Raw genomic sequence first — 72,089 nt, 5'->3', positions numbered from 1 at the left:
CGATCTTAGGTGCGCCGAAAATTTTCCTGGACGACGGAAGATCACTTTAACATGACGATTTTTCTATACTCTGCCTATTTTTGCGGAACCATTCCCAGTGTGCGACACGTAGGCTGTCGTCTTGAACGAGTCATTCTCTCCCTCGTTCTGTCGTTTATGCGTCTGCAGCGCTTATCGAAGAGACACAGCTCCATGTTAGTTGCTATTTATCAATTTCTAAGTGCGCTTTGGCTTCTCAATGAAAGCTCCTCAGTCTATCACTGTTTCGCTTCGTCTGCTACGTCTTGCGAACAACCTGATCACGAACTATCGATTTCGACACACCTTGCCAAAGACTAAGCCTCCACTAGTTGAAGTGTGACGTCTGTGCCTCTCCCCTCCACGTGTGGAGTAGCCATTGAACACCACATTCTGTCGGCATTCTGGGAGAAATTGTGAAAGCGTGGACACAGCTGTTTTTCTCCGGTCACGCTTATTGGGGTGTATGGGATGAGAAAGTGCCACGTGAGAACGAGGCTGGTCCGCAGGAGGCGTATTTCAGTAAATGGTTACCTTCCTTTTTTTTCGTAAATTCTGTTTGCTGGTGAACATACACTGTTCAGTATGACCGCCTACCTAATAGCCGGTATGTCCAGCTTTGCCACGGGTAACAGCGGCGATGCATCGTGGCACGGAAGCAATGAAGCGTCACACACCTGCTCTTTTTCTGAAAGGACAGCCCTTACTGTCTGTTTTTGCACAGACTAAGTTTTGCGTAACTGTTCCCGTATTCCCTCTAAGTGTGTTTTATTGACCCAACTTACGTGTTTGTCCTGTATACGTTTGGAACTTTGACGCGTTTGTGTACTGCCTATCTCATTGCCGAAGCAGGTCGGGCCACCTTGCAGTCCGTCATCGGTGCGGCTGGTTTCCCAGACTTGAAAGTAGCCGATTGTCAGATTCATAGATCCATCGAGCAGTCTGTTTTATGCGATCCCTTATCATGGTGATCCATGTTTCCTAATCCAAGGCCCTTGTCGGGAGGTCTTGCGGTAAGTGCAATGCGAGTCGCAGAACTCTCCCTTGCACCCCTTGGAGCCTACGTATTTGTGTATCGGCTGCGTTCCCCCATATTGCAAACGCGTATCATAGCACTGGTCAGATCAGTGACAGTTATAGCATAATTCCACAGTGTGGAGGAAGCGTTGATTCTGGGTTTATTGGGGGATATAGTGCTTTCAACATGCATGCGCCGTCCCCCAGACCTCACGGATATGCGGCTTCCAGGTGAGGTATCTATCGGGAGTTACCCCTAGATATTTATCCGTGCGAGACCAGAGGACGGGGCCTCCCATGACTCGCAGCGGCTGAAGAAGGCCCATGGGCACTCTACGTGACGTTATTACGACAGCCTGGATTTTAGTGGCATTGAACTTAAGGCGCCATTTCGTAGCTCAGGCTCACAAGACGTCGCATGCCTCCTGCAAGCGGCGGCGAACGATGTCAATCCTTAGGGAACGCGCGTCGAGTGCGGTGTCGACCGCATATACTGCAAAGGATACCCTGTCGATGAGTGGTACATCAGATGTACACAGGGAGTACAGTAGGGGCCGAGAACCGATACCTGCGGCACTCCCGCACGTATAGGCCTATCCGGCACGAACATGAAACGTCCGCTCACGCGGATATGGCGCGGTGAGTCTGACGTGTGGCGTCGGAACCCCCAGTACAAGCTCCATGAGCCGTTTCCTATACAAATTCTTTTGAATACCTTAGACAGAACAGGGAGCATATTTATCGGCCGGTAGTTTAGTGGAAGCCTCGCGTCTTTGCCTTGTTTGAGAATGGCAACCACCTCCGCGTGTTTCCACGCAGAGAGGTAGTTGCCAGTGCGCAGTGCATCAGGCGACAGTTGTTTCAGCATAAGGGCTTCCACCTGGTCACAGCCGCAGGTCTTCCTGATATTTATGGAGCGAAGTTGGACCCCTCAGTGACGGGGTCACTAGCGTCATCTGCGTCGTGTTCAAGGAAAATGGGCAGCCGTTGTTGCACAGTTTGTGTATGCTCTTCATCTATATTATCCTCTATCGGCGTGGAGTTTTTCGTGAAGCTGTCAGCCAAGACATTAGGTTTACGTCAGGCTCGCAGACAACCCCTCCGCCGACTTGCAGAGGAGGAAGACGGCGCCCTTTCTTTACGAAGTGCTTGGTTATTCGCCAGGCAGGGCATCTTCAACGCGAAGCATGGCTATTTTGCCTGCCCAGATTGGATTTCTGTGGTTTTCCACGGCCACCTTTATCCCGCGGTGAAGTCAGTTTAGGTGGTGTTTAGTGGCAGGATGGCGTGTAATTTGCCATTTGTGGAAAAACCTATTCTTATACGAAATGGCCTGCAATATCTCAGGGGGGAGCTGACGTGATCTGTCACCAGGCCTTTGTGAACCCCTGGGTGAGGCAGCGTCTACAGCCCGGAGAGTGTCCCTGTAAACTGCTGCAGTGTCTCGTATGTGCCGACGATATCAGGGCCTGGAACAGTGGCAAGAGAGTCTTGTAGTTCCTCTCTAAACTGCTCCCAATTAACCCTCCCTAGCTGCCGACGTCGTTTCGGTGGCCCCACGCCGTCCATGCCTATCTCGAAAATGACCAGCAGATGTTCCGACGAGAGTAGGTCGCTGGATGGACGTGGCACCACATCTAATCACACAAGTAACCTGAATCCCCTAAATTTCTGGGATGGAGGCAATGAACTCTGACGACACGTTCTATCACGTACCAGATGTGTTCGATCGAGTTCAGAAATGGGGAGCTGGGGGGCTAGCACACCAACTGGAACTCGTCACTGTGTTCCTCGAACCACTCCATCACAGTCCTAGCCTTGTGACATGGTGCATTGTCCTACTGAAAAATGCCCCTACCGTCGGGAAACACTCCTAAAAATGGGCCTCCGCAGCCGACGATCCATGCCTTGTGATAATGTTAACACATCGGCAACTACGACTGAAATGGGCACATTACCATTGGCATAGGAAGTTGGCGCTGTGCCAGAACATGTTAGTGGTCTGCAATCAGTGTACGAAACTCCCTGGGAGTAATGCAACCTTGCACGATGGTCACTGGACCCATGGATGCCCACGTGAATGTTCGCGAAAGCATTATGGAGCCGCCGCCAGCTTGTCTCCGTTCCGCATGAATGGTGTCAATGAGCTGTTCCCCTGGAAAACGAGCGATTCGCGCCTTCCCATCGGCATGGTGAAGATGGTATCGGGATTCGTCAGACCATGCAACGCTCTGGCACAGCGCCAACTTCCAGTGCCAATGGTAATGTGCCCATTTCAGTCGTAGTTGCCGATGTGTTAACATTATCACATGGCATGGATCGTCGGCTGCGGAGGCCCATTTTTAGGAGTGTTGGGTGCATAGTGTGTTCAGACACACTTGTACTCTACCCATCATTGAAGTTTGATGTCCCTTCCGCCAAAGTTCGTCACCTGTCTTGCTTTACCTGTCTGCCCAGCCTACGACATCTGTAATGTGGAGTGGCCGCTCAACTCCAAGATGTCTGGGCGTCGTTTCACCTTCGTTTCGCCACGTGTTAAAGACACTCACTCGAACAGCACTCCTCGAACACCCAACAAGTCGTCCAGTTTTCGAAATGCTCTTCCCGAGACTACTGCCTATCACCATCTGCGCTCGGTCAAACTCAGAGAGACCTAGCGGCTCCCCCATTCTACACAAGCACAGCACGCTCACTAATACCGCACACACCGTGCGTCTGAGTAGCAGTCATTCCTCGCCAGGTGAAGCTGCTATCGCCTGGATTTGTTTGTATCGATAATAGGTCGGTGTTCATAATATCCTGACTGATCAGTGTTATTTTATAGGGTATTCAGCGTTGTTTTATGATTCATAGAAAACTTTCCCGCCAGAATTGTTGCTTATGAGATGCTGCATCAGATTAAATAGCTAGCACTGCTTTTGATAACTGTAAATCTTCGTCACAAACCTCTTCGTTCATGGTTATGTGTCTCATTTATGTTGTGATTTACAAGTATTTTGTTTTGTTGTTTGCACCCCTTTCACAAGATCTATTAGGTTGGTGCGTAGGTTCGTAGCATTTTTGTTTTGTACGTTGGTAATCCGGTTGCGATGATTTTATTTACCGACTGTCATCATGTAGGATAACGCAAGAGAGTAGTAAAAAAAAAAAAACCAGGACCTCGTGCAACCTTATCAGTGTGTCACGAAAACAAAAACAAATATCATAATAAAGATTGAGAAGGCTATTTGTTATAATAGGAGTGAGCTCGACCAGAATAGGCTAAATTCCAATATTAGTATAAGTCACCACAGTCCCCTGCTTTCGCGAATGCGCGAAGTGCAGCATACTCGCAAATTTCGAGCTCCACACTCGACACAGTCTATAGGCCATCGACATCACAGACACACTCGCAACGTTTTTGGCTGCTGATTCACGAGCAGCTCGTGTAAAACTGGCTTGAGATTTGCACGAGGGAAGTTGTTTTATCAATCATGTTGTCAAATTATCACTGAGTAAATGCCTCCCAACTAGCGAACATGACACTGCTCTGCAGTCGCTAAATAAATATGGGAATTGAATATACGTCCTAATCTCCTCCTCCCCTCTCTTCATCTATTTCCATGTCCTCCCCCTCCCACCGCCCTATCAGCGAACGGCTAGGATTATGAAGTATCGGACGATCCAGATTCCGTACCAATTTCTAATCATAAACCGACAAGCCATAAATACAACTTTCCTGTTATCTTTTAAAAACGACTGCGAGCAAGAAAACAAAACAACACATTGTCGTGGATACAATTTTTCTTTAAAATTGTATATATAGAGAAAGAATTCCTGATGTTCACAGTACACTCGAGAAATGGTCGTATGGGCAAATCCCCACTTCATCGCTCCCTCGGAAATGCTGTGTCCCATAGCCTGTGCGCCGACTATAATACCACGTTCAATCTCTTTTAAATATTGATAATCTACCATTGCAGCAGCAGTAACCGATCTGACAACTGCACCAGACACATGATCAAAAGTATCCGGACACCCCAAAAAACTTACGTTTTTCATATTAGGTGCATTGTGCTGCCACCTACTGCCATGTACTCCATATCAGCGACCTCTGTAGTCATTAGACGTTGTGAGAGAGCAGAATAGGGCGCTCCGCGGAACTCACGGACTTCGAACGTGGTCAGGTCATTGGGTGTCACTTGTGTCATACGTCTATACGCGAGATTTCCACACTCCTAAACATCCCTAGGTCCACTGTTTCCGATGTAATAGTCAAGTGGAAACGTGAAGGGACACGCACAGCACAAAAGCGTACAGGCCGACCTCGTCTGTTGACTGACAAGAGACCGCCGACAGTTGAAGCGGGTCGTAATGTTTAGCAGGCAGACTTCTATCCAGACCATCACACAGGAATTCCAAACTGCATCAGTATCCACTTTCCACTGCAACTACTATGACAGTTAGGCTCGAGGCGAGAAAACTTGAATTTCATGGCCAAGCAGCAGCTCATAAGCCACACATCACGCCGGTAAATGCCAAACTTCGCTTCGCTTGGTGTAAGGAGCGTAAACACTGGACGACTGAACAGTGGAAAAAGGTTGTGTGGAGTGACGAGTCACGGTAAGCAATGTGGCGATCCGATGACAGGGTGTGGGTATGGCGAATGCCCGGTGAACGTTATCTGCCAGCGTGTGTAGTGCCAACAGTAAAATTCTGAGGCGGTGGTGTTGTGGTGCGGCCGTGTTTTTCATGAGGGGCTGGCACCCCTTGTTGTTTTGCGTGGTACTATCACAGCACAGGCATGTATTGATGTTTTAAGCACCCAAGAAACCTTTCAGCACCTGACTGAGCGTATGCCTGCGAGAGTGGAAGATGTCATCAAGGCTAAGGGTGAGCCAGACGTCCGGATACTTTTGATCACATAGTGTATCTCCCGAAACGCCGCGTATCTAATCGAGATTCTTCCAGGAGTCGTATCTCGGGTTCTATCGGTGATACAAAAGCAGGGTCACGTGTTTTGGATAGTCTTTGCGTTAGGGACCATTTGTATATACAAAAGAAGGATCGCCTCATTGTTATGTCACTATCCTACAGTACAGTGTCAAAGTATGAACATTACACACTTCCTCTTGCTTACGCAAATGAAGCAAATCGATTTGTTCTCTTTGCATTTGATGCAATCTACGATGGGCCTTAACGGCCTTATGGAGGCACCGCTAGTTCATGGGTGGATCCTTAGAAGGCTACCAAAATGAGTTTTTTACAACTTTTTTCTAACAAAAACAGAGCCACGGCTTCCACGACGGCTATGTACAGCAAATGACGGACATTTTCATGATATATTCCTATGATCCCGATCTCTAACAACCTTGAAACTATTCTTTACATGTACCCGTTTTCAAAAACCCTTAGTTCACGGGCGGTTCCTTATAAAAAAAAACCAAACGCGTTTTTTATCACTTTTTCTACCGAAACCGGACAGCAGATTCCAAGATGGATTTGCACAGCAAAAAAATGAAATGTTTACTACATTTTCCTAGGATCCAGATTACGAACAACCTTGAAAATTTTACTGATATTTTTATCCGTTTCCGAGATACGGAGGTTCAAATTACCTTACATATACATATAAGATACATTCGTAAATTCCAGTATGTGGCGAAATGTTAATAATAAATAACCCAGCACACTGCTGAAATTTTAGCGTTATATTCTTTGTCCCTAGCCATATATCTAGAAGTGCCATCTTCTAGTTTTCAAAATTTTTCTTCCGTTATCCAGAAATACCCAAAAATATTAGTTTTTGGGTACCAAAACCGAACCCCAGCTTTCAAGACGGGTATGCACAGCGATGTATGCCTAAGATCCCGATCTCGAGAACACTCGAAAATTTTCTTGATATCTTTATCCGCTTCCGAGATGTACAGGTTCAAAGTTATCTTGCTTGAACAATTAAAATACGCACGTAAAAAGTCAGTGTGAGCCAAAAACTTAATTTCAAATGTTCAGATGTGTGTGAATTCCTAAGAGACCAAACTGCTGAGGTCATCGGTCCCTGAACTTACACACTACGTAAACCAACTTATGCTAAGAGCAACACTCACACCCATGCCCGAGGGAGGACTCGAACCTCCGGCGGGAGGAGCCGCGCCAACCCGTGCATGAAGCTTCAGACTGCGCGGCCACTCCGCGCGGCGAACTTAGTTTATGATTTGACGTAACACGGAGAAATATGCTGTAAAGCATCTTCGTTAAAGTATCTCCGTTAACATCAGAATGGTTCTGGGAACCCTGTGTTGTCATACTGAAGAGCATGAAATTTTTTTTGTACACATAAAAACCGCTCTGAGGTGTAAAATTAGAGTTGCATAATTTCGCCTCCGCGTAAGTAAACTATCAAAGTTCAACAGACCCATAAAGTTCTTTTTATATGAGTGACATGCACTGCTGTTGAAGGGAAAAGAAGAGAATCAAAAATGCAAATGTGCTCCTGTTTGGAAGACGCAAACTGAAAAGTGAGGTAGCGGCTGCCTCATTCTACCTTCCTCAGCAGCTTTTCCTAAAAATTTTGGCGTGCGTACATATTTCCCCTTTTCTATGCTGAGAGCGAAGGAGACAGTGCCAGTGACAGAAGATCAAGTAAAAGGAGGAAGTGGATGTGGATGAGAGCAAGTGATAATAACAACCAGGAAAAGAGAGATAGTTATAGTGAGAAGAGACAGCAGCAGTGGGACGGAATGAGAAAGTAAGAGGGAGACAGTGGCAGTGAGAAAAGGAGGAGGAGGAGGAGGAGATTAGTGTTTAACGTCCCGTCGACAACGAGGTCATTAGAGACGGAGCACAAGATCGGATTACGAAGGATGGGGAAGGAAATCGGCTGCGCCCTTTCAAAGGAACCATCCCGGCGTTTGCCTGAAACGATTTAGGGCAATCACGGAAAACCTAAATCAGGATGGCCGGAGACGGGTTTGAACCGTCGTCCTCCCGAATGCGAGTCCAGTGTGCTAAACAACTGCGCCACCTCGCTCGGTACAGTGACAGGAGACAGGAGTAGTAGGACAAAAGGAAGGTGACTGTGGCTGGGGACAGGAGACAGTGACAGTCAGAGAGACAAAAAGAGATAACGACTATGGTTCAAATGGTTCAAAATGGTGCAAATGGCTCTGAGCACTATGGGACTCAACTGCTGTGGTCATAAGTCCCCTAGAACTTAGAACTACTTAAACCTAACTAACCTAAGGACAGCACACAACACCCAGCCATCACGAGGCAGAGAAAATCCCTGACCCCGCCGGGAGTCGAACCCGGGAACCCGGGCGTGGGAAGCGAGAACGCTACCGCACAACCACGAGATGCGGGCTCAAATGGTTCAAATGGCTCTGAGCACTATGGGACTTAACTTCTGAGGTCATTAGTCCCCTAGAACTTAGAACTACTTAAACCTAACTAACCTAAGGACATCACACACATCCATGCCCGAGGCAGGATTCGAACCTGCGACCGTAGCGGTCGCGCGGTTCCAGACTGTAGCGCCTAGAACCGCTCGGCCACCCCGGCCGGCATATAACGACTATGAGTTGGGTTGAATAAGTGAGTGGGAACTGGCGAGTGGGAGTGGATGGATATGAGCGATGGACTAGTGGGTGTGAACGAGTTACAGTTCGGGGGGCATGTTGGAACGTGAGTTGATCTACAAGTTAAAAAGAGCGCGATGTTCGCAGGCCAAAATACACTCCTGGAAATGGAAAAAAGAACACATTGACACCGGTGTGTCAGACCCACCATACTTGCTCCGGACACTGCGAGAGGGCTGTACAAGCAATGATCACACGCACGGCACAGCGGACACACCAGGAACCGCGGTGTTGGCCGTCGAATGGCGCTAGCAGCACAGCATTTGTGCACCACCGCCGTCAGTGTCAGCCAGTTTGCCGTGGCATACGGAGCTCCATCGCAGTCTTTAACACTGGTAGCATGCCGCGACAGCGTGGACGTGAACCGTATGTGCAGTTGACGGACTTTGAGCGAGGGCGTATAGTGGGCATGCGGGAGGCCGGGTGGACGTACCGCCGAATTGCTCAACACGTGGGGCGTGAGGTCTCCACAGTACATCGATGTTGTCGCCAGTGGTCGGCGGAAGGTGCACGTGCCCGTCGACCTGGGACCGGACCGCAGCGACGCACGGATGCACGCCAAGACCGTAGGATCCTACGCAGTGCCGTAGGGGACCGCACCGCCACTTCCCAGCAAATTAGGGACACTGTTGCTCCTGGGGTATCGGCGAGGACCATTCGCAACCGTCTCCATGAAGCTGGGCTACGGTCCCGCACACCGTTAGGCCGTCTTCCGCTCACGCCCCAACATCGTGCAGCCCGCCTCCAGTGGTGTCGCGACAGGCGTGAATGGAGGGACGAATGGAGACGTGTCGTCTTCAGCGATGAGAGTCGCTTCTGCCTTGGTGCCAATGATGGTCGTATGCGTGTTTGGCGCCGTGCAGGTGAGCGCCACAATCAGGACTGCATACGACCGAGGCACACAGGGCCAACACCCGGCATCATGGTGTGGGGAGCGATCTCCTACACTGGCCGTACACCACTGGTGATCGTCGAGGGGACACTGAATAGTGCACGGTACATCCAAACCGTCATCGAACCCATCGTTCTACCATTCCTAGACCGGCAAGGGAACTTGCTGTTCCAACAGGACAATGCACGTCCGCATGTATCCCGTGCCACCCAACGTGCTCTAGAAGGTGTAAGTCAACTACCCTGGCCAGCAAGATCTCCGGATCTGTCCCCCATTGAGCTGGATGAAGCGTCGTCTCACGCGGTCTGCACGTCCAGCACGAACGCTGGTCCAACTGAGGCGCCAGGTGGAAATGGCATGGCAAGCCGTTCCACAGGACTACATCCAGCATCTCTACGATCGTCTCCATGGGAGAATAGCTGCGAAAGGTGGATATACACTGTACTAGTGCCGACATTGTGCATGCTCTGTTGCCTGTGTTTATGTGCCTGTGGTTCTGTCAGTGTGATCATGTGATGTATCTGACCCCAGGAATGTGTCAATAAAGTTTCCCCTTCCTGGGACAATGAATTCACGGTGTTCTTATTTCAATTTCCAGGAGTGTATTTGCGAAAATTTTTAAAAGTTCTAAGGAAGGCAGAATGAGGCAACATTGTGTGTCGTCCCGCACCCTTGATCTGAGAAAGGTGCAGCCGGACTAGGCTATTAGCGTCCCATCTGTACGTTGCCATTTACCCCACAATACAAATAGCTGCTGTTGGAGTGGTGATGTGACCTGGAAGCATGGGCTGCTGACGAATGTCGCACTGTGTTAAGCGACGAATCGCCGTGCTGCACTACCATGAATGACCATCGTCGGCAAGTATGGAGCCAACCTGAGGAGAGGAGAGGTCCACTTCTTCCAATTATTTGGTGAGGTATAGCGGTGGTACTCCTGGCGTGACGTTGTGACAGGTCATCAGTTATGACTCGAAGACACTGCTGGTAATGACTGAAGGGAAACTGACGACACAATGGTACGTTGCGGACATCCTGCGTCCTCATATGTTACCTATCATGTGTCAATAACGAAGTGTCTTTTTCCAATAGAACTATGTTACTCTACACATGATATGTGTCTCTATGAATGTGTGTGTGATGTTGAGGTACTCGCTTTGTGGCGCCTTGCCCTCTCATCGCTAACAGGGTGCCTACGGATTGCAGTGTTCTCGGAATGCTATACAACAAGTTTAAACAATCAACATTAATAGTTTTATTTCCAGAAAAGCGAATTGATAATACTTAACTTTTACTACATCAAATGTCGCTAGCGATAGGCGACATGAAAACAACACAGTTCTTGCTATACACCAAGTCCAAGGAAACACTTGATACGGATCTGACAGCGGAGCACTAATCACGTTGCACACTCGGACCGTTCTTGTGCGGCCGAGGCTTTTTTTTTCCTTTATTGGATTTCGATTCCCCCCCAAGGGGTCGGGCTGGCAGCAGCTTAGTACACTGCTCTTCCGCCTACAGAATTTTTAAAACGCAAGAAGATAAGAAATAATAAAAGCAGGCGATGAAACGGTGACGTAAATTGTAAAACAGCGGAAAATTATGTAAAGTTAAAACATAAAACAAAAGGTCGGCGATGATAATCAAATACATTGGAAGCAGACAGGGAAAATAGTAGAAAGACAATTAGAAAACATGGTGACAGTCTCATTTCTGTTCGTAAGAGATACAAAATCACACACTGTGACAGTATGATGTCCGTTCGCAACACTTCCGAAAAGACGCACAACACGTAACATTCACTGGAAACACTGCACTAAGAAGGTGGCACGAAGATGACACACCACAGGCAAGGGTAGATGGGGGGGTGGGGTGGGGTGGGGTAACGACCTGGACAGATGAGGGGAAAAAATGGGGGAGGAGAAGAAAAACGAATGGGGGGGGGGGGGGGGAACCGACGGAGAGAGAGGACTCAGAAGGGTAGGGGGGGAGCAGAGCAGACGTGAGAGGGAATAGGGAAAGGCAGAGGAAGGAAACACAAAAGGACACTGGAGAGAAGGGAGGCAGAGAGAGAGAGTATGGGGTGAAAACAACAGTATGGAAGGAGGGGGGGGGGGGGAGAGGGAGCCCGGGGAAAGGACAGAGGAAAGGAGGGGGAGGTGAGGATCAGAGTTGATAGGAAGGATAAATAGAGGGAGAGAGGGCATCATCCGGGAGGGGGAGTTGACGGAAGCCACCTTGGGGAAGAAGATGAAGGGTGTAGAGATGGAGGGTAGGGGGGACACAACAGTGAAGGCGTTACAGAGGGTGGGGATTGGAGAGGAGAGGAGCAACCAGGCGATGACGGGGATCAAGGCAGCGGGAGGCGTAGAGGGGTAGGAGCAGATGGGGGAAAGGAATCAGGTCGTAGAGGACAGAAGGGGAGGCAGAGTGCATGGCGCTCAAGGATCTGGAAGGACTTCTGGAACTTCGGGGGTGAAAGGGAGGATGGGGCAAACCGAGGCTAGCGTGTGCTGCGTTTATATGCAGCTGTAGCAGGTGCCGCGCCTGGTGCGGCGCACTCCGATTCCGCGCACCACTGGCCGCCGATTCTTCGCTGCATTCTGTGGTCTTTCGTTCCGCCTCTCCGTTCTGGCGTTTGTGGTTACGCCAGAACACCCTTGGCCTGGAAGATCCGCAGATCTGTCCCCGATAGAAGGTGTGGGACCAGCTCGGACATCAAGTCCGCCCCAGTGCCAGGATACCAAGGACCAGTTGCGGGTTAACTTGCCTCTCAAGTGGATGTAACAGCTCTCCGACACATGTCCCAAATGAATCACTGCATGTATGCAGGCGGCTTCATACTTATGAAAGGACTCACTGCCATTTCTTTGTAAATTTGGCTCCATTTTGTACTCACTGCAATAACGTCATAACCAGTAAAGTTTTTATTTCGATCCCCTTCCTTCGGCGTGCCCCTTTTCTTTGTCAGGCTGTGTATATCAGAAGATAACAACATGAACACTTGCTGTAATTTCAGAAAATATATTTTTAGGGGTGCAATCTGGATTCAGGAGCCGGCCTGTGTGGCCGAGCGGTTCTAGGCACTTCAGTATGGAACCGCGGGACCGCTACGGTCGCAGGTTCGAATCCTGACTCGGGCATGGATGTGTGTGATGTCCTTATGTTAGCTAGGTTTAAGTAGTTCTAAGTTCTAGGGAACTGGTGATCGGGCCGCGGTGGTCTCGCGGTTCTAGGCGCGCAGTCCGGAACCGTGCGACTGCTACGGTCGCAGGTTCGAATCCTGCCTCGGGCATGGATGTGTGTGATGTCCTTAGGTTAGTTAGGTTTAAGTAGTTCTAAGTTCTAGGGGACTGATGACCACAGCAGTTGAGTCCCATAGTGCTCAGAGCCATTTGAACCATTTGGAACTGGTGATCTCAGATGTTAAGTCAAATAATTGAAAAGCATCTAGAATTCCATAGAGAAATACATCCCCTGTTATTGAAATCCGTGCGAATAGCCGCGCGAGTTAACACGCCGCTTCTGGGATTCTGGGAGTTGCGCTGGGCCAGATCGAATCCGACCAGGGGGTTAACGACGAGTGGTGTTGTGACGTACAGCATGGATATGGTTTTTTAGGCCGTTTCCCCGCATCAGACTAGGTGGACTGGAGCCTAAGCCTTGCTTCAGTTACGATTCACAAACATTTCGATAACTTTCTCACACTTTCACATGGGATAACACTAGACGCAACCAGATGACGTACACGAATTCCTTCGAGAGGCGAAAGGCATGGTGAACGGTACAGCAACCGGTCACCCTCTTTGCCAAATCCAGATTAAAATGCCGACCACGCGAAGACAGGCTATAAGGCCAGGAAAAGGATGATATGCTGATTTACTACACGAAAGCCTTCAACAATGTAGATACAAGAATGCTGTGGGAAAGGCATACTGTACTACTTACTAACAGCAATCCAAAAAATGTACCAAGGCTACAAAATTTCCGTAGGCGGAAAAACAACGTTAAAATAACAACAGATCTAGGTTTACGAGCAAAATGCAATTTGTCTCCGATAATTTTAACGTCTACGAAGGGCATTCCATAAGTAAAGCAACACATTTTTTTCCGAAAGCAGGTTGGTTTTATTTAGGACTCCAAATATCATATCATTCCCCAGTCTTTTGGTTACATACCCTATTTTCAACATAATTTCCGTTCAATGCGACGGCCTTACGCCACCTTATTGGGAGGGCCTGTATTCCAACGTGGTATCTACCACTCTACTGCTGGAAGTCGGAGCCAACGTCTTACTCCATCGATATCTCCCCTATCATCCACATACTGCCCCGTGTGGAGTGCATCTTTCATGGAGCCAAACAGATGGAAGATGGAAGCTGCTAGATCCGAGCTGTAGAATGGATGAGGAAGAACAGTCCAATGAAGTTTTGTGAGCTTCTCTGTCGCGTGCAGACTTATGTGAGACCTTCCGTTGTCATGGAGAAGGAGAAGTTCGATTGCATTCGTTGATCACCTCGAACGGGGTGTTCGCACCTTCCGTCATTGCAGGAATCACAGCTGCCGGCCGGCAAGCGAGAGATAGGACAGGTTTTGCGCGACCTTGTTGCGATAATGTCAGACGCCTCTCCCAACGACTCACTGTGCTTTTGTTCACTGCCAGGTCTCGGCAGACATTCTGCAAGCGCTCATGAATATCTGCAAATGCTCTGGTTTTCTTCCAAAAGAAACTCAATGACAGCTCTCTGCTTGGAACGCTCATTCATTATAGACATCATATTGAAGGCAACATATAGCGCCGCATCGCTAATATTCTACAATGTCCCACAGGAAATTCCGCTTTTTTCCGACCGAAACTGGCCGAGGAAAAAAGGGATTGCATTACTCACTTAAGACCTCTAGTACTGTGTGATAAGTGAAGACAACAACTACAGGAAATGGCGTTTTAGATTCATAAATCTAGCCATTGAAATTACATAATGACAACTTTCTCTGTTGATGACACACTGTTTGTAGCTGATAGTGAGCGTATCCTTCAAAAATTCTTTACGAATTAGACTTAAGTGCCAAGAACTACAATTTAACAATCTCGGCAGGAAAAAATAAGTCATTGTTTTTAAAAGCAAGACCCGGTCCTAAGGAAAATTGTAATAAACGACCGGAAAATAAAGTGAATGAAATACAATCTACATGTTGACTTCTTTGTTTTTTGCCCTCTTGTTTCTGCAGTCTCATATACACTGAAAAGTGCTGGAAGTTTCAGTTACATAAATAGTACCATATGCAGAATGCTGAATAAAAAAGCGAGGAAAAAAATCGTAATGAAACTCTGCAAAACTATGGCGATACCAACTATATTTCACGTCAGCGAAACATTGACAGTGAAAACTGGAAATGAGTGAATACAAGATGCGAAAAATCAGGTTTTTAAGAGAACCAACTGACTATACAGGGTGTTACAAAAAGGTACGGCCAAACTTTCAGGAAACATTCCTCACACACAAAGAAAGAAAATATGTTATGTGGACATGTGCCTGAAAACGCTTACTTTCCATGTTAGAGCTCATTTTATTACTTCTCTTCAAATCACATTAATCATGGAATGGAAACACACAGCAACGGAACATACCAGCGTGACTTCAAACACTTTGTTACAGGAACTGTTCAAAAAGTCCTCCGTTAGCGAGGATACATGCATCCACCCTCCGTCGCATGGAATCCCTGATGCGCTGATGCAGCCCTGGAGAATGGCGTATTGTATCACAGCCGTACACAATACGAGCACGAAGAGTCTCTACATTTGGTACCGGGGTTGCGTAGACAAGAGCTTTCAAATACCCCCATAAATGAAAGTCAAGAGGGTTGAGGTCACGAGAGCGTGGAGGCCATGGGTTTTGGTCCGCCTCTACCAATCCATCGGTCACCGAATCTGTTGCTGAGAAGCGTACGGACACTTTGACTGAAATGCGCAGGAGCTCCATCATGCATGAACCACATGTTGTGTCGTACTTGTAAAGGCACATGTTCTGGCAGCACAGGTAGAGTATCCCGTATGAAATCATGATAACGTGCTCCATTGAGCGTAGGTGGACGAAACTAAAATGAGCTCTAACCTGGAAATTAAGCGTTTCCGGACACATCTCCATACAACATCTTTTCTTTATTTGTGTGTGAGGAATGTTTCCTAGAAGTTTGTCCGTACCTTTTTGTAACATCCTGTATAGACTGTCTGACATGATAAGAAATAGAACCATCAGATAAAATGATTAAAGCATAAATGAACAGATCAAGGATACAGAAATCTCAGAGATTTCGTCACAAGAATGAATGAAATAAAATATGTTTGATAGTAAGTCGCAAAGAGTATTTACAGTCTGCTATTACAGAAGTACACAGAAGCAGATTGTTGAAAGTGATCTGTCTCGTGACCTTTTTACAGTGGAACTGTGCTCTTTCAATTATGTAATTGGTAAAAACAATTTCTGAAAAAGTAAACGGACTGCCCTATAGCGCTTACGAACTGGAAAGCCCAGACGTCTTAAGACGATGAAAACCTCGTCAAGACTAGCAAGAAATTAAGAAAAAAGTTACAAAAGAAAGTGACTGCGAAAAAGTAACGCCGTCGTGACCCTTTGCCAAGACTCTTTGCCCAAAGTTCAGGCGACAACTTTTTGCTGAAGGACGGCAACTGTTCCGAAAGAGCGCTCTATTCTGCACGCACTTGCCCGCTAGCAGCAGTGCCATCTCACGAAGAGAAAGAGAACTTTGAAGCGGTGTTCTTGCCGAAGAAGCAGTGCCATCTGTGGATACGGAAAGGAACTTCACGGCAGCATATTTGTCCGACAGATGTCAGACAACATTAGAGAAACGTTACCTTGGCCGTAACTTGACTTCACGTAAAACGTTGGAGAATGACAGCGTTGCTTCTCTTTAAAATGCGAGCATATAGTGGAGAAGGAAAAAAAAAGTCACGTGTCATCGGATGAAAAAATGTGTCAGGGATGTCCATATGAAAACTCCATGATTTTCAAATGCAATTAAAAAAAAGAACTACGAGAAAATAGATATTAGCGATTTGAGGCATCAATGTAAAGCAATTCAAAAAGTTTGGTGTAGAACTCTTTTCTAAACGCTTTCTTTTGTTTAGTTTCAGGTACCTAATAATTGTTGCAAATGACTACAATCCAAGATAGAACCATAATGTGGTGGTTTTCCGAACCCCAGATGCGAATGTTGTGCCTATTAATCTTCCAACAAGTGCGGAATGTTCCTGCGTTAGAGGACACGTTTCCTTAGATGGCTGATGTTTTGCCCGATCCAGTCTAATATCGCAATAGCAAACAAGCAGCAAGTCGTTTCGATTAAGGGGAGTCGTACCGCCCTAAATTGGCTATATAAATGCCCCGTTTTCTCAGGAACTGTTGAGTACATAAATGTGGTATTTTTATCACATGTTCTCCCATTTTTTGTGACTGTATTGCTCTACAATCACTTTAAAATAACAACTGGAAAAAAGTTATGATTTTTTTCCTTAAACAAATAAATTTTTGGTTTCAATTTTCACAATTTTAATTTCTTGAATTTTAACTATTACAGCAAATACTACTAAAGTAGAGCTACAACATTATTGTACTATCTATGTTATGTGGTAAATAATTCATTGATGTAGATTCATTAGTTTCTGAGGAAAAGAGACTTTAAAACTGAAAGATGTCATGTTGAGAAAATTGCATTTAAAGAAAAAATTTTAATATACAGCCAACTGAACCATAAAAAATATGTTAGAATCCTCCTGGATGGTAGTCCTCATCTCCTCCTACATCTTCCTCACCCAGTGCTGCCCTCCTTCTCTTGGATCTGGATTCTTCTGACATACTGTTTGTTGCAATCTCTGCCTCCATGATTCGCAGTTGGTCCAAGTCCATCACACTTTTAGTGGTGTTGTGGCATTTATGAATGCCAAGATAATCCAAAACTATAGTCTTCCAGAATAGCCATCATTAAAAATAAGAACAGCATTCAAAACACCAAGTTGAAAGACTGACCTTTCAACAAACACATTTTTTGGTATCCTTGACCATACAATATTGTTAAATGATTCATTCGCATTTTGTGTTTTGCCCTTGAGACATTTCTTCAACAGCTCTGGTTGGACAAGATCCTGAAACACAGGTTTCATGGCAAGCATAACAGCATTTGGTATAGTAATTTTGTGCCAGAAAGTGTCTACTTTACCCTCCTCTTTTGCCTTCAAATATTTACATCATTCAGTGGAACACAGGTTGTGTATTGGTTCAGCATCTGTAGACAGCTTGTGCAAATAAATTACCCAAACAGCTCTCTTCATACCATCTAAATTATCTCTGTTACTTCTAATACCCATACCATAATATTGTGTAATCTGATCAATTTGTTTATTAGTCAGTCGACATCTTAGACCATCAGATAACTTGGTACTTCCCAACTGCTGCTTGAGTCTACGTAGTCTCGTGCCCATCCTCTTTTGCACATGATTAATGCACTCTAGTTTTTTAATTGACAAATTACCATAGGACTCACTCTACAACACTGCCTTATACGATCGTGAGTCTCCATCCCCAAGAAAACACATGTAGCGAACAGCACGGTCATTCTGGGAACCTTGGAACATTTTCACTGCAGAAGCAACCTCCATCCTTCCACTAGTTCCTTCACAGTTTCTCTGACAATTCATTTCATGCTTAGTTTGCTTTTCAGTACTCTTGCCTGCTTGCCTACAACCCTGACAGTACATGGTCAACACATCAATATCCAACACTTTCCCATTGTCGATGCTGATAATAGATGCACATGAATTCTTTGACTGGAAACCTCTTTTTTGCCAGAATCCGTCGAATGATATTGCTATGTCAGAACTACTATATTCTCCTACAGCCTGCTCTGCTGCTGTAGTCATTGACTCCATAGCACACGGCTTGACACTACTTCTTACTATGGAGTTGTATTTGATAGATTTTGTAGGGGGACTAGGGAGGTTCAGTAACCCACAAAGAACCTTACCAGCGTAATGGCCTTTTCCTATGCATCTAAGTCCATAGAAGTACCTTTGATAAGTGTCAAAAAGTCCATTCTTTACACTTACTTCTGAAGTCTTGAAAGTCTTTTCGCTTTTACAGTAAAAACACATTATTTGTAAAGTGCACACCAGACCATTGCGTTGAGATAGCTTTTCAGAAATTTCAATTTCCCCTCCACATATACAACAACACAGTTTCACACAAAGCTGAAATAAGTACATGGAGATTAACAATGATATTGCAGTTTGTTCCACTGTCTGAAGCTGCGTTGTATTTTACATCATTACCCAGCAGTTTTTTCTTGGAAGCACTCGAAGGAGTAGAAGGACTGTCACTATTTACAACCAAATTATCACGCCATTCGGCGCTAACCACTCTTTTTACTGCTGCTATATTTGTTCTGTAGTATCTGTTTCCTTTGTTTCGTACTTTTTGAACACTCCTTTTTGTTTAGTCATGACGAAAACTATCACAGGAAACACAGAAACTAAAACGCGGCTAGTGGATAACTGTTTTTGTCAAACACAAACAAATGTGCAGTTCAAAGAGTTTACTGCGAAGTACCGCCAGTGTAGCCAAATCGTGAAACGGTCAGTTCTCTACAAAACAAAAAGATACCACAGCCTTCTAGAATATATAGTTCAAGAGAAAAATGCCACTATGCGAAATGATGGAAAACAAAATTCTCGGAAATGTCATTGCATGATTATTTCCAAATATTTATTTAAAATAGTAAATCATCGAATATTTCAATAAAACCAACACCAAATTAAGCATAAACATCCATATTTTCGTAATTTGCATAAAAGTAAAAATGTCATTTTTTTTCATTTTGGGCAGTACGACTCCTCTTAAACGCTTGCACAATTTGGACTTCGTAAGCGTGCAAGCTAAGTCGTTCGTGCAGCGCCTTGTTATGTGTTGACTAAGAGATGTTTAGCTCGCGTGATGCTCAAGAAGTTGTCTTTGATGGTCTCCTTTGGAAGGTCCCTCTGATCTCTACCATTTCATGAGATGTGCGTTTGCTGACAGAACCGCTCCGTCTGTTTATACTCGTTGGGAGCTTGTCACACCACGGTTTAATCGTCTTGATGTCTGGTGGCTCCCTTTGAAGTTCACATCGGAAATTTCTTTGGATTGCAATGAGTGATTTCTTTTTCGCATACAACACCACGTACTGGGCCCTATAACTGAGATATAGTCAAGTCTGGTAATTACTTAGCTCCTGAAACAATTCACAAAACTTTTTGACTCCTCCTGGGTCACAGTATATGTACTGATAATGTTTTCAATGTCGTCCGCCAACAGATAGCATAGGGACGAAGCTACTAGAACGCCGTCTGTGTCCACTGCCACAGCCAGAAGGCTCAGTAAGGTGCAAACGAGTAAAGCAAGCAGACAACCATAGCTGGGCAGCGTTAATCAAAAGTTAACGCTTCTAATCGTTAATACTTATTAAAAATGTTTACTTCGTTAAACGTTAAAGCGTTGCTTTACGGCAGATTTATTGGAATTTATAGTTAACTGTTAACTCGTAATAGTAAACCTTATGTCGTGGGTGCAATGAATGAGGAAGTGAATCAAACGTATTATCGTTGCTTAAATAAAAATCTTTTGGTTGCGGAAGTTTAGGTGCACCGTCGAAGGTAAACAAAGAAACAGTGTAATCTTTCAGTTTTATACTTATTTGGTTATCAACGTTAGATCAAGGGAGAATGAAAACACAAGTAAATCAGATAGTATCTAATACGAGGTGCATATTTCCCTTCATGAACATCAAGATGTTAAAATTTTTATCCGACAGCTAGGCTCGTAGTTAAGACAAAATGGTTTTGCCCCCACAAAAAAGTCGTTCGACTGCAGCACTCGAGGATATGGGGGTAATAAATTTAATAAATACATAGATGCACAGTCACCGTAATGTTTGTCAAGGTTTTCGTTAGTCAAATGGCTCTGAGCACTATGGGACTTAACTTCTCAGGTCCTCAGTTCCCTAGAACTGAGAACTACTTAAACCTAACTAACCTAAGGACATCACACACATCCATGCCCGAGACAGGATTGGAACCTGCGACCGTAGCGGTCGCGCGGTTCCAGACTGTAGCGCCTAGAACCGCTCAGCCACCATGGCCGGCTCTCGTTAGTCTACTGAGGCATTTTGCCTTTTATAAAGTAATGTTTAATCACCGCACGAAATTCTTTTTCGCCCATTTTTTGACAATCACTCGACTTCCTTGATTCACACGAACGCCAAACACAAAGAAATAGACTAATTTGGATGAAACTTGTTGTGCGTTCTTTCCAAAGATGCTACTAACTAAACACGACCTCGACACGCGCCGGTGGTGCCATCTCTCGGACTTCGTTGAATGAGCCTTTTGATATGATAACCAGCCACATTTTGAGTAGACTGTGGGCTTTACTTTCTGCAGACGTGTTACCACTAGACTTCTCTTTAGACCGAGTAACAGACGTTAAAATATATTCATCTTCGATGTTATTGGTTCCACCACCGCTGCTTAAAGTGTCTATCCTTTGAACTACCGTCGGCTTCGAGCCTCAAAGCTTCTTCTACAACTACGACCATTTCCAATCGTCTTCTTACTACCTCCACTCGACTGTTGTCATACATTTCTAGCCAGGTCAACCGGAAATTCGGATGAAATACCGCAGTCAATCCATTAATTAAAAATAATAGATGTAGTTATTCTAGCTCGCACTCGATTCTTTATTACATTAATCGTCGCACTCCGGCGTAGTCACACACCTACAAGCCCAGAACTTGTGAGAAAATGACTTCCGCGGACGGCAGAAACCCATTTTTGTCATAAATAGCAGGTACTTAATTAACGGTTAACGGACTTAAAGGAAGTTGACCGAAGTTGAAGAGCTCGACAACGTTTTTTAAAAGTAACTTGATACTCAGAAAGGCGACTTCGTTACTTAAAGATTAGCGGATTAACGGTCTTGTGCCCAGCTATGCAGGCAACCATGCCACGGATACTCACTCGTGCTTGTTACAGCCGACTGAGCGAGTATGAAAGGGGTCAAATTGTAGCCTTCCTATTGTGCGTATAGTCCTTTCGGAGAATTGCCACACAAGTTGGACGTGTTGAGTCAATTGTGCAACGACGCTGGTATCAGTGGTCATGTGAACATTCTCAAACCCGCAGACGAGATTCATTTTTGGAACAAAACCTACGACCAGCTTAGAGACAGATGTGATGACACTTTCTGCAGGCCCTGGCCATCATTTTGCAGGGCAGTGCTCTCAGTTACATACAGTGCAAGGTGTTACTGATTTGTTTTACTGCTGGGGCTGCTAAGTGCTATACCACCTACTGCACTCTCCTGACTTAAGTCCTCGTTAAGTTCAACTCGGTTTCTAAACTGAAGGACACACTTCACGGCATTCGCTTCAGAACTGCTACTGATTCGTAGGGCAACAGGCCGTGCCGCTCGAACTGTCAACACAACTGGCATTGCTAAGAGTATCCTACGACTTCCACATCGCTGGCAACGGGTTATACACAATGCTGGTCGCTACTTCGAAGGTCAGTAAAACTTTGAAACACGTATCTATTTTGTACGAGCTGTAAGTAAATAGTTGCCACTGTTAAAGTTCCAACCCTCGTATATGTGCTTAAAAATTTCACATTTTACACCGCAATGAAATTTGCCATTGACTATACTTTTGAAGCTGACTTTCTGAAGAAACTTACATACCATTTCACATTAGGTCACGGTCCCCTTCTGATATGAAACACTAACAATCTGTGAAACATTATAAACAGAAAGATTCTGGAAACCTAGCCAGCTCAAGATGGTGACATACATATAGTCAGCTCAGAATGACAGTATGGCACATTTCAGCAGATGCTGCTGAAAGTTATAAATAACCCTAGGACTGCTACACTGATAAATAACGGCATCCGCAATTACTTATGTGCCGACCAGGTGCGGAGGGGTATTGATCCTGCAATTTAGTACCAATAAATTATATTTGGTTGTTATTTGTAGCCGTTATGGGTAACCGTTATCGAAAATTAACCTAATTGCGACAACTGACATTGGTGACATCCCTACGACTAACACTGCCAAAATCTAAAAACATGTCCACCCCCTGGACTCTGGCGAATCGAGAAAAAACAAAGGATAGTGATCAGAAGAAGAAGAAAAAAAGACTGTTCCTTGCGCAAGCCCGTGACTGGTCCTACTGGGTTCAAATGGCTCTGAGCAATATGGGACTTTAACTTCTGAGGTCATCAGTCCCCCAGAACTTAGAGCTACTTGAACCTAACTAACCTAAGGACATCACACACATCCATGCCCGAGGCAGTATTCGAACCTGCGACCGCACGCGGTTCCACACTGTAGCGCCTAGAGCCGCTCGGGCACTCCGGCCGGCAGGTCTACTGGGTTTGTTGTTATGTACCCCTGCGGGTTCGTCACGTGATCAAGGTGTCCGACATAGCTGCAGTCGCGACAGACGTGTGGTTCAAAAAGTAGTATTGAAGAGAGAGGCGACGAATGATGTGGGTGCAAAAGCACTGATAAAATTAACATTGAGGACAGAATATCTTGAGTGCGAAAAAGATGAGGCTATTGCACATACAATAGTGGAACAAATTTCGTTCGTCAAAGTGACGAAAATGATTATTTACTGTCGTGCAGTCGTTATTAATATTGTACATTAGCAGGCGGTACTAATAAAGACAGTGGACGATAATAATCTCCAAGCTAAAACGAATCTGTTCTTTTATTTAAAACATTTTCCAACAAATTTTCTACGAGAAAGGAGCGACGCACTCAACCAGATCCCACCGCCATCATGCAGCTAACAAACAGCATAGTATTTGCAAGCGCCGAAGGACACGTCTACAAATGTAGAAGACAGATCATGATACCCTTTGTATTGAAACCTATGGACCTCCGTGAGCAAAAATAAATATTGCATGTCACAAACTTTATTACTAACATTTCCTTCTGCAGTCGGAATACATCAAATAAAGAAATAGAACTGGTGCTCAAATAAACAGAAGAATTGACATCTGACAGACTATCTCGAATGTATAAACAGCGCCCTAAGCTCTTTATCTTTGTTTTCCCGAAGGAGATCTAAGTTCTATGCTGGGTCTTCAACGTTATTTTCCTCCAAGAGTGAGCTTGGCTTACTGTCACCCCTGTTGATTCTGCATAACGGTCATTGGCTACGAGTCCGTAAAGTTTTCCTCCTGAACATCCAGTTGATACTATTCCTAATAATGGTCCTCTAAGGTGCAAAAGTGGACTTTCAAGCCATTTCCTGGTTGGAAGTGGTAAGGAGTGTCAAAGATGATCTATTTTGTTGTAGAATTTGATGACTTTCCTTTTGAATGGTGTTTCATGGTATCTATTTGGGATGTTTCATGTTCTGAGAGGGTGGGAAAGGGCGGGAGGGGCAAAATCCAACGAGGTCTTCCTATCGGAATATCTGGACCGGTAGCAGTTAGGTATTTTTAGATATTTTCCAGGATCTTCTGCCATTTATAAGGGTTTGGAGTGTAGCCCCGTTATACAGCCATAGTTTAGCGGTGTCTTGGAGTTCATCACTTACAAAGAACTGGGTCAATGCTCTAGCCATTTGCAGACACTTCTTCTGTTTTTCCTGAATTTAGGTGTGGAAAATGAACTGGACTCCAAAATAACGCTTACGTAGCGCACATTGGGAGTATTCGACGTCATTACATCTGGACGGGTTCTACCTTCGGCCGCCACTTTGAAATGTGTACCATTTTTACTTTTGTCGACTTGTCTGCATTCATCCTGACTTTATTATATTTGCACCTTGACCATCTGTTGTTGTAGGTTGGAAGCACTGGTAAAGTGTTGCCTCCTGCTTTTGAACAATGGCATGTCATTGGCAAACTATGCAAAGAGAATGTCGTCTGCTCGGGGTAAGTCGTTAATACAGATACCGGAAATTGTCGGTATGAGGACAGTCCCTAGGGAAATTCAAACAGCAAGGCCCTTAGTACTCGACTGTTTCCCCTCGATTGTCACCATGATCCATCAACCTTGCCGGTGATTATCGATAAGGTGGGCGTTGAAGTCCGGAATACATGTTATGTGTCACTAGTTTCGAATCAATCATTCCTGCCATACCCTGTCATCGGCCCCAATCGAAGAAAACAGCGTCCCATGGCCTTGAAAGCATTAAGATTACTTTAAAGCGACGAGTGAGCTCTTTTGGGGGGTGACTAATATTTAGCCTGGTGAGCTGTCATTCGCGACCCCACCGTGGGGTGTTCCTCTTCGCTGTTACGAAGTCAAGAGTTGACATCTGCCGTCCCGTGAATCTGGGCTTTGTGCAGCCCGCAGCTGGTGAATGGGTTGGTTTTTACCTTAGTCTGCCTGAAGTGAATTGTGAGAAGAGCCCCTTAAGCTGGCTTAATGGTTAGTGTTTTCCCATGAGAGCAGATGCGTTCTGGCGACTGTCGGAAATAAAATTTATGAAACGCTGAGACAGGATGCAACACTTTCCAGAGGAGTCATATTAGCGGGAGATGGGACTGGCCAATGTGAATGTTTGTATTCTACTCCTGAAGCTGATTGGTTGATCAGGGTGGAAATTTTTAAACGTTCTTCAATAGCAGCCTGTAGCTCGAGTAATCATGGAATCGGCCCGCAGCACTTGCTGATTAAACGACAAGTTGTATGTCCTCTAGTGAAAAGATGATGCTTTTTTTTGTATTTATTTTATTTTATTTTTTTTGTATTTATGGCACATGAAGTTTGGAACTTAAATATCAGTCTTCCCAAACAGTTCAGTTCAACTCTCAAAAATTCTCTAGAAAGCCGGCGTTAGGTTTTCTGGGCGTCTTTATAGTACAAAATAAGGGCGTTTTTCTGGTGGTCTGTACGGCTTTGTTAGAACGCTCACCCGCGGTGTGGGCTGCCGGGGTTAGATAACCAGTCATGGTAATTTTTGAACAAAGGTACATGTTCTATGAGCATTTCTGTGAAGCGTAAAATACATAAAGATGAAAAAAATTATTACTTTTTATTTAAACAACCTTTATTAACAATCTTCTATAAAAGAGAGCGAATTAAGAAAGTATATTTGCAATGAAATCTTGATTTCCGTTTGACACGTAATTAGAAACAAGAAGACGTGCATTTTTCATAAAAATGACATTACATTTTTAATTAGCATGTATTTGACGAATTTTGTATTTAAATGACGTAGGTATTCGGTGCGAACAGTCTCAAGTGCTACTGATTTTTTTCCATCCTCATGCGTTTTATGCTTCCCGAAATTAATCGCAGAACATGGCACTTTGCTTAGAAATTTTTATTAGCTTTCAAACGAATACAGCACCCCTACGTAGGAGGTGAGCATTCTACAACACAGCCACGCTGCTGACAGAAAATAGACCACACCGCAGGATACAAAAGAGGCTCGTAAAATTGCAAAGTCGGCTTTCTTGAGAATTTTTTTAGAGTACTGTAGGGCGGAGTCTGTATTTTACAGTGCCTGTGTAGTTAGATGCAGACACTGCCCTACTGTATTTCATGCCAAAGCAAGGCAATATGACGAGCCGAACAATGTATCTTTCTGCGCAGGAAATATACAATTTGTATGCAAGCACAGTGGGACGTAGACACTAGGGCGTATGGAAGTCTAGGTCGGTCCTGGGAAGCTGCGGTATCAGCCACCACCCGGTCGACCGCACTTTAAAATACGCGCACCGCCAGTCGAGCCACCGCGTTTCCTACAACATAAAGGTGCTGCCACGAACGCTTACGCCGCAGCCAACGATATACAAGCAGGCGCTCTCCGGAGCTCCAGCGGCGAGTCTACTTTCCCCTATGCTTTGCGTCCGCGTGTGTACGTAGTTCGCTTGTGTCGTAGAGACTTTCATCTGAACGTGTCCCCGTTTTGTTGTCGCCGCCATGTTCAGCTGTCTTCCTATCGTCGCAGCAGCGTCTCTCCGGCTCCTTCGTTGCCGTCGCTGCCACCGCCAGCGCCACCGCCGCAGTCTACTCGCCATCGTCGCCACCATCCTCATCCGCTGTCATCACACCGAACGTCGCTGCCATAGTCCCCCACCATCCAGGCGACGCTCTGCTCCATGTAATTACCATCGACCCTTTGTCCCCTGATTCCACTGAACCACAAAGGTCACTCCAGATACCTCCTCCATTTACACCGCTTCCTCCTTTGCGCCCACTATCATTATGTGGAGGCACTTCCTCCACCCTCTCTTTCCAACAGTATCGTCCCCATCCGCAGTCCCTTTTCCTTTGCCTGCCTCCTCCACATATTCTACCACATCCTCTGCCTATCCCCAACTTTCAACATTTCCCACACCAATCACCTCCCGTGCAACTACAAATAACAACTCGTCTAGCTACTGTCGTAAAGCCTGGAATCACATCATAACCAACAAGTGACCGAACACACTGAAGCCTACTGCAAGGATCTGCACCATGCCACATCCTGCCTCCTCCAATTCCCCAACGCCCATCCCATTCCACAATGACTAAGAAAACATGGAAGCGCACTAACCCAGAACCCACTACTAGCACTTTAACCAAAAGACCACAAACAACTCCCAATCCTATCCAACACATGGACAACACTCCCTCCCCCTTCTCTCCCGAGGTTTCCACTTTCCTTCTGTCCAACCACGAACCCAAATTTCCAATTGCCAAATTCATCACTCTCGAAAGACGACTAAAGTACATGCCTTACATTCCCAGACCTCAAGTCATCCCCATCAAGGTTCTGTCCTTATCAAGTCCAAGAATTCAAACTTCTACTACAACCTTCTCCTCAAAATCCCATGTGCTACCTTTGGCCCTTATGCCAACAACCCCAGTCTCCCCACTATCCTCCCCCTCTACCTTCACTGACGCGATTAGCCCTGGGATCATGACAGAGAAGGTGGTTTCCAAACTCAATTCCCATCCTGCTTTACACATCTGTACAGCCCACCATATCTACAATGCCTCAGGTCCCACCTACCTCCTGCGAGTCTTCACAGAGTCTGCCCCCTCCATCGATCACCTCTTCAAAGAGGGAGACCTAATTTACCCTCATCCTACTATTGCTGAAAATACTTTGTTTATAATGCTCACCTCACTCCCGATTGTAATAATCCCCCAGCTGTCCTCACTATAAAGACTCCCAGTTTCTCAATGTCCCAACCTGCTACACCTACAACATACAATGATTCCCACCCTACAAATCCTGCCAAGTGCAAGGCTAAACTCCCACCTGTCAAGCGAAAATTAACACCCATACTTCCTACTGATCATCTTATCCATCCCAATAACTCTCTCTGCTCAACTCTCACTGCTACAGACATCACCACTGTCCTCCAAAATATCCATTCCTTCCAATGACCACATACTCTACAGCAAATTTCTCTTGCTGCCTGCTCTGTTTTTCACCTCAATACCCAGGCCAACTCCCAAGACCAAGTCACTTCATTTTCGCCCATAACAACACCCTTGTTAAAACCTCTCCACCTTTCACCCACAGAAACCACTTCCTAAGCTTGCATCATACGCAACAGCAACACTGTATCCTATACTACTCTATCCACTCCCTACCCAAGAACAAACCACTTTTCATGCATCTCTGATGCAAGACAATGTCGATACCTTCATCCTTAATGAAATAGTTCTCGAACAGTATCATACCATCCGAATTGCTCCATATATCCTTCACTGTATAGGTAACCCACTTTCTCTGGCCAGAGGTGGAATTGCAATCGGCCACCACAAAAACATTCCTGCTTGGCCACAACCCTCATTCAGGAGTCCCATCAAACACCTTACCTTAGTTTCTTCTTCAAATCCCTAACAGCTACCTGTTCTACTATCTACATCTGACGAAATAATCCCATCCTCTGTGATTTCCTCACCAACACTGACCATACACATTTTCCACCTACATTATTGTCACTGACATCAACATTCATAGTAGATCCACTGCAGAATTCCACCAGTGGCGTCAGTTTACAAGCGTCCTCAAAGGTGATGCAGTCTTCATCCCACAGCACACCTATCCTCAAAGCAACACCATCCCAGATGTCGTCCTCACATCTCCCAGCTTTCTTGGGCGCCTCATTGCCTCAAGAAATTGATCCAGTTGGAAGTGACCACCTATCTGCTCTCCACACCATCTCCGACGCAAAACCTCATTCCTGAACACTCCATCCCATGTCCTATCTGAAAGGACGCCTACTCTTGTGCCAACTGGAATGTCTACTAAGAATCCACAGATATCCAGACTAGAAGCCAACCCCTAAACTTCCAGCAACCCGACAATATCTCGCATGCCATGGCCTTCCTGTAGCAGACCTTGTCCAACGAAATAGCCACCTACATCCTTACCAAGGCCATATATCCTCATCGCCCCACTCTCCCCTCATAAGCCCTACTCCTTATTCAAGAATCCTATCGCCTATATTGCTCCTTCCTAAGGACTCAAGATCATGATACAGTCGTTCACCCCCGGCAAATACAGAGTAACATCATGCTCCTGATGTATCCATTAACATCTGAACTAACACCACTTGCTTCCCATCAACCAGTATGGTTTCCTTCCTACCTTCTGTTTTGATGACCTGATCCTGCACCTCACCCATTTCCTATCCCTCTAGCTCAACGCCTATAAATTCCCTACTTTGTCTCCAGCAACCTATCGAAAGCCTGCGACTGTGTATGGCATTCTGGTCTCCTTTTCAAACTCCATACTTATGTACTTCCAATTAATTATGTTCTTCTTATTACATGCTTCCTCTCTAATCGTCCATCCTTTGTCACCATTAACAACACCAACACCCACACGTTCCATCCCACTTCAGGCATGCCGGAAGACTCTGTCACCTCTCCTCTATCTCCAGTACAGGGCCACTCTATCATCTCTCCTCTTCTCTATCTCCAGTACAGGGCCAATGCACCAAAAGTGTCTCCACCAGTCCACCTTCTTCGTATGCTGATGACAATTCATTCCTCGTTCTCTATCCTACACTCCAGAAATTCCAATGATCCCTCCAAACCAACGTTAATAAGTTTACTTCCAGGTGCAAGCAATGGCCCCTCAAGATTGACCCTTCCGAAATATAGGGAATGATTATAGTATGCACCACCTGCACCTTCCATAGCCATTACTTCTACCATTTATGGCTACCCTAACCAGCTAACTAATACACTAAAATATCTTGGACTAACAATCGACTGGCAACTAATGTGCACGCCTCACCTGTTATCCATCCAAAAGAAAGCCTACAGTAAACTAAAAGTATTAAAATAACTAACTGGCCGAACTTAGGGATTGCACCCCTCCACTGTCTTCCACGCCAATTAATCCTTGGTCTGGCCTATCCTTTGTTATGCGAATATTGCATGATCTCTGCCCCACACAAGTTTTATCAGTCCCTCCAAATTCCAGAATGTACTCCGGGCCACTTTCTGCATCTGTTTACCATCTCTCACAAAGATCCTTCACCAACTCATTAAATACCCACCTCTGCTCACTCACACTGAGGACCTCCAAACAATCTACAATATCTGCATACTCGACTCCAATAATCCTGTAGTTTATCGTCTATTTTCCAGTCCAGTCCTCATATGCCGCCGCACATTTATCAAGACATCCCACCAACCCTCCACTTACACATCCTCCACATGCTCTCCCAAAGAAACTTCTATCATCTCCCTTCCCATATCATAAACTCCATCCCAACATTTACCCAGGCTATCAGCTATAGGTCCACCCCATCCAAACACCTTATCAGGTCTTCCTCATCCTCCCCTCCCCACATTTCATTAGCCCCTTCTTCCTCATTTGCTTTCCTTTCACCACCAAACTTTTCCCAGCAACTGTTAGTGTCAGCAGTTCCTCCATCTACTTACCCCTTCTGCTGTCCCAACAGCCACTCCCACACCATTGCTGCTATGCACCGGTCTTCCATCCTTATATCACTACATACCTACCCTCCTCACTGCCCAGCTTTTTCCCCTTCACCAACTGACTCCCTACCCAATGGCAGATCCTTCCAGTTTCTAGCGACAGGAAAGTGCTTCTTTTAAATATCAATGTTTTGGCAACACGTTTTATATGTGCACTATTGTTTTTCATTTTACCTTTCATTATTGCGCTCTTTAACTATCAATGCAAGAAGTCATCTGCCATACATCTAAAAACTTCCCATTTTATTTTTCCCCTGCAAAAGTTTTTAAATTAAATGTAAATACCTCCATTATATATTTCTTGTTTTTCTTTTCTTTTATCTTATATTGTCAATTGGCAGAAGAGTACATGGCCTGTATGGCTGACAGCCCACCCCCCTGCACATATGGGGCATGGGTGGATGAAACAATAATAGTGAAAAAAAAACACAGACCTCTTTTTGTGTGTTTGCCATTTCATAACATTTACTGACTTTCACAGCAGTCAGGGCTACGGAATAGTCATTGTATTGATGACTGTGTGAATTGCAAAGTTTTGTGTCTGTATGTACATCAACATTCAAATCTACTGTTAGCAACTGACACTGCAACTACAGCGATCAAAGTTACGTCTCACTTTTACTGTTTGATATCAGATGAAGAATAAATTAATATCTGAATTCTGTGTCTACGAACCGCATCTGTTTGTTGCTTCTGTATCCACCAAAAAGCGTGAAAATGGAGTTACAACTTATTGGCGACGGGGAAGGGATTAGTGGAACATGGAGTTTTTGATACGAGAGCAGGGCAACTTTTCTTTCTTTCTACTACATTCTTTTGTGTGTGCGTACGTATATTGAGTTGATATATGTAGTCTGAAATATTTAAGTTAAGATATTTAAGACATTATGGCAAACCGAGGAGAGCAACATCTAAGTGTTGAGCAGCGTCTAACATCTCTTCGGTTTCAGAGGCAACAAATAACAGACCTGCTGTCAACATTTTCTTGTCTGGCAAGCAGCCCAACTGCAAAACGCATCAGAAGCAAAAGACGGAGTTCAATTGCCACCTCTGCCCTTCTGATAATAATTCGATGAGAAGAAGGAAACATGGAGTGAGTACATAACACAGCTGCATCAACACTTCGACGCCAGAAATTCACAGATGAATCACTACAGCATTTTTCTTTTCATGTGAATGAGTTTATACATACCAGCTATTACTGAAATTATTTTCGCTCAGTGATCCCCAAACCAATCCTACGATATCATAATTGAAAGATTGAATTTTTCGAAAGTCAAATACATGTTGCTGCTGAAAAGTATAAATTTTTCTGTATACAACGTCATAGTGATCAGTTCAATAAAGAATGGATTGCGGGATTGCAGGGTATAGCTAGAGACTGTAAATTTAATTTGCATCAGTGGCGCAACTTGTCAAGATGAAATGCTTCGCGATGCTATTATTAAGAATCTATTAGATCGGAAATTGGGGGCCGAAATTCTAAAGCATCGCAATTCTAGCCTCAGTAAAGTTGTAGATGAACGTAAAGCTCAAGATTTAGCGAAGCAAGATTTCTGTCTACCAGTTATTGCTTCACTTGTGACATACCGTGCCCCAGCCACACCAACGGCCCCAGCATTCGCCGATCAGCACCGCATAAACAAGGCCGGACACACAACTGCATAAAGCATTAGCCACGCCGGTGCAAAGCTAATTCCACTGCTTCATGTTCCCTCACAGTAAAGGCCGATGTGTATTCCTACGTCACCCATCATCAGAAGAATTGCTTCTTCAGACAAGCTTAATGCAATTTTTATAATCGCACCTGATATACCAAATCGATCTGCTTGTAAAAGGTAGAAAGCCCTCCTCCTTTTCACGGGGGTATAACGTAAAGAAGGAACAGATGGAAATACATAAATGCCATTTCGTATTCAGATTCTGCTCCCCATTCTGCTAAAAATAAAACAATCGAAGACGCAGGAAACGCACACACAGGAGTTCAAGGCAAATCCCACACACTTCAAAAAGGCTCTCCCAATCTTAAAATTCACGAAAGCGCTCTAGTGCGCGTGTGAAAACAGAGAATAGTTTTTTACAACACAGAACGAACATTTGCATTTAGAGAGCACACTGAAAACTGTGGACTGCATTGAAAATTTGTAACTAGTCAGTGCCTTTTCAACAATCTACATCTACATGGATACTCCGCAAATCACATTTAAGTGCCTGGCAGATGGTTCATCGAACTACCTTCACAATTCTCTATTATTCCAATCTCGTATAGCACGCGGAAAGAACGAAAACCTATATCCTTCCGTACAAGCTCTGATTTCCCTTATTTTATCGAGGTGATCGTTTCACCCTATGTAGATCGATGTCAACAAAATATTTTCGCACTCTGAGGAGAAAGTTGGTGATTGGAATCTCGTGAGAAGATTCCGTCGCAACGAAAAACGCCTTTCTTTTAATGATGTCCAGCCCAAATCCTGTATCATTTCTGTGACACTCTCTCCCATATTTCGCGTTAATACAAAACGTGCTGTCCCTCTTTGAACTTTTTTGCTGTACTCCGTCAGTCCTATCTGGTAAGGATCCCACACCGCGCAGCAGTATTCTAAAAGAGGACGGACAAGCGTAGTGTAGGCAGTCTCCTTAGTAGATGTGTAACATGATGTCCGGCCAATGAAACGCAGTCTTTGGTTAGCTTTCCCCACAACATTTTCTGTGTGTTCCTTTCAATTTAAGTTATTCGTAATTGTAATTCCTAGGTATTTAGTTGAATTTACGGCTTTTAGATTAGACTGATTTAGCGTGTAACCGAAGTTTAACGAATTTCTTTTAGCACTCATGTGGATGACCTCAAACTTTTTGTTATTTAGGGTCAACTGCCAATTTTCGCACCATTCAGATATCTTTTCTAAATCGTTTTGCAATTTGTTTTGATCTTCTGATGACTTTATTAGTCGATAAACGACAGCGTCGTCTGCAAAAAACCTAAGACGGCTGCTCACATTGTCTTCCAAATTGTTTATATACATAAGGAACAGCAAAGGGCCTATAACACTACCTTGTGGAACGCCAGAAATCACTTCTGTTTTACTCTATGACTTTCCGGCAATTACTACGAACTGTGACCTCTCTGACAGGAAATCACAAATCCAGTGACATAACTCAGACAATACTCCACAAGCACGCAATTTGACTACAAGCCGCTTGTGTGGTAGAGTGTCAATATACTGGAGCGTCTGTTACGTTGTTTAACCTAGATGCAAGTGAAAAAATTGGCGAACCACCTTTGCCGACATCAAGTCTGCTTCTCACTGTATGCAACGGAGACAGCATTTCTATGCTTCAAACATGCCACTTAACTGCAAAATACAAAATCGATTACGGAAGTAGCGCGAACACACAAATAGTAAAAGTTAATGGTTTAAATTAAAATACATACAGCATACTTACAAGAAAAGCTTTCACATATAATAGATTGACAAAAATATTTTCCTGGTACTTCCGAGGGCGTGATAGGCAGTCTTACAAACACAGCTTAAACTGCAGCAGTTGAATATTTCCGACAAGCACGATTACAAATTTCAGTCCGTGCACCTAACATTTCTTCGGTTGCCTGCTGAGAACAAGTCCCGTTGAGCACTACTTCCTTTCCATGGAAAAGCCAACTATGTGAGCAGTTGCTCGGGAAATCGCTTCACACTTTTTTTTAAGGATAATAACACTTTTTGTCATCGTTATTGCATAATTTGTAATCTTTGAAAGAACTAAAATAAATATGAAAATTAACATTAAAATTTGGTCCTTTTTTAGGGTTCGTCACCCTTTGAGATATATCAAACACGAATCAAAATATATTTTTTCGAGTGGTTAGTCCTCAGTGTTAAGTTTTGAATGAGAGTCTAACGCTCCGTGATTTACGAAATTCATCTCACATTCTCACATGTAATGTAATTCATCTTGCGTAAAAGGAAATTTACTTGAAAGTAACGCTTCTCAAATCACAATTCGCAATATTTTCCCGCAATGTTACAAACGGAAACGGTTGTGACGTCACGCTCATAGAGACGAGGCCTACGAGAAGCAAAGGTTTCTGTGCTTGAAATTGGGCCATTGATATGGTTATGAGAATGGCTGACCCACGGAAGAGAGGGAGAGGGAAGCTATAGTGCCACGTTTCATAATCATTGAGATCATTAGAGGTGGAGCGCACACTCTGACAGGCAAGCCTGAGAAACCCAGTCGGCTGTAGAATCGGCAGGATCCTAGAAGAAGAGTGGTTATGACTATTTCCTGTGGTTAATCATCAATCGTGTAATCAAATTCACGATGCATACATAATATGTCACATTTGTAGCTGTGATGGTGAAACGTGTAGAGTGCTAGACTCCAGTCCCGGTGGTCGTAGGTTCATCCCAGATGGGGGATGGGATTTCCTCCCTGTTCCAGTTTCTCCAAGACGGCCGCTGGTCCACTCAACCCAAAAATCAACGTAAGCCGTGGATTTGCTTAGCGAATCTTCAGGGGCAAACAATTAACATGCATTGATTTCGGCCAATTTACTCTGCAGTCGTTGACACAGTCTGATGACTCCAAATACAGATCTTGTGAAAAATTCCGATTGCGAACTTCTAAATCAAGCATCGACGAAGGCAGTGTATATGATTAGCTTATCTTCAAAGACAAAAAATTAACACACTAATTTCTAACACTCTACCCGGCAATCGTTAACGCTACTACAGATCTTGTGAATAATTACGATACCTGATTTCTATATTAAACATCAACGGAATCTCTGGATTTTATTAGTGTATCATCAACGACAAAACATTGATATACTTTGATTTTCGCCACTTGATCCCGGAATCGTTAAAATGTCAAAGAGTTACTTTCTTGAACTGAGTAACTTCAGAGTTGTTATATTGGAGCATGGAGACGTTAACGGTTTTGTTCTACGGGCAGAGTCAACATTTAAAATAGCTAACAGTAACTGCGTGTTTCATTGAACATATAAATAAACGGGTACTGTAGCGAGATCCAAGTCAACATTTCTCGAAGTAGATCAACGGCAAACAAGTTTCCTTCAAAATACTCGTCAGAAAAGTCTTACCAGATTACTTAAATAACATCTCAAATACCGGTGAATTCCAAGTCACGTACTCCATTAACAGCAGTGCTACGCTGTTAAAACGATAAGACTGGGCACCAGTATCTAAAATACATACTTGAATTGTAAGGAACGCAATCTGAATGGCCATGTTACCCAGCCCCACTACGGAAAAGCTGTGAAATATTATATAATGGAAGTGTGTACTCACTCGGGTACTTCCGCTTGTGTTCAGCGTCCACTTGCCTAGCTTGGGCGAAGTACTGGTCCTTGTCGGCCTTGGTCATTGATTTCCACATTGCACCGAGCCTGTAACACGGAGAAACTCGCCGTAAGTAATTTAGATAGTAATGCTTTTTAGCCACGCTACGGATCGATGCTAGATTCAAACGTTCCCTGAATTACAAAATACCAAATGATCCCGAGAAAACAATGAACGCCAAAAATCATTTGATGTGTCAAAAGCCGACAGTTTTCCGCATAGCAGGTGATGAGGATGGCGCCACAAAATACTTCAAGCGAAATCCAAACTGGGTGGATTGAGTAGTTCAGTAGATGCTGTTGCCAGTCCCAAGCCTACATAAAGGAAGAGAGTTGGAGTACAGGCGAACCGTAAAAATGTACCCATCCAGTGGATACCAAGCTTTTGAGGTGCTGGTCTCTTTCTTGTGATATTTACCTTACTTCTAGGCAAGGGGATAAGAGAATGAAAAATTCGATAGAATGCAGCGAAGCATACGTGAATATCAGAAAGATAGATGGCACCTACGAGAAATTAAATAATTCTTTGGAGAAAAGAGATGCATCTGTACGAATATCAAGGTAGGCCGGTACTAAGCAAAGAAGAGAAAGCTGAAAACTGAAAGGACATGTATTAGGGCTGTACAAAGGGAACAAACTTGAAAACAATTCTATGGAGAGACAAGAAGAAGAAGAAGAAGCAGATGGAGATGAGATAGGAGATACAATATTGCGAAAAGAATTCGACAGAGCACTGAAAGACCTACGTCGAAACAAGGCACCTGAGAACTGTTCAGATTATTAAGAGAACAAACCATGACGTACAATGGAACACTACCAATCATCAATAAACGATCTTGATAAAAGTTGGCGGATGTGTAGAGGGTCAAAATAATGTAATACGTTATTTTTTTGTTTGCGCCTAGTTTTACTTTTAAGGGGTAAAATACACCCTGAAAAGTAGTTTGGCATAATAGGTTTGGAGGGTATCAAGTTTTAGCAACAACTTGATATGCTTCAGGCACTAAAATAAAATTGTGGATTCCTAAATAAAGAAAAGAAATAAATTTAATAAGTATTCAGCTTCACAAAAATTATGTAGCAAATAAATTTAATAAACATTCAGCTTCACAAAAAATATGTAGCAGTCTCTAGTACAGTTAAATAGTTAAATTTAGCAATTAACCTGTCACAGACAGGTTTCAAATCACCAAATAAACAGCGGAATAAATATTTAAACACTGCAGACATAATCAAGAAAATTTCAAATTTATGGCGCAATTTTTGCACCTTACCCAAAGAGACGCCAAAACGAAAACAAGTTTTTCTAATAGAATGAAACGTGCTCTATTGAATAGTGTTAATGAATGTAATGTGACAGGTGTCCATTTTGAGACACATGACTTTGAACTCGGGTATATTTTGATACATTCATGTTTTTTAGTCAATTTACAGGATGGTAGCACGATTATTCAACACACAAGCCAGGCCCAAATTTGTGATTACTAAACACCCAGACAGACAGCAGTTTGGCAAAAAACCAGGTACATAGCGCACTTTCTCCACTACATACGCCTTGTTAAAGTATGGGGAAAATTTCTCGCGACATGATCTGTCGCCCACTTTGAACTGTGATTATGCCAAATGCATTGTTTTCCGAACTCTACTTCCATCATTTTTGTGTAGGGCACAAAAAGTTGTACGACTATACCCAGAAGCAAGAGTCTAGCTCTTTTACATTAGGAACAGTGGAATGCCGAACTTGAAGATTTCTTCGCGACTTTTCAGTCTCGGTAAAAGTGCTCTTCACAAAAGTGGCTCCAGCACCTCAACCAAGTTACAGGTGAGCCCTGAAACTCTGCATAAGTTCACGTACGGCCCTCAGATACAAACTGTACAAAATTCATCAAAATTGAAGATGGCTGAGCTCGGAGCCCTAGGACACTTCACGTGGAATGACCCTAATGAGTTTTGCTATATGGTAAGCAAAACAACTGGTGATTGTTGAAGTAGCGAGCGCATAAAATGAAGACTGGGGACATAAAATGTAGACTGGCTATGACAAAGAAAGCGTTTCTGAAGAAGAGAAATTTGTTGACATCGAGTATAGGTTTCAGTCACTTTTGAAAGTATTTGTATCATGTGTAACCCTGTGTGGAAGTGAAACATGGATGATAAATCGTTTAGACAAGATGAGAATAGGAGTTTTCGAAATGTGGTGCTACAGAAGACTGCTGTAGATTAGACGGGTAGATCACGTAACTAATGAGAAAGTACTGAACAGAACTGGGGAGAAGAGGAATTTGTGGCACAACTTGATTAGAAGAAGGGATCGGTGGGTAGGGCAAGTTTTGAGGCATTAAGGGATTACCAACTTTGTATTGCAGGGAAGCGTGGAAGGAAAAAATCGTAGAAGGAGACCAAGAGCTGAATACAGTAAGGAGATTCAGAAGGATACAGGTTGCAGTAGTTACTTGGAGATGAAGAGGCTTGCACAGGGCAGAGTAACATGGAGAGCTGTATCAAACCAGTCTCGACTGAAGACCACAACAACAACAATACTAAACCACAGTGGCATGCGTTATTTTAAAATAAATATAACTATACTTCATTCATGTTTATGGAATTATTTAAGCTTTGTGACCATGTTCTGAATTTAAGAAATAAATGATGTAAACATCTGAATGTGAAAGTGTTTAGGGAAAATGATATGTTTATTACTACGCTTTGTGTGTCAGACAAATTTCCAGCAAAAATGATTAAAGTGAGTGACCTAATCTCACTGGCACATCCAAAAGATAATACTCTAGATACTTCAGATCAATGTAATGCACCTGATGATGGCAGCATGCTACTGAAACGGATCGTACTAATAAATATTAGTAAAGAATGACTGAAGCGGTTAAAAATTATTTCACAAATACAACTATTTCTTGAAATAGGGATGTGGGCCATTTTTCACTCAAATACGGTCAGAGAGTTCTATTTGCTGTAAATTGACTTCGAGGACTTTAAGATTCGAGGGCTGTTACGAATAAATAATTCGAGTTTTTTACAAGAGATGCCTTTGGTGCGTGCATATCATTCGAGTCTTGTTATCGGAGAAATTCTATTTTTTAAGTTCTATTGCTCAATGGTAAAGCCTGACTACAAATGCAAAGGTCTTGTTCGATCCCCAGTCAGTCCTAGCGTTTTTATCTATCACTTGCCACTTCTTTCCCCTCTGGGCAATTTTTGTTGATCTGAAAACTGCCGAACAGCACCGTGGTTCGGAATCCACGTTAAACTGTAGGTCCCCTCTTGTCTGCCTGGGTTACGTCAGCTCAAAGGTCGGAGGAAGGCAACGGCATACCACCTCCAACAGGACAGTACCTAGTGTAACACTGTGGTATTCAAAACAATCTTCGGACTGATGACTACTTTACTTATTATAATTCTATTTTATTATCAAATTGAATGATTAATTATCAAAGATATACTCATAATTTTCTAATGAAAGCAACATCTTTCATCTTTATTTTTAATTACCAATTGCAAGAAAATGTGAGTATTCATAATGAACTAAAATTTAATATAACAATATGAAACAACAAATAGAAAATAAAATCCTTTTTCTTTCTACTCTTTACGAATGAATATGTAAGCATAACATCTAAAACAGTTTATTCATTCGAGGGGACCTCAAAAAATAATTAATAATTAGTATGGCAGATCAAATACATGTTATCGAATACTTCACTACACATGACACTGACACATTTGCATGACACTATTTTGCAACAAAGTCGCCAAGTCTCTGTAAACAAAAGTCTGAATGTTCCACCAATTCTTTTATTCTTTGACAACAGAAAACCGGTGCTTGGCAGCGGTGCCCTTCGGAAAGCGCTGGGCGCACAGCCTCGTCGTTGGAAAGTCTCTTTCCCCCAGCAGTTATTTGAACTTGCCGTAAAAATTGCCTGGAGCCTCTCGTCTGTGGTCGATGTCGATGTCTTTCCTTCCTGATCAGCAACATCCACGTCTGTGCAGCCTCGGTAAAATCTTTGACACAATTTCACTGCGGTTGGACGCGATATTGCATTGGTCCATATACCAATCACACTAAATCTGTGGGCAATTTAGACGTTTTGCCCACAAGAATCGTACTGTTGCCCCGTTTGAGTACGTTTCCGGCTACTACGTCACTACACTCACATCCGGTTATGTGTTACCTGTACGGCAGCAGAATCCGCCCCAATAGCTGAACTGCTGCCGGCACGGTGGCTCAGCGTGTTCGGTCAGAGGGTTAGCTGCCCTCTGTAATAAAAAAAATTGAGTTAATCGATCAACAACAAACTTAAAACGGGTGTCTAACGACGCCCGCCCCGAGCAGATGCAACGAACGAAAGCGAACAAAAATGAGATTTAAAAAATAAAAAGGTCAGCGCGTTGGAATGCTACCCACGGAGCCCCGGGTTCGATTCCCGGCTAGGGTGGGAGATTTTCTCCCCTCAGCGACTGAGTGTTGTGCTATCCTCTTCATCATTTCATCCACATTGTCGACGCGCAAGTCGCCCAATATAAGTCTTGCACTTGGCGGCCAAATTTCCGGCCACTGACGCCATACGATCATTTATTACTTTTTGAAGTCCCTTACGTATACAGCTTTTGGGTAAAATTGAAACAGGGGATAGTGGGCCCACAACAGATTACATCAAAATAGGAAACTAATGGTCGGAAATGCGTATTTACTGTGTTATGCACATACACAGCGTACACCACATAACGAAAAAGTACACAGTAACTGTTCAAAGCGACGACTACCAGTATCAATGCATGTATTGGGATGGCGTATACAGTTCTGCTTCACTCTCGCAAAAATCCTGGGTGTCTATTGTAAACTGAAACAGGCAGCAGGTGAAAAACAGCGTCACCCCTGACCACCAAACAGACTTGATGTACATAATTTAGCTCATAGCATGTGTCGTGTGACGACCGCACCGGCGCCTTAGCCTGTACCAAACGCACACCACTATCACCTGATGTCAGTTGTCCATTGCATCAGACAGCTTGTGATGTGTTAGTGGTGAGGCGTGTTACTGTGTACAGTGCACCACGCGTAGTCAAAAAATGGAAAGTTACTCATCACGAAAGTTGGCACACATGCATTTAACGTACGGTGCGGCAGGATGCAGTGCTCCAACGGGGGTTATCCTAATCGGAAGAATTTTATCTCCGTGGATGCCAACTTACGAGTGGCGGGGTCGTTCGCACCACAGAGAACCGGCCAAGATTCCCGCCATGACACATCCAAACACCAGACTTAGGTTGCACTGCCCATCACCTAGCAATAAGCACCCGTCAACTTGCCCGTCAAATGCACACTTCGCAGAATGCAGCGAGGAGAGTACTGGTGGAACATGTATTACACCCCCATCATAAAGATCGTGTGCAAGCACTGAGAGCAATGGATTTTGAGCCCCACGTTCACTTTCGTAAATGGTTTGTCCACCACAGTGTTGTAGTTCCGAACTTTGTAGTTTGTGTTGTTCACGGATGAGACTTCATTCACCCGTAGTGATGTTTTAAACAACCGCTACATCCACGTCTGGAGTGAGGGCAATCCCCGCACCGACCACATCGGTGGCCACCAGGCACGACTCTCTTGTCAATGTATTATCTTTAAGGTCGTTAGCGATTTAGCTCAAACTAGTGTTGTAGGGAATCGAGTGTGACCCTTCTGCAAGAATTATCCCGACATTCGCTCAAAGTAATTCAGGAAATCTGTGGGAAACAAACTCTAATTCGTCTCGACAGATGGTTAACTGAACTTGTGTGTGTGTGTGTGTCAGTCATTATTGTTTTGAGTAAAGTTTCTCTTCCTTAAGTATTGTGGCAACATATAATTAACGTTTCATAGACGGTGGAGACCTGATTGACGTCATGGTGTATCCACTCTCGTTGCATTTCAAAAGTAATGAGGATGCTCCTCTGTCTGTTAAAACTCTGATATTAATAGATGCTTAAGTTCTAGTAAGTACGAGGAAAGAAACGGCTCACACATTCGACTTGAATTGTTTCGATGAAACACTACTGTGCTAATCTGTAATGGTCGTATTAGAATCTTTTATCGTTGCTGCTACTCGTGTGATGGATTTCCTCCAAGGTCAATATTGACACTGTGCTAACAGTTAAAAATACAGTACAAAAATGGTTTTCACGCCATTTTCCATAAAAATTTAGGCAGTGGTGACTATGATGTGAAGTTCGTTTATTTGTTACTTATAATTAGTAACTTTTAATTTCAACTGTCAGCGTATTTATATCAGGATTTCCCCCACATCGTTCTCATTTTGAGCAGCATCACTATTGATCCATAACGTTCGTTTACGGAGAAATGAAACAGTTGGAAAATGGCAAAGTTGAGAAAAAAATTGTATTAATTTTATACTTTAAGTCCCTCTGGATTACCATAAATTACCAAGAAAGTGTGGTATGAAACCTTATTTGCTGCCTCTACTGGTCCACGTTCCAAGGTGTTCCTGCGAGATGTGCTGCCACTGTTCTTTGAGACAGTATTATGAATACTTAGATTTTCATGCGATTAGCAATTAAAACGGAATGACGTAATTTTTATTATAAATTTGGATTAATATTTGTTAATTAATATTTCAACATGATAATAAATGCAAAATGCAAATAAAAGTAGAGTTTGTCCAACGAGAATCGAACCAGTGACCTTGCGGTAACAAAACTACAACGCTATACACGTGCACTCTGTCAATATCATAATATCTTTTTTCCGCGAATCGATGTGGTTTCAACACGACGGTACACCAGGCCACTTCGATGCTAATGTTCGCTAGCACCGGAATAACACGTACTCTCATCGTTGGATTGGAAGTGGGAGGTCCTGTCCCGTGGCCACGGCGGTCGTCCGATCTCACACCTCTGAACTTTTCCCCCCGAGGCTACAAGACGCCGGTGTATGAAGCCAAAAAGATACGGATGAAGACCGACTTGTTACGGTCCAAGCTGCCTGTCTTCTGGTTCAGGGATCATTGAGAGAGTGCAGCAGAACGTCATGCGCCGTTGCCACGCATGAATTGAGACTGGCGGTCGTCAGTTTGAACAATTAGTCTGAGCTACGTTGTTGTTACGTGGCGTATGCTGTGTTGTATGTCCACAACATAATAAATATACAACCATTAGGTCCCGCCCGAACAGGCCGTGAAGGTCCAACATTATCGACCGGCCGTCGTCTCATTCTCAGATGGGGAGATGGAAGTGCATGTGGTCAGCACGAATGTCAGTTTACGAGATCGGAGCCGCCACTTCTCAACGAAGTAGCTCCTCAGTTTGTCTCACAAGGGCTGAGTGCACCCCTCTCACCAACAGCCCTCGGCAACCGGGTGTCACCCATCCAAATACTAGCCCAGCCTGACGGCGCTTAACTTCAGTAATTTGACGAGAACCGATGCTACCACTGCGGCAAGGACGTTGGCCCATTGGTTCCCTACCTTAATATAATCGTTTTCGGACCCACTGTCACCTGTTTCAGTTTGACCCAAAAGGCTTTGAACATCCTGTTTATGATTGTATCAGACAGCAATATGACATTTCGAATTTTTGTACCAAACTGTAATCTGTTATGAATACTTAGATTTTCATGCTATTAGCAATTAAAACAGAATGATGTAATTTTTATTACAAATTTGGATTAATATTTGTTAATTAATATTTCGAAATGATAATAAATGCACAATTCAAATAAAAACAGAGTGCGTCTAACAAGAAGCGAATCAGTGACCTCTCCGTTACAAGACTACAGCGCTGCACACGCACTCTCTGTCAATATTCAAGTTTGTACTCAACATCGCTCGGAAATTTTCAGTTATCGCTTATTTCACGTCCGGCAATGATTTAGTCATATGAAAAACGTCAAGCTGTAGCGTGGTAACAAGATCATGAAATTAAACTTTACAGTTCCTCAACAACTGGCTGGCTAGGTTTAAAGATCGGAGGAAGAAACTGCATACGAGCTCCAACAGAACTATCCCTAGTAAATCCCCATCCCGTTGGAACCAAACTTCTGTTTGAGGATACTTTCCTTTTGTTCTTGCAGCGTGGAGTAGCCGCGTGGACTGGGGCGTTCGTTCACGGTTCGCGCGGCTCCTCCCGTCGGAGGTTCGAGTCCTCCCTCGGGCATGAGTGTGTGTGTTGTCCTTAGCGTAAGTTAGTTTAAGTTAGATTAAGTAGTGTGTAAGCTTAGGGACCGATGACTTAAGCAGTTTGGTCCCATAAGATCTTGTCAAAAACTTCCGAAAAAATTTGCGTTTGTTCCTCACACTTTAGGAAGAGGAACTGGGTATTAACAAAGTTTGTATCACTTACAAACTGTTAGATAAACAGGCATTCAAAGTGAATGACTGCAGAGGATTTCACTGATAATTCTGTCTGACGCCTGTCTTCTGCAAATTATCATCATTGCAGATGAGAACTTGTGCTAACAGTTCGATCCACCGTAGTGCAGGCAGCTATCATCAACGCAGTACACAGCTACCTACATCCATCAAAGTTTTTCAGAAATCTTAAAGTGTGGAACCTGTACACTCGAAAAAATTTCAATAAAAAGACTTCGATGATTGTTGCTAGAGTCTTTACATACGTTACTACAAGTGTGTTACAGTGACTGGAGGTTATTTTGAATATGGTTGATGATATTTTTTTGTTTACTACGATTTATTTATTTTATAACAAACCAGTCACTGTATTCTGAAAATGAACCTTGTTCAGCAGCCACCTCACTACATCACTTTGGCATTTTCGATCGCTGAACTGAGGCAGCTTTCAGCAGATCGGCTTCTGTTTTTAGTGGATTTTTTCTATAAGAGACGGGCCAACACATCAGTATTCGTAATTCATACGGATACTTGTCTACTTCCAGTTCCTTTACTCCAGGGTATTTCATGTCAAACGTACTTGCTAATTTGTTGTAATCCAGATGGTCTTAAAATATAAAATTAACACTAATTTTTCCTGAACTGTGCCATTTTTCAGACCGACGGAGGTGGCGCAGCTGTTACCAAACTGGACGCGTATTCAGGAGGACGACGGTTCAAATTCGCGTCCGGCCATCCTGATTTATGTTTTACGTGATTTCCTTTAATCGCTTCAGGTAAATGTCGGGATAATTCCTTTGAAAGAGCACACCCGACTTCCTTCTCCACCTTTCCTTATTCCGATGGGACTGATGACCTCGCTGTTTTGGATGCCTCCCCCAAATCAATGAACCAACCATTTTTCGGCAAATGAGCATTATGGATCAATAGTGATGGTATACAAAATAGGAACGATGTGGGGAAAATCCTGATATAAAATGGTTCAAATGGCTCTGAGCACTATGGGACTCAACTGCTCAGGTCATTAGTCCCCTAGAACTTAGAACTAGTTAAACCTAACTAACCTAAGGACACCACAAACATCCATGCCCGAGGCAGGATTCGAACCTGCGTCCGTAGCGGTCTTGCGGTTCCAGACTGCAGCGCCTTTAACCGCACGGCCACTTCGGCCGGCAAAATCCTGATATAAATACGCTCATACACTACAAAGTAAAAGTCGCTAATTATAAGTCTTAAATAAACGAACTTCACCTCGTAATAGCTACTGGTAAATTTTTATAGGAAACGTCGTAAAAACTTTGGAAACACAACTGCAGTAACTCTTTTATGTCCTATATTTTTAAGAGTTACCACAGTGTCAACATTGATCTTGGAGGAAATCCATCACACGAGTAGCAGCAATGATAAAACGATAGATTGTAATACGGCCACTACGAATTACTACACTCATGTTTCACCGAAACGATTCTAGCCGAATTTGTAAGCCGTTTCTTTCATCGTAATTACTAGAGCTTTAGCATTTGCTACTACCTGAGTTTTAACGGGCAAAGGAGCATCCTCACTACTTTAGAAATGGAATGAGAGTGGACACACTATGCAGTCAATTAGGTCTCCACCATGCATGAAACGTAAATTACTGGTTTCCATAATACTTACGGAACACAAGCTTTTCTGAAAGTAATAATGACTGATCCACATAGACATACGCAATCAACAGAGTTCAGTTAACCATCTGTCAAGGTGAATTAGTTTCTGTTTCCAACAGGTTTCCTAAATTACTGCGAGCGAATGTCGGGATAATTCCTGCAAAAAGGTCACATTCGATTCCCTACAACACTAGTTTGTGCTAAATCTCCTCTCCGCCTCGTGATGACTGGGTGTTGCGTGATGTCCTTAGGTTTAAGTAGTTCTAAGTTCTAGGGGACTGATGACCATAGATGTTAAGTCCCATAGTGCTCAGAGCCATTTGAACCATTTGCTAAATCTCTAACGACCTCAAAGTCGACGAGATGTTGAACCCCACCCCTCTCTTTCCTTCAAGTTCGGAGGTACTTTCAACTCAGAAAGGAGCTCACGCGAAATTGTGTTTTCGACTTACGCGTGGCATCCATCGCTATTGTTCCGTTCCTCAACTATATTAAGTTACGGCCGAAGTTAGTAACTTTATATTACTTTTTACGTCAGAGTCAAAGTATTACTCGCCTACCAGAAAGTTACATTCTGGATACTGTCCACAATTTGTTACGCTTTAGGGTAATATCTTTCTTCTATTTTTCACCAATATGATATCGCATTCTTCGGCTCTTAGTGTCCTTAAAATGATATTCTTATACGTATATTACCTAACTTCAAAGCGAAATAATGACATAAAACAACTTGTTACATGTTTTCTACTTCTTGTACTTGTTTTAGCAAGGTTCCATGTTTATCACAATAAAGCCTCACAAGCATTTATTTTACAATTTAGAAATATCAGTATTCCAAACTATATTCAATAAACTTTAATGGAATTTAATCGTCTCAGTTAATCAGTATCAATAAAATACTTACAACGCTCTCCATAACTAACAGGGGTCCACATAATGACTGTGTGGAGACGGATGAAATGCACAAACATGGGGAAAAAACAAGATGATCAAGTTATGCTGCTCCCAATGTGACTGTATTTGACTGTCATCTCAAAACAGGTTTCCACAACAGCTGTGTCATAAGAGATTTGTAAGGTTGGTACCCTTTTAGACACGCAGTTGAGTGGACCTATAAAACGTGTAATAAATCTGAGGCTTCATGACTCCATTTGTAGGCATTAAAGCCACACGTTGCCCATCTGTACAGTTCCTGATTAGTTAGCTCACTATAATTATGTGTTGTTATTATAACTACCTTCAGAAAGATTGTTAATTGCACTATCCATTCAAGCCGACCAACACCTCAATCAGAATAATAGTTAGCTGACACATTGCTTGTTGAAAAAACAAATAAAATTCTGACCTGAAGTACTTCAAGCAAACTTAAAACACAAACCGATTTATAACTCTTCCCTTACAGAATCTATCATTATCCTGCTATGACATCTCATTAATTTTTTTTTACTGTGGTGTGAAGGATATGCACAAGACACAATAATCAATTTTATGGGGGAAGTGCAATGGTAGAAATCGTGACAAAAAAGCTTATCATACTGCAGCGTCAGATTCATCATGAAACAACAAAAATTATAATCTATCTCATCCTACGAAACTCAAACCGTAACACAATTTCTGATCTGTAATCTTGCTTTAAATTAATAACGCATGTTGTAAGACACTACGACCATGGACTAACAAGAAACCAAATCAATAAACATGTTAAAAGGCAACAATATGCTATGGTAACACTCCATAACCCATCCATGAAGAAGGTTTAGATTTGGAACTGCAGAGATTAGGTTCGGGGCTGTGGATGTCAAAAGATGACATTGCACCAACAGACTCCTTATGGCAAGACAGTAAAGCACCTGGGAATCGAGTGGTGAAGGGGTTGAGACTAGTCTGAATGTTGGAGAATGTTCGACAGCGTTCTCAAATGTCCCATTATCGTGTTTTGGGGATAGTTCCAGTTGTGTATAGAGCGTGCCAGGAGGTACGGTCAACATTCAGGAATATGACAGGTACGATCATTCGAAGCAAAAAGTCTAGTAAACAGGCGATTCAAACTGCTTACCTTTGGGGATATGAGCACTTCTTCATCCTCGATTGTGTGAGACAGATCTCCTCTACCACAAGCTCTTTATTTTTCATATTTTGAAAGGTGGCTGTATCAACTAAAAAAATATAAAAATGTATAGGAAACATGTGGTCTAAAGTGCACATCTCAAGAGCTATGAGCAGTTGTTCATCTTTGCTACTGCGAAATACAGCTCTTCCGCTGAAGTTCTTAAGGTATACATTTATAAATCGTGTTCATTAGATATCTTTTCTTGTTTTGGTTCATATTGCCTCCTCCCAAAATATTGGATGCAAAAAGCTTGCAGCAGAAGAGGTTTTTTTTAACAATATCGAAGATGAATACGTGTGTACTGCTCTTAGGTATGCCTTTGAAGAATCCATGTTTACTAGTCTGTTTTGCTTCGAATGATCGTTCCTGTCGTATCCCTGAATATTCACCATTTCTCTTGGGACAACCTGTATATAGGAGGTGACGAGACACATGCATCAGTGTACAGTACTTATGGAAATGATTACAGTGTATCAAGGAAAAGTGAAACAAATTTTAGTGAAGGTTGCGGGCTTTCAAATAACTACGCACCCTCCGACTCAACGTTAAAATATTGAAAGTTTTGGCTGGATCGTTGCCTAGGGACTGGGATACGTAGTTGCTGCATTTCAGGCCAAATACTGCTGAGTCTACAGTATACAATAGGAATGCACACATGAATCGAATGGTCGAAGGTTTCTATCACTCAGCAATTGCGAGTTATGAAAGAAACGTAAATTTATAAATGAAAAATTGCAATTAAATAAAATCTGTAGGTACTATCTTAACGACTTTAAATGATGAGTACGATAGTAGAAGTACTTTTGAGAATGCGGTATATTTCTGCAAAACACTTATTAGTGTTGATGGTCCAGCAATTAAATAAAATATAAGTTGAATAACCGGGAAACAATAGAGTCCTACTGCACGTAATTAACTATGAACAACATAGCTCGCGAAATATTCACTTCTAAGCGCACACTACGTCTTCGCAGTAGAGGCCACGGAAATCTCACAAGTGCACAAGTCGACACTCCGAAGTATTTCTATCTGCCGCGACCATGCGCAGACCACTCCACTCTCCAAGTCCCCGCGACTGTGCGTCCGTCGCGCCCAGCACTTTCCGTGTGCTGTCCCGTACTGTCCAGAACTCCCGCACTGCCAGAGTCCTCTCCGGAAACGATGCTCACGTACACTCACAAACATATTAAAACACGTACGAAATACTGGATTTACATTTAAATAACTTGAAATTAAATAATATTCCTGCGGGTGGCCCATAAACACGCTTTAAAACACATTATTAGATACATAAACAAATTAAATAAAGATATATCAAAGGAATAGAACAAAAGGTAGGCCAACAGCCTAATGTCTCTGTGTTTTCTAAAACACAGTAAATATTTAACCAATTTCTTCATGAATAGCATATATCGGATATAAACAAAGACATAAATGAATAAATATATTTATAAGCATGCTGCTACCGTTTTTTCGTGTAACTGTGGAGTTCTTATGGCCCGACGCGATCGATAGTAATCGGCCACTTTGACCTCTAAGAACTCGTGTACTATTCAAGTTACATGCCTGTAATTTACACCTGTTTAGGTTTACACTAATAGCTTTCTATAGACACGTAGATCGACGAAATCGGATGAACCGTTCAGGTTTTGGAAATTCGTTGCTGGATGTTACTTGTATAATTTACCGTCACATACTAAACTTTAAACTAATAAAGATATTGAAAATCTGTTTACACCATCAGAATCGTCATGCAAATAATAGTAATTTACATGTTTCTTTTAGAGGTATCATGATTCATCTGACTACTATTAATTTCTATACGAACTTTGAAATGTCTGCCATGATGGTTTCACAAAGTGCGCCATCTTGGCGTACAAGTTTCTTTCATTGACACAGCGTCACCAGTCACTCTGCTGGACCATGCTCTGGGGCTACCCCTCTCGTCCGGCTGACGTTCGCCACCACGTCTTTGCTGCCGGATCCGGTTGGCCGAGCGGCCATGCGAACTTAGAATATTTTCAGGGCGCCACAACTCGCCCGTTACCTCACATAGTGAAGTGCTGAAGGTTAGGGACTGCGTATTAAGCGGAATTTTAGTGTATGATATTAACATTTAATGCCCGCATCCCGTGGTCGTGCGGTAGCGTTCTCGCTTCCCCCACCCGGGTTCGATTCCCGGCGGGGTCAGGGATTTTCTCTGCCTCGTGATGGCTGGGTGTTATGTGCTGTCCTTAGGTTAGTTAGGTTTAAGTAGTTCTAAGTTCTAGGGGACTTATGACCACAGCAGTTGAGTCCCATAGTGCTCAGAGCCATTTGAACCATTTTTTATTAACATTTAATACGATGCCGAACGTAAAAGAGGAGGAAATATTAGCAATGGTGATTCAAAATAATGAAATAGAAAGAAAAGCAAAGAAATGAAACAGACGAGGAGCGAGAAGCGAATTTAGCTTCACAACGAAAGAGAATAAATAAATTGAAAGAAAACGATGAAATCAGAGTAGTGGGTCGAGTGAGGTACATAACAAACAGACAGAGAGAAACTACTGAAGGGACAAGGCGTTTTTAATATTTATTTTTACTATTTTCTCAAACGTTTTCAACTGAGCTGGAATGTTCTCAGAAAAAACATTAAAATAAAGACCAAGAGAAGCGTGTCTTTTCAGATAGCTGTCAACTAATTTCACGCTCTTCATGAGCTGATGAAATTATTGTAAACGATGTTTCCGGCCGTTACAAAAAGTATACCCCACCAGCTGCTAATAAATTTCATTAGATGTTCAACTACAATAGGATAAGGGAAACTGTAACTTTCACAGCTGCTGCTAAAACTCCTAAGGGCATGTCCAGCCGCTTAATTATGTTTTTCTGTCCTTCGCGATGGCACCTTTTCTTCGCGAAGAGCAAGAATTGTGTGTTTAGTGTATCTGGTAAATGTAGGTGACTGTAATGGGTGCGTGAAAGTGTGGTGTTACGTTTGCGTTGGATGATTATGAGAAGGGAGAGGATGAAACACTGTGTCCACATACAGTTTACTCTTCCAGAATAGCTCCAGGGACGCAGCCGAGCTTCACGTCCACATTCGACAGACGGATCACACTCGAAAATGTCAAAATGCCCTCACTTCATGAGACACTGTGGGTGGGTTTGGAATCTACTTCAGAACATTGACACAAAGATTGGCGTTCAGAAACTTAACAGCACCAACCCCAGCGGCACGTGGTTTACTCGGGCTGTTATCTACCCAAGTACTCGCCACGCCCGACATCGGTGACGAGACGACAACTGGTGTATTGAGCTAGGTAAGACCATTGGCGCCCTATTTACAGGGTGGCGCACGAAATGTGTTACCATTTTGTTTTCATGGAGATTTGTTCTAACTCAGCACATGCTCAGAATGTCCACCATTTCGTTTCCTAACTTCCTTGAAACGAACACTGAAGTTAGTGATTACCCTACGGCACATGTCTTCCGTAATTTCACTGCAAGCTTGAAGAATAAGTCTTCTGAGCTCCATTAAATCACGTGGACGTTTCGGGAAATTTTTTTCCTTTAGGTACCCCCAAAGAAAAAAGTCACATGGATTGAGGTCTGGACTATTGGGGGGCCAAATTTGTCAGTCACTGAAGCTACCTGGAAACCTGAGTGAAATGATCCGCATGTCGAAATGCTCGTGCAAAAACTCCAACACAGTGTTTGCAGTATGTGGCCTTGCTCCATCTTGCATGAACCACTGCGTGTTGAAGGGCAAGGCAGTAACAAGAAGATGTGGAATGAAGCTATTGCGAAGCATGCTCAAATAATGCTCGCTGTTCACAGTTTCTTCAAAGAAAAGGGTCCAATAAGTCCGTGACTGGAAATTACTGCCCACGCTGTAATCCTCGGAGCATAATGTTGTTCATGAAGCACTTGTGGGTTTTCAGTGGCCCAAATGCGTAAATTTTGTTGTTAACCACACCGTATAAATGAAAATGCGCCTCGTCTGAAAATCAAACGTTGTTGAGAGTTTCTTCCCTATCCTCCGCCCACTGAGCAAACAGTAGTCTCTGCCGCTTGTGTTCCTCTGTAAGCTTCTGTGCACAGGTCATCTTGTATGGGTACATATGGAGGCCACTTTTAAGAACGCGTTGAATGGAGCGTCTGGATATTCCCAGTTGCACTGCTGCCTTTCTACAAGATTTCCCGGGACTTCTCTGTACAGCAACTCACACCCTTTCAATATTCTCCGGTGAAAAAACAGGCTTAGGCCGATGTCGCTTCGCTTCCAATACTGTTCCTTCCTGTACAAATTTATCGTAAACCTGTGGATGGTCTTCTTGCAAGGGACCCATCATGTGTTAAACTGTTGTCGAAAACGCCTCTGAGTCACAACAAGGCTTTTCGTTTCATGAAAAAGTAACACAATTGCCGATCGTTGCTGTGTCGTCAGTCTTCCATCGTCAGCCATTGCTGCTTACTAGTCTCATAGCGGCAGTATCGTGACTTACACGTCATTTCGTAACTCATTTGTTTTTCCAAGCTCTGCTGGTACTGCTGTAGAGATCCGAGCAGGATGTGCGTCGTAAATTGTGAAAGAAACAATTGGTAACACATTCCGTGCGCCACCCTGTAGATGCAACAGTAGGCTCGAAGTCCCTCTGTTTCCGCTGAAAAAAAATCGTCAAGTTGGTAAGGCACTCACCGGACGCTGATGTCCTTGTTGCTCTCGCGCGGGTAGTTGACAGCCAGTTTCTTGCGCCATTCGTTGGCGAAGATCATGAAGGCGTTGGGAGGGCGCGGGATCTTCTGGCGTGTCGTGAATTCCACGGTGGACGGCGACAGTTCGCACACACGAACCGAATCCACCGCTACCACTGAAACATGCGTCAGCATTTTTACTCTTCGCGTGGCAGATAAACAGAGACCACCTCATACTGTGCCACATATGACGTGCTAAAATCTGAGACTGTGTCACATGAAAGAGAAACGAATAGCATCATAGCGCCATTTTTCAAGAAGGGTTGCAGGAAATTATGTCAAAATTATAGTAGATACTTTCTTGTCTCATTTGAGAAAATTCTGGTAAAGAGAGTACGACAGATAGAAGGAAGCGGACAGAGACAGGAACAATACTTGTAGGGATGAGGAAGGTATACACTGTGCCAAATTTTTGTGTAATCCAGCTCCAAGAGAAACACTACATATACGGTAACGACTTAGTGATAGTGTTCCTGGATGCTACGAAGAATTATGATAATGTGAAAAGAAGCAAGATTTGGAAAGCCATTTAGAAAAGGAAATTGGAAGGCTGACTTGAGAGGAAAAATAGAAATGCTCAGTTAAGTATGAGTTGCGTAGAAGTGGGAGGAGATAAGACTGATTGGTTGGAACATAAATAATTATTTAAATAAAAATAAATTTTACGATACCATGTTTTTAAATCGACCTAGCCCCACACGGATAGTCCTGAAATTTTGTCGCTGTCAATTTTTTATAGCTGTAAAAATACTTGTAAGATATAAAACGGAAAACGTGGTGCGTATGCAACAGACAATAGTAAGAAGGCGTATTACTCATTCATATCGGTGATGAATTGCTTGCGCCCCACGTTTTCCGCTTTAAATAATATAAGTAGCTATTAAAAATTCACAATCACAGATTTTCAGGACTATCTCTATAGGATTAAGAATCAGTATGGGGCTAGGAGAAATTATTCTATACCTTTTAACTTAAAAAAAGTGGCACATTAAAAACTGATTTTTATTTAGTTATTTTCTGCTTTTTAGTCGTGTGTGTGTGCGTGTGTGTGTGCACGCGGGTGCGTGCGTACTTGCGTGAGTGTGCATGTAAGAGATTTTTAAACCGATTTCAAACATTTTGATGATATTACACCCAGAGGCAGGTGATAAGTTTCAGGCTAATTTCAGTTCCTCTTCACTTGAGTTAATGTACTGATTATACTAAACTCTCGCTAATACGGCCCTCAGTATTCCTGCCTCTCAGTAATCCGGTACACTTCCAGCTTCTCGACGTTCAACCTGAAATGACGCCTACAATAATACACTTTGAAATTGTGGCTTTCATTATGGATCATTATCATGCCTTATAAAGGAAAATGCGTTATGCTAGACCTCAAGCAGAAACCCGAAAGTAGATACAAACTGAAGTTCTTCACAGAAAACTATTGTTGCTAGCAACAGTGTTGGGCGAACAATTATTTATAACCAACTTTGTAGTCCTGTCTTCCCCCGTTGCGTGTAATATTACGGTATATTTATAATTTTTACTTATGGACCGTCTGACAGCAACTGAATAAAACACAATTTTAGTGCCATACGCGTTTCGCCTTTATTTTCTGCAAGGCATCATCAGTGGCAGGTTGCGTGGACAATTTCTTAAATATTATGCTCCTGTTGCATTTTTGGTGTTGTTCTTCTTCTTATGAATGCCAATTTGCGGTTTTTTCCCCACATTCCACAGCACTATGAACTGAACGCTTGTTCAATGCAACAGGAGCGTAATATGAAAGAAATTGTCCACGCAACCTGCCACTGATGATGCCTTGCAGAAAATAAAGGCGAAACGCATGTGGCACTAAAATTGTGTTTTATTCAGTTGCTGTCAGACGGTACATAAGTAAAAATTATCAATGTACCGTAATTTATAACCAAACTTGAGCAGAAAAGAGGTAATCATACGCTCATAGGAAAGTTACGATAAAACTGATAAAGAAGAGGACATACGAGGAGAGAACATGAGGATATCTCAAACTGCTGGTGCTGAAGCTGGAAACGTCTTCCTGGAGTATATTATGCAACAATGGCAAGACCTATAAAATGATTGTAAAGCCGTTGTGTGAAAAGCATACTACGGTCGCGTATCATCATGGTGGCAACTAAAACTTTCGGACATGTTTCATAGTGAATGTCGCCTGATACTAATATGCATGTACACACTCAAGGCCTACGTTTTCTGTAATAATGAATTGATCTTTTGATTTGATAAAGTACAATCCCTATGTGTTTATACTAAATTTTAGACACAGTCAACAATCCGGCACTTCCGCTAATCCGGCACCCGTATGTGCAAGGAATGGCGGGTTTAGCAAGAGTCTAGTGTACTTCCTCCGACATATTTATACACACTACGTGATCAAAAGTATCCGGACGCCTCCAAAAACATACTTTTTCATATTATGTGCATTGTGCTGCCACCTAATGCCAGGTACTCCATATCGGCGAGCTCAGTACTCATTAGGAGCGTAATAGAAGAGAGTGGGAGTAATGATAAAAAGATAAGTGAAAGGGAAGAGCAAGCACATGGATTCCTGCAGAACGTAAGAAGTCTGGTCTGGAGCAAGGATGTACCACCATGCTCCAGTTCTCATGTGTGGTCTAGAAATGTGGGTAATGAACAAAGGGATCGCGAGATGTATATCCCAAGAAACAGGATAGCGCTAACAAGAAAGGGCAGAATAGGGAATAATACGGTGAAATAATTGTGACAGAGAAGCCGATGCAGGAGACCACAGAAACGAGTGAAACTTGCAGGATACGAAGACAGGCTCACGGGATGTCAATAGGTAGCAAGACAACTAAATCAAGACAGAGAGAAGGATGGATTGCTGGAGTGAAGAAACTGTGGGGAGAAGGGAGGAGAACACGGAATAGGGGGCGAAGGGGGGGGGGGGGGGAAGGAGGTGCGAGGAAAAGAAAGCGTAAAGAGGTTTATGTAAACTGTATAAGACGAAGAAGATGATGATGATTATGGGAAGTTCTCGATGTTATATATTCGAGTCAGAAGCAAGTACACTACAAGGCGTAATTACCATTACAAACAAAATAAACGGATTTGTTAAGCTACGCTACTGTTGCCCAAACTCTTGCAACATCAGCAGCGCTCGGAGTTGCATGATGCAGGGCGTAGCAGACAGACCAGTGCGTATTCCATGGCGTGTTCTCCACAGCCACAGTTGATGCTATCCACAGGCGGGTACCGCTTCCGGAGGTTCCTCCTGATTCGTCCAACTTCAGAACGGAGACGGGTGAGTGATCTCTACATGATCCTGTTCTGTTCATGCTCAGGTGGGAGGGTTTCCGAAGTGAGTGGCCAGGTCGAGTTATTCTCAAGTCACGACATTCGCAGTTGTCTCCTTACTGTAACTCCTTTTTCTTGGCAACACTGGAATGGTGATGATGAAAATTCTTCCGGATAAACACTGGTGCTGCCGCAATGTGCCCATATAATGGATAGTTTTGTGATAAGCCTGATTTGTTTCTTCCACATTGGCACCTACTTCACGATGAATATCTGGCTACATTTTTTTTTCTCAAGTGGCGTAGATTCCAAGCATCCTGTAATAAGCCTACACGTTTCGTTATGTGCCTTATGAACCTTGTTTGCTTGGGTAGATTTTAACCAGACTGGGCACACATACTCCACAGCACTGTAATATATAACATGTTGCTAATGGCGTCGTTCTCAGTGCTTGTAGTCGAGAGTTCCAGGTGCTACCAGTGATCTTGCGGGGGATATTACGGTGCGGTCACAAACGTCGTGGAATACATCCTAACATAGTGTCGCACTTTCTTTTGCCAGGTTAGTGCAGCAAGTCGACGTAGCATGGACTGAACAAGTCGTTGGAATCCCCCTGCAGAAATATTGTGCCATGCTGCCTCTATAACCAAAACTGTGAACGTGTTACCAGTGCAGGATTTTGTGCATGAACTGACCTCTCGATTATATCCCACAAATGGCCGAAGGCATTCATGTCGGGTGATCTCGGTGGCCAAACCATTCGCTCGAATTGTCCGGAATGCATCAAACCAACCGCGAACAACTGTCTCTCGATGACATGGTGCACAGTGATCCACGAATGGCTGCAATTCGTCTCCAAGTAAGCGAACATAGATATTTTCAATCAATGATCGGTTCAGTTCGACCACAAGATCCAAAACATTTCTTGTAAACACAGCACGCACCATTATGAACACATCACCAGCTTGCACAGTGCTTGTTGGCAGCCTGGATCCATGGCTTTGTAGTCGACTGAAATCTGGACACATCTCACCAGGCCACAGTTTGCCAGTCGTCTGGGGCCCAACCGACATGGTCACGAGACCCGGAGAGGCTCTGCATACTTTCATGGTATCGTGGTATCCGCTTTTGGCTGTCAATAGTTGTGTTCTATGAAAATGAATTTGTTGTTCTCCTGACTGCAAAGCATGTTCCGTAAAAGCTGATCTGACAACCTCTTCCTTTCAACAGTTAACCTCGTGCTCTTCTAGTTGTTTTTTTGATAGTTCTTTTTTTTCACACGTACACCTCCCCACAACCCAAGGATGCTCACAAACCGCTGGAAAAAGCCCTTGTTCACGCGCAATTGAATTTCGTGAAACTGAATGACATCTGGATCCAGCTGCTGAAGACGATGTGTGTGAGCCTTCGACCATGGGGTGATGGCAACTGCGGACGACGGCGACCGATAACTGCCAATTGCACCGTATATTCACAGCATCTGACGACACGCCATAAAGCGGGAGCACGCGTAAACGGGGGCAACGATCCCCCTTGAAAATGTCCTCCTTAGGTACGGACGAAAGATTCTAATGTCGAATACATCCTACCACGGCATAGTAACACGGAATATTTTGTTAATTGTGACATACTGTATTGATACCAGTGTTGCAATTGATCATGCAGTCACGCTTGACAAGGCTCTGCATGTACCTTCAAAACAGGCAACACAGTGAGCACGTGACACTGGAGAAAGAACTTCGATTGGCTGGTAGCTGGTACATCCTCTCGACTCACTGTAAGGTCCAGCTCAAATTTATTTTAATCGATATTTGGTCACTTGTTGCTGAAATGTATATAATCAGTTCTACAATGCGATTTTACATTAGACATCAGAGTTGAGATTTGAAATACAGGTGAATATATATTACACAATGGGTAATCTGTTAAAACTGTTGTACATTATTGCATGTATTTTTTAGTTTCAAAATATTTTTGATACAAGTGCGTTGCCATGAGTGAAAAATTATTATGGAGTACAAAGCTTCGTATTTGAAGCTATTTTGGTGCATATTCTGACGTATTTAGATACTACCATACATCCCTTTGTAATATGGGCAAATGCTCGTAATAAAAGAATTTCTAGAGCCCAGCTGTGTGTGTTACATTTTAAGCTAACTTAACCAAGCTGTGTGTTACATTTTAAGCAAACTTAACATCACATGGCAAGAACTATAGTTAGTAAGTACGGCCCATCCAAAATATCTGGGAGTCACTCTGGATGGTACTCGGACGTACAATGAGAGGCAAAAAGATTGCCCGGCTCAAATAATTTATGAGTCCAACAACGAAGCATTGCGCATGCCCAAGTTCAGAAGTGCCGGCGGCCCCTGGAGCTTCAGCCTGGTGTTTATATCGTCCAATAGAGGCAATGTAACGGTTAGGATACAGCACATGTCGAGATTCGCTGCAATTTAACTCATCGTGTCATTTCTTTTGAAAACCATTAAACGATTGAAATATAACTCCACGTCGGTAGAATTATCACGACGGGCGTTTCACACCTGCCGGCCGTTGTGGCCTAGTGGTTCTAGGTGCTTCAGTTTGGAACCGCGCGACCGCTAGGGTCGCAGGTTCGAATCCTGCCTCGGGCATGGATGTGTGTGATGTCCTTAGGTTAGTAAGGTTTAAGTAGTTCTAAGTTCTAGGGAACTGATGACCTCTGATGTTAAGTCCCATAGTGCTCAGAGCCATTTTTTTGTTTCGCATCTGTTTAATGGCTGAGTGCATAGTACGGCTTCAGCGGCCAAGCAGTGCGGGCGTGCTGTGTTGTTTCCGCCTGCAGTGCGGGCTCGCTCGCCTTCACTTCCTTCGGCCGACGCTAACGTTACGCCGTACCGTGACAATTTCATGGCGAATCAATACCGAAAAATCAACAGTGACATTCGCTTTTAGAAACGACCTTGCTAGGCTAAAAGCACTCGATGTCGAGTGCTTTTAAAAGGAAGAGGCTGCTGACATCGTCGGCATCCACTTTTCGATCGTAAGTAACACCGTCCATGAAACTTGCGAACGAGGTAACGTGCGACAGGGTTCTTCGACACTTAAAACATGGATTACGCTTCTGCCACGCAGACGGAAATGTTGGCAACGTCGAGGTTGCTCATTTGGGACTGGGGCTGCGGACTATACGCATATATGAACTATCCATTGCCGGCCGTTGTGACCGAGCGGTTCTAGGCGCTTCATTTCGGAACCGCGCTGCTGCTACAGTAGCAGGTCCGAATCCTGCCTCGGACATGGATGTGTGTGCTGTCCTTAGATTAGTTATGTTTAAGTAGTTCTAAATCTAGGGGATGGATGGCCTCAGATGTTAAGTCCCATAGTGCTTAGAGCCAATTGAACCATTTTTGAACTATCCTTTGAACTCTCAGCGGCAGACGGCGTGGCGGCGCTCCGTCCCTATGGTACAGCACACGAACACATGGCAGAAAAGCGGACCCAACTTAAGAAGTATTCTGTCCTCAATGGCGTACGCTAAGAAGTATTCGGTCCTCAATGGCGTACCCCAGGTAGGCATCGAACTCCGGAGGCACGTAACATTATAGCTCCAAACAGGAGGCTATCGGGCCACAGTTATTTATGACGGCCAGCCTAAAACGTGTTCCGGATGCGGCAAGGAAGGCCACTTCCGTTCCGAGTGCCTCCAACGTCAGATCACATAACTACCACCGCAGGATGTGGCACCTCCACGGGAGCCGGTAATCCTCCCAGTAACTTACGCGGCTGCGCTCACGACATCTCCGTCTGACAGAACGCAACAGACCGAGTTTGCAGTATCTGAACCACCATTCCCAGACCGACATCGGGTCGATTACGCAGACTGGCCAGTGGCAGAACTTCGTCCAGTGCCATCGATACTAACGAACACTGCAGTGTCACCGCTGACAGCAGGATGGCAGTCGATGCACTTATCGCACCGACGGAAGTATTTGTGCCGGAGAGGCTTGAGTCAGTGCCATCGTCAGACACGGTAGGCCACACACGAAAACAACGTTCTCCGAAGCGGCGAAAACTACCGCATCGGAACACGACAGCTCCCACTCGCAGACGGAAGAAGAAATAATCCTCAAGGGCGCCTTCCCTGCAGAACAGACGGCGGGGCGGGCGTGGCCAGTCTGCTAGTCCAACAGCGAATAGTGATCATCAGGAAGGTTCCATTGCAGGTTGCGAAGCCGTTCGGTCCCTCCCTATCAACCACCACGATCTAGTGGAACATGAGCAGACTTCTGCGCCCACATTCCCACATCATGGGCCGAGGACGTCGAGACTCAGCAGGACCCCGATTCGGGGCCCGCTGATGTCTGAACAATACCGGGAGGGCCGCGGTCGGCGGGGTGTAACGTCACTCGCGACGTCCGCTTCTCTCCACCATCACACGGGTAACCCTACCCAATCACCATATCGCCAAGCCAGAATGAATACTAACATGATTAGCTGTCCAGCAAAGATCCAACACCTTAAGAGAAACAATATGAGCCACAGGAGTCGACCTTCCTGCAAGAAGTGTGAACAAGCGTACTCTAGAACGTTTATGGCTAATCGACGCACTTGACGCCTGGTGGTCCCACGCACAGGGCGGTATCAAAGCCACCGACATCATATACCTCCCCTTTGCACAAGTATTAGCGATCAGGCACTTGACCCGATTCACTAACGTTTATGCACCGTCGGGCACCACCAAACGTCGTGACTGGACCAGGTTCTACTCCGCTGACATTGCCCCCCTTTTACTACGACGGTACGAACACAGTGTCTTCGCTGGCGATTTTAATTGCGTATTTCATTCCGAGAACCAAATCCCTCGCTACACGCCTTGTCTGGAACTCGGTATGGTGATCACGATCTTCATTTGCACTAAACGTGGGAGAAGATACACGGCGACAGTTCTCGACACACGCATCTCACCAGTCATTCGGCGAGCCGACTGGATCGCGTATCTGCAAGGTCTTACACAGGAGTAAAAAAATGAAATGATCGTGTGGTATTGTTGGCCGGGGAGCCTATCCGAGGAAGTTCGGCCGCCAGTTGCAAGTCTTATCTCAGGTGACACCACACAACACCCAGTCCTCAAGCGGAGAAAATCTCCAACCCAGTGGGGAAACGAACCTGCGCCCACTGCATAGTGGACAAACACATTACCACTCAGGTAAGCAGTCGGACAGACAGGGAGTGGTAGCTGCTGAACGATGGCCTCTAGCTTTCTCTGATCATAGTGGCTATATCTGCACGACGCATCTCCACACTCAACAAGCCTGGCATAGCAACAGCTTCCGGAAGACGAATGTAGCGAACCTCCAGGAACCGGAACGTGAGCCAGCGGTGAACGACGTCACTCACGATAACAATCGACTTTGGCGTAGTGGCACATCTGCGCCAAACCAACAGTCCTCAAGATGCAGTTCAGCAAGGACACGGCTGCTTGGCACGGGAGACTATGCGGCGCTTCGGCACCTCGATGTTCTATCCCCATCACCGGACGGACAACGAGAACAACACCGACTCAAAGCTCACACACTGTCGTCGACGAAGCGCTGCTTAGAAGGTACCGTACTCCGCTCGCGCTACATTGTGGCGGACATGCACCGAGACCGCTGACAGTTAATCACACGCCTCACGATGCAAGAAATCGCTCCTGTACGACCCAAACGACTATAGCGAAAGCCATGAAGGTTCATTTTAATCATATTTATCAGGGAAAAGCTTTAGACGACAAGGCCTCTGCGGAAGCATTCCAACAGGTGACACGCACTACTGACAGGACAACGGCGACGAATCGTCTGAGGAGGTGGACGACACCTTTGATAAAGATGCGGCCATCAACAAGTCTCTTGGGTCCACTGGATTATCAGTCGAGTTTTACTGGCCTTTCCGTGCCGTCATGATGGGTTAGAATGTTCTGAGATCTCATGTCGCCAGGCTGCGCCTTACCACCTTCCTTCACAAAAGTACTTCTCATACCAGTACACAAGACAGTAGGAGGACAATCGCTCAATTGACTATAGGTCACTTACAATGTTGAACGCCGACTGCAAGATCTTCGCCAGGCTCTTAGCAGGCCACGTTAAGAAGGCTTTGCCAATGATTCTCGCCCCAGAACAGACGTCACAAGTGGGAAGACGCCAACATACAAATGGCCACCGGCGACTGCAGGTACTTAAAAGCAAACTATTTGGTCGAACTGCCAGATGTTTGCAACTTCCTGCCACAATATTTCGGCGCAGAGTCTTCTGGCCATCTTCAGGTGATACTGGCGAAAACTCTTTTTTTTTTCCTTTATTGTCATTTCCATTCCCCATCAGAGGCGGGCTGGCAGCAGCATAAGCGCTGCTCTTCAGCCAAGAGACATCAATAGACAGGAAGACATTTAAAATTAATATAAAGGAGACAACATAGCGGAATAAAGAAACAAAAAAGGCGGAACAACAAAGTGGTGACTGTAAATCGGAGACAGAAATCTAAAAAAGTATGTTACACAAAAAAAAACCACACACTACATTAAAAGGCACCAGGCAAAGTACCGCCAGAGCATAAAAGTCCATAGAACAATTAAAACAGCCACATGACGGGCGGCGTAGCAAGGAACTGTCATGGACAATAAACAGGTCGAGCACACAATTAAAACTCACATCACTAGATGACACTGTAGAACGGCACCGAAACACAACACTAACGGCACTGAAACACAACACTAACGTAGCACACTGATATAGAATAAAAACCTGGGAGGATCTGCACGGGAGGGGGGGGGGGGGGGGCACATGGGAAATGGGAAGAAGGGGAAGGAGGCGAGGAGGAGGGGAGAGAGAGGGGGATGAGTTTGGGGGGGGGGGGGTGCGCGCCAAAGGAGGGCTGGGAATGGAAGGGATGGCAGAGGAAAAAGGCTGAGGAGGGGGCGCAGGGACTCAGGGAGGGAAGGAGGAAAATCCGCCCTGGGAGGAGGAGGGGTGAGGAAAAAGGGGGCCCTGGGGAGAGGGGGGGGGAAGGCCAGGCTATAGTTGGAAGGAAGGGTATATGTCACGGCGAAGTTCATTATCCGGGAGGGGGAGGCGCTGGAAATTACCCTGATGAAGGAGATGGAGGGTAAGAAGGTGGAATGTGGAGAGAGGGAGGGATACAGACATAGAGGCGCGGCAACAGGTGGGGGGTGTGGGGTGTGGAGAGGAAGAGGAAACCAGGGGGTGGGGGGATCACGCCTGTGGACAGTGTAAAGGATGCGGAGATGTTGGAGGAAAAGGAGGTGGGGGAAGGGGATGAGTTCATACAAGAGCTGTGTGGGGGAAGAAAGGCGGATACGGAAGGCAAGGCAGAGCGCATGCCGTTTGAGGATTTAGAAGGCCTTGTAAAAGCGAGTGGGTGCGGAGATCCAGGCAACACTGGCATAACAGAGGATAGGATGGATGAGGGATTTGTAGGTGTAGAGGATGGTGGAAGGATGCAATCCCCATGTCCGGCCAGATAGGAGTTTCCGGGGGCGGAGGCAGGAATGGGCTTTCTGCTTGATGGTCAGGAGGTGAGGCCAAGGTATCTCAGGGTGGGGGTGAGCTGAATGGGTCGACCGTAAAGGGTGAGATAGAAATCATGGAGACGGAAGGAGTGGGTGGTTCAAAATGTGTGTGAAAACTTATGGGACTTAACTGCTAAGGTCATCAGTCCCTAAGCGTACACATTACTTAACCTAAATTATCCTAAGGACAAACACACACACCCATGCCCGAGGGAGGACTCGAACCTCCGACGGGACCAGCCACACAGTCCATGACTGCAGCGCCCCAGACCGCTCGGCTAATCCCGCGTGGCGAAGCGGGTGGTGCGGCCTATGATGATTGTCTGGGTTTTGGAGGGGTTGAGACGAAGGAACCACTGGTGAGCGAAAACTCCCTGAGCTCTGGTATTTAAGGCCCCTCCGGTAAGTGTGTGGTGGATGCACTTGGCATTGCGCGTGCGCTACTTGAGCGCGTTCGATTCTGCTGCGCCGCGCGCCCTCTGTGGTGATAACCGCCGCATCGATATCAAATCGATTGTCTTCCCGCAGTTCCACCATAGACCTACGCTGGCTACGGAGGACACGACGTTTTTTGACGATTGGATTCCATGCCGTATTCAATTAGTAACCGCCGTCACGATTAATAAGAGACTCATTGTCAGACAGCCGTATTTCCACGGATTCATTAACAATAGAACTCCAAAAGTTGGCCATCTGGGCCACAATTTTTGTCTCATTGTAATTAATGGCATGACCAGTGGAAATACAGTGTTCGGCAATGGCAGACATACAAGGCTGAAGAAGGCGAGTATGCCGCTGATGTTCTACAATGCGATCCTGTCGAGTACGCGTCGTTTGCCCTGTATAAGATTTGCCGCATTCACACGGAATCCTGTAAACACCTGCCTTGTGGAGCCCTAGGTCGTCTTTGACAGATCCCAACAACGACGAAATTTTTGCAGGAGGGCGAAAGATTGCTTTCACTTTATATTTTCTTAGTATTCTGCCTATTTGCGCTGAAATATTACCCATATACGGTAAATAGGCAATCGTTTTAAAGGCCTCTTCCTCTTCTTTGTTCCGTTGTTTACAGGTCTGCAGCGCTCTCTACACTTGCTGGGACGAGTACTCATTCTTCAGAAATACATTCTGCAGGTGCTCCAGTTCCGTTTGCAAACTATCGGTGTCAGAGATAACATGGGCTCGGTGAATCAATGTCTTCAAAACACCCATCGTTAGTGCTGGATGGCGGCAACTAGCTGCTTACAAGTAAAGGTCTGTGTGAGTGGGTTTTCTATATACCGAATGACTAAGTGTGCCATCGCTTTTACGTCGCACCAATACGTCTAAAAACAGCAGGCAACCCTCCTTCTCCAACTCCATAGTCAATTTTATGTTTTCGTGTATGGAGTTCAGATATTGTAGGAACTCTCGCAGACGATCCAAACCATGAGGCCAAATTATAAAAGTATCATCAACATATCGCCAGAATACTGTTGGTTTAAAAGTGGCTGAGACGAGTGCTCGCCACGACTCGACTACACACTTCAAATTATAAAAGATGTCGGTTGCAGCTCCTACACAGAAATGAATACGAGGGCAGAAAGACCTGCTGTTATCGATGCTGCTATCAGATAAACTTCTGCTAAACAGTCCCCGTGTTGTGCACTAAATAAAGACTGCATGGTAATTGACGAAGGGGGAGTATGGAATCTTTTGAATGTTACAACTTACACAGACTCAGCAATAACCTGCAATATTTTACCTCAGACAGCAGTGAAGCTTGAGAAGAATCAGAGAAGAGTCTGGTGGTCTACCACGTGCCTCAAAATTAAAAGTTTACGGGATAGAATCCAGGTGGCCACAGTTTTTTCACTGTTTTCTAACCTAGCATTCACCTCTTGACAGCCGGCCGCGGTGGTCTAGCGGTTCTAGGCGCTCAGTCCGGAGCCGCACGACTGCTATGGTCGTAGGTTCGAATCCTGCCTCGGGCATGGATTTGTGTGATGTCCTTAGGTTAGTTAGGTTTAAGTAGTTCTAAGTTCTAGGGGACTGATGACCACAGATGTTATGTCCCATAGTGCTCAGAGCCATTTGAACCATTTGAACCTCTTGACAATGCGGACATTCACCCGAAGTGAAACGTCATTCGGACTCCATGTTAAATTATAGGTCTTATTTTTTCCCCAGAGCTGAGTCGAAGTTGAATTGGGAGGTGCAGTGGTAAAGGGAGGGTTTGATAATAAAAAACACATCAAATGAATTCGCAATTGCGAATATGGGCTATCATCAGCTGTAGATTGGAATGATGACAATGAAAATTTGTGCCGGATCAGGACTCGAACCCGGATTTCCCGCTTATCGCGAGTGGTATCTCATTTTATTAGTCATTGATCGTTGCATGCCTTCGTGGTGGATGGCCCATGACATCCGATCAAGTTCATCGTTGATCTATTCACTCAGTTTTTTTATTACAGAGGGCAACTATCCCTTTGACCGAACACGCTGAGGTAACGTGCCGGCGCCATTTGGCTATCCGTGCACGATTCACTGCCAACCCAAAACTTCCATAGGTCGCCTACCATGCGTCTACAGGCATGCATGTCCAAAGCGTCTTTGCATCATAATCAGGACAACACAGGGACTGCAATATCGTGATAATCAAGCCAGCCCGGGTGGCTGAGCGGTTCTAGACGCTTCAGTCTGGAGCCGTGCGACCGCTACGGTCGCAGGTTCGAATCCTGCCTAGGGCATGGATGTGTGCTCAGAGGCATTTGAACCATTTGATAATCAAAAGGCCGCGAGATTGAATCCCAGTCAGACAACGGAATTTTCTCTCTGTTTCTTAACAGAGATAAAACAATCAGCTCTCAACCACTGAAGAAACTGGCATCAAGCCTTTATAGGACCTTACATGTTATATTCTGAGTGTACTGGACTACAAACATAGTATATCAATCACTGCTTTTAGAAATACAATTTTTTAACTACACGGTTAAAATTTTATATAATATTTTGTACTTTCCCCTAAATAATTTTAATTGCACTTTAAATTATGTTTATTCTTTTAGTTCAGTAGTCTCTGGATATGTATGTTGCTACTCCCTGAAACTCTGAATACTCTACTCCATGTGATTTCTGAGTTTTAGGGAAAAATGCAACAGAAAATCTAAATTTTCAAGGGGGGCTTCTAGGATTTCAAATGACTAAAACTTACTTAATATATGCTTTATTTTTTTATTTACTCGCTCGGAAGCACCCTGCACCATATTGTGTACCATCCTCTTGATCTTTTTCCAAGGTTTCTTCTTTTCTTCTTTCGGTATTCCTTAGTGGCCAACTGTGCTGCTAACCCTGGTTTACCGATTCCCAACTTGTTCTTCCGTTCAAATTCTCTGATGCAGTTCGCTCCAGGATTAATTCCCTTATGCTGTAGCACTTTCACCGTACCAATGTTGCCATCATTAAAACATAAGAGCATCACTGACCCACCCAGTTTACTGTCTTCAAACCAAAAAAACATTTTTTGCCTATCAGTTCATATGAGATTATTGAAAGACTCATTTGGATTTTGAGTCTAACCATGCAGACACTTCTCCAGCAACTCAGCATTTGCCTTGTCTCCGTAAATAGATTTTATTACACTCATGACTGTTGCTGGGATGGAAAGTTTATGACTGTACTAATTGTTGGGGTAGTGGGCATTGCGATAACTGCGTCATGTATCTGGTCCGAGAGGGTAAAGTTGGTGTACAGGTTTTTCATCTGCTGACAGTCTGTCGAAGAAGGTAGCCCATATTGCTTGCTTCATTTTCAACATGTCACCAGTATTATTTCTTACGGCCATCCCATAATACTGCTGGTCATCAATAATTTTGTCTGTTAGCCTGGGTCTTACGATTTTCAAATGGTTCAAATGGCCCTGAGCACTGTGAGACTTAACATCTGAGGTCATCAGTCCCCTAGAACTTAGAACTACTTAAACCTAACTAACATAAGGCCACACACACGCCCATGCCCGAGGCAGGATTCGAACCTGCGACCGTAGCGGTCGTGCGCTTCCAGACTGAAGCGCCTAGAACCGCTCGGCCCATTCGGCCGGCTTCTTATGGTTTTGCCAGCAGAAAGTTTCTTGTCCCTCAAACTTTGTTTCAACTTCTTCAATCTGGTGCCCATCCTCTTCTCGACGTGACGAACACATTCCACTTTTGAAATACTCTATGCCATATGGCTGAGCGGTCAGTACATTGTTATGTGCTTTTGAGTCCCCATTTCCTAATAACTTTGAGTAACAGACAACACTTTCATTCATGGATTAACTAAAAATTCCAGTAGCTGCAGAGGCCTCTATACCACCACTTGTTTCTTCAAGTTTCTGTCACAGATAAGTTCTTCTTCATTCTCTGATTTACATTTATAACAATGTTTTCTTTCAATCTGGAAGTGTATTACCATTTCAGAATCCACACTTGTCACTGTAGCAAAAGAATTCTTAGAACTGTAGCTGCACTTCTGCCGAGTGCCATCAAAAGCTGCTAGTACGTCAGCCACACCATCATTTATTTCAACAGCTTCCTTTGTGGCACCTTTCATTGACTTACATGCAGCAGATTCCACAGCAGCTCCAATAAATCCTGTATGCCTGTCAAATTTATAAGGTGGGCGTGGCATACTCACCACATCACACATGGTTTCTGCTGAAGTGTGTCCTTTGCTCTCAATCGATAAAAATCACGTAACATTGACTTCAAAAAAATTACCTTCACACTAATCAGAATTCCAAAAGAAATGAGTATTTTTACAAAACTGAAACATTCACTTAACACCTTTGTTATGGTGTTTAAACTATCAGAATATAACCTAACATACCTTTCACAATACTTTCGTTTTCAGAAAACAATATTTCACAACGTTTTATTTTAATCTTCGAAGCACTAATGGGTGTTTCTCTACATACTGACGAGTTGGGTTGTGTTTCGTTGTCTGTAACTTCACACACCACATGTTGAATGCAGCGTTTCCCTTTCTTCGAAAACCTATTACCATGAAACCCATGTTTTTTTAAAAAAGCACTTCGTTTCGGCGTCATACTTTCCTTTTTATCAGGTGCACCTATTAATTCATCGGTTTTCGTCGAGAAGACGTTAGCATTTCGACCTACAACGCGTGTTTATACCACGTTTTTGACTGTTTTTGATAGTGCTACCAGTACAAACGAAGGTAATTTCAGCTTTATAACACTGCAATCCACAGTCTATTATGTAAAAAGCTACCAATTTTATTAGAGCCTGAAGTATCGCGTGTAAAAACTTTAACATTTTCAACCTGTGTAGGCGCTATTTAAAAAAATACAAATAAAATACTCCCCGTGAGAGTTTATAAGTGATATACATACTGTTTTATTTATAAAATTGGAATCTGAAAATGTGGAAATTTTTTCCGTTCTAACTCCCCTTAAACTCTAGGCCGCATTTTCTGGGTTGGATAACTGGGTAGTGAGACGCAAGTCGCCGAGGTGACATCCAGTAGAAAGACATATACCAGGACAATGAGCCACACGAACTTATTATTACTAGAATCTATACATTCATTGATACTTGATCCGCAGACTAGGTTGAGAGCCCTGCCGACAAACGACCCACGGCGTGGTGCCTTTGATGCACATTTCGCATTTTTTCAATTTGGGATCGGACAGTCCACTCCGCCATTAAGCTGCATTAGTCAATAAGGAAGGAACAAAAAAATTCGTATCACACATCTTTTGTGAAAGTATTTAAAAAAGTCCCTCTATTGTAGGCTATATAAAAAACAAAATGCGTTTCATTTTCAAATGTGAAAGAGTAAGACAAATTTTCGCTGAAATCATCGTATGCCCCCAGAAAATGTTAATGGTAACCTCCGAGTTTTGGCAGATATAGTACTTACCTGTAATCTTAAAAAATCTGCACAGATATTAGATTGTAGAACTTGATAAGAGTTGCTTTAAAAGTTAACAAATGTAAAGCTCTGCACTTCACAAAATGCCTGCAATTGGAATGAGTCACAATTGGAATCAGTCATCTCATACAAAATGTGAGGAGATTTCAAATGGAAAGATCACACAGGCTCAGTTGTAAATAAAGCAGATGGTAGTCTTCAATCCATTGGTAGGATACTAGGTTTTGGCATTTTTGCCTTCAGTCTACCACGTATATTGCTTAAAAACCACTCGCGCGATTCATCATCTACAGGCTGTCTCACGAAGGTTGGTCAAGTTAAATTACTTCGAATATTGTTACTGTACGTCATTATTGCAACTGCGCCTAGTCCGGGGCTTTCCCTCCCCGTATGTCACTGGGCCCGTTTGGCTGGCTGACAGGCTGATCTGGTAGAGGGGGACCAAACAGCGAAGTCATCGGTCCCATCGGAATTGGTAAGAAATAGGGAAGGAAGTCGGCCGTGCCCTTTCAAAGGAACCATCACGGTCTGGGCCCGGTCTTCACATAGAAACACCGTGCGCGTGTCTTCTGTACTGTGCGGCTGAGTGTTCGGGCGTTTTGTTTTGAGTTTCCTGTCGAGTTTCCATTCGGTATGGTATAAACGTAGGATTAACGAGTGTTTCTTGTGTTGAACTTTGCAAAAACAAAATCATATGTGGAATGTAGACTTGAATTCACACGAAAAATTCCGGGTGTGCATGTTCCCAAAGATTAGACTACACGCAGATTATTGAAGAAATTTCAAGAGACTGGATCTGTTTAACACAAACGAAGGGCGGGAAAAACTCGTGTTTTAACCGAAAATAAATTAAACGAGATAGAGGAGGCCTTGGAAAGAAGTCAGATAATATCTCTGCACGCCAGAGTGGCCACTTGTTTTGGTAAATGATTGGAGAATCTAGTAAACCTTATCTCTGTTTTTATAATCCAGCGTCGGTGCTCTTCTGGATGTTTCTTGCTAACACGCGAGTAAGAAATAAAAAGCAGACCAGTAAGTCAACCTACGCTCGTCTCCCTTATAAGCAACATATCTACCTCTTTAGCCTAACATCCAAGTCTTTTTGCACTGTTCCTACCACAGAGACCTGAGAAATCTCATGACCTCGTCGCCGTTTCACTCCTGCATGCAGCCGCTCGCGTACCATAAGACGGCTCACATAAAATTCCGCGTCGCCTCTGATCTGAGAGTGAGCTGCTGAAATATGTCGCGACCCTCGTCAGGTTACGAACATGTCTTCATCTACGTCTACATCTACATGGTTACTCTGCAATTCACACTTAAGTGCCTGACAGAGGGTTCATCGAACCATTTTCATACTGCTTCTCTACCATTCCACTCTCGAATTGCGCGTGGGAAAAAGGAACACCTAAATCTTTCCGTTCGAGCTCTGATTTCTCTTATTTTATTATGATGATCATTTCTCCCTACGTAGGTGGGTGTCAACAAAATATTTTCGCATTCGGAAGAGAAAGTTGGTGATTGAAATTTCGTAAATAGACCTCGCTGCAAAGAAGACCGCCTTTGTTTCAGGGACTGCCATCACAACTCACATATCATACCAATGACACTCTCATCCCTATTGCGCGATAACACGAAACGAGCTGCCCTTCTTTGCACTTTTTCGATGCCCTCCGTCAATCCTACCTGGTGAGAATCCCACACCGCGCAGCAATATTCCAGCAGAGGACGGACAAGTGTAATGTAGGCTGTCTCTTTAGTGAGTTCGTCGCATCTTTTAAGTGTTGTGCCAACAAAGCGCAGTCTTTGTTTCGCCTTCCCCACAATATTATCTATGTAATCTTTACAATTTAAGCTGCTTATTCGTATCCTCTGTCACAATTTTTCATGTTTTATTAATGTTTTACTTATTTTCGCTTGTAAAATATACTATCCTGCGCACTGTAACGTATTCACTGACTCGTTCCATCACCAAGAAGCTTTGGCTCGCATGATCCCTTGGAGCCTGATCAATAAATACCATACAGATATGGGTTTCTCCCGGTCTATGAAGTGTTCAAATATCTTTCGGGAATGTAGCAAGTGACGTCTTCGACAACGGCCAATATTCCGACAAGTGCACACCCTGTCATTTTCAAGACACAAACGCAAACAAACGCAACGAGAGAGCAAGGACATTTAAAATTTCGGTATTCAGAGCATATACCGAAATATCAAACATATACAAACACACAGACAAACGCAGTAACACTAGCGCCACCACGTAACCAGAGATGAATATTAATAAAATAGTTCAAATGGCTCTGAGTACTAAGGGACTTAACTACTGCGGTCATCAGTCCCCTAGAACTTAGAACTACTTAAACCTAACTAACCTAAGGACATCACATACATCCATGCCCGAGGCAGGATTCGAACCTGCGACCGTAGCGGTCACGCGGTTCCAGACTGTAGCGCCTATAACCGCACGGCCACTCCGGCCGGCGAATATTAATACCCAACGGGTGAGGTGACATTCACTCTGTCCCTCTTATGTTTGACAAGAGAGTAAACAGAGTACTACTCAGCATTTA

The 72,089-nt window shown here is 44.0% G+C and overlaps 1 protein-coding gene across 1 annotated transcript; it reads right to left on the bottom strand.

Annotated features, from left to right (window-relative positions):
* Positions 1–35,190: 35,190 nt before the first annotated feature.
* LOC124545672 (sex-determining region Y protein-like) lies at positions 35,191–52,910 on the bottom strand. Its single transcript, XM_047124618.1, has 3 exons — positions 52,720–52,910; positions 35,873–35,970; positions 35,191–35,228 (listed from the first exon to the last, which is right to left on the bottom strand). The coding sequence occupies exons 1-3, from the start codon at positions 52,908–52,910 to the stop codon at positions 35,191–35,193; spliced, it is 327 nt and encodes a 108-aa protein (XP_046980574.1).
* Between the last annotated feature and the right edge of the window lie 19,179 nt (positions 52,911–72,089).

Source organism: Schistocerca americana, chromosome 8 (genome assembly GCF_021461395.2).
Source record: "Schistocerca americana isolate TAMUIC-IGC-003095 chromosome 8, iqSchAmer2.1, whole genome shotgun sequence".
Taxonomy (NCBI): Eukaryota; Metazoa; Arthropoda; class Insecta; order Orthoptera; family Acrididae; genus Schistocerca; species Schistocerca americana.
Note: the sequence above shows the minus strand (reverse complement) of the source record. Positions and strands in the feature narration are given on the sequence as shown.

Excerpts from the sequence above, each read along its gene's own strand:
- LOC124545672 (XM_047124618.1), bottom strand. The coding sequence starts at position 52,910 with ATGCTGACGCATGTTTCAGTGGTAGCGGTGGATTCGGTTCGTGTGTGC. Across the intron at positions 35,971-52,719 it reads AACAAGGACATCAGCGTCCG|GCTCGGTGCAATGTGGAAAT; the intron begins GTGAGTGCCTTA and ends TCCGTGTTACAG. Across the intron at positions 35,229-35,872 it reads ACACAAGCGGAAGTACCCGA|ATAAGCTAATCATATACACT; the intron begins GTGAGTACACAC and ends TTGTCTTTGAAG.